The sequence below is a fragment of the Mytilus trossulus genome, chromosome 2, assembly GCF_036588685.1.
Source record: "Mytilus trossulus isolate FHL-02 chromosome 2, PNRI_Mtr1.1.1.hap1, whole genome shotgun sequence".
NCBI lineage: Eukaryota > Metazoa > Mollusca > Bivalvia > Mytilida > Mytilidae > Mytilus > Mytilus trossulus.
Window position 1 is genome coordinate 24,286,664 of NC_086374.1, and position 72,089 is coordinate 24,358,752.

Here is a 72,089-nt window from a genome sequence, read left to right on the forward strand (position 1 = left end):
TGAGTCAAGTGAATTACATCTTATAGTGTTCTTTTCAATTGTATAGTTTATCCTTTATTTGGTAACATCCTATACTTCCTGGGTCGGTATGTATACATTCCGCTAATGTATTATTGTGCTACGGTATTTTTTTGTATTCTTGTTTTCTATGTTTTTGCTTATGAGATTTGTCTATAGTTAATGTCTAAAGTCTGATAATTTTTTGAAAAAATAAAACGTTTTGAAGTTGGAATAATTGCAATATTTCAAATTTATGTTGAAGTGGCCACATGACGTCTCAAAATATGCTTACAAAGTATTCAAAATGAAGTCTCCCTTTCATGCGAGCCACATTTATACCAAACACACGAACATCAGTTAAACTCGATTAAAATTCTGAGAAAAAGAATAATCAAATCTAAACATGACAGTTAAAAACAATATTTTAATAACACTGTAGAAAGTTTAAGGCCTTTAAAATGTTACATTTAGCTAAACAACACATACATCGTTCGGGCAAGTGTTTGTGTAGATATGCCTTCGTCTGCTCCGCCATATGGAATTCAATTGCTAATTGTAGCTTTTCAAGGAATCTCACTATTTTTTTCCTCTTCTGCCATCCAAAGTTTTGGAAACTCTGGATGATTTTGTTCCTCACATTTTGTTCCCGGGTTGTCAATACCTGGGCTCCATGTTCCATTTACACATGTTGCGCCACTCGGACCTTTTCTGATAAAACCTGGGTCACAGATAAAAAGAAGTCTTGTTCCGTGCCTAATTGTTGTTATGTACTTTTGAAATTGAAACTTGCCGTTGTTGACTCTTTTGTAAATTTTACCATTTTCTAGTGGTGCCGCAACTGCTGGATTTGGACAATAAACTAAAATATATGTAGGAAAGTATATTACCACGCCATTTTAGTGTAGTCTTTTACGAAATAACTGACATTGTTTTGTTCTTGAGAGAGTTGGCGATGATGACAGATTTTTTTTTCAACTTTTTAAACCTCCCTGTTTTAAATTGTTCTGTTCCAAGTCAGGAATATTGAAGTTGTTTTCTACATTTTTCTGTATGTTGGCGTTTGCTTTTGTTGAGGTTAAGTGTTTCTGTTGTTTCAATGTTTCCCACCTATAATTTATGTGTTTCCCTCGGTTTAAGTCAGTTTGTCTGATTTGTTTTTCAGTGATTAGTTTGTTAATCGAATAGCCATTGATCAGCGGTATACTACTGTTGTACGTAATTACATGTAAGTGAACGAATGTAAGATCTTGATTATAAGCATAAATTGCCAAAACGTTTGTATTTTAAATTGCGTTTTTCTATCTTGACACGTATTTTGGTCATCGAACTCTTTTCGAAAACAGTACTTTGTTATATTATCTACATTGTGAAATTTGACGAACAATAAAGATATGGTTTATGGTACTTTTCATGACGATTTTCATTACGGTGTGTTAATTCTATTGAACATATTCTTTTCTAGTTTACAACTTTAATATATTAGATCTCGCTATTATAATTGTTGAATGATCTTCTTTACATTAAATAAGTCTCTTCTTGCATTTCCATACAATATATTTAAGCGATTTGTTTTCAACGATGATGTTTAAGCGCGCTTTTGGTTTGAATTTTCATGGAATTTTCCCACAAAATTTTTAAGATATGATCATAAATGGCAAATACATTTTAATTATATTTGCATGCATAAATGATTTATATTATCGACACATAGTTTTAACACTCACATTCTTTGCATTTAGGAGTTCCACCACTCCAACTTCCGTAAAGACAAATAAGATAGGGCGAGTGGTCCGTAATTCCAAGTAATTGAAAACCATTCCTACATATGTATTTAGCCCTGTGATTATGCTTCAATCCTTCAAATATCCTCAATCCATTATCAATGTGTGGCGGTGGACCTTTACACGCAGCTGAAATGAACACAGATAATAAACAGTCATGATGAGTAAAAGAACTGTGTTGGAGTGACGTATGAAACAACTGTTAACTTCTATTAATTTCTAGTAATGTTTTACCGTTATAATCTATAAATGCCAAAAGTTTGAAAGTATACGAACAAAACTCTATAGATATATAAAAGTCTTTACGATATAATTTAAATAACATCTTAGTTTCTCGTGTACAACACTGCTTGGTGCTAGAAGCGTAGAGAACGGTTACCAAGATGTTATTTTACTTATCCAGAAATTTTGATTATTTTAACTAAAAGTTATTTACTTAATTGTCTCGGTTCTACTATTAAATTGAAATCGATGAAAAAAATATTACAATCATTTACTGTTCATCCTTTGTTTTATGTGTGCCGTCCTTTGGACATTATTATGCAGAAAACTGAATCTGTAAGAAAGGTTATGCATTAAGAAAGAAGTAGAGAAACTGAAATTGATGATTATACCCTATCTCCCTAGGAGGGAATATACTGTTTTACTTAGTTAGCAAAGGTACCAGGATTATCATTTAGTACGTATGACAAGCGTTTTGTCTACAAAATGCTCATCAGTGCCGCTAATATCAAAATAGTTATAAAGCCAAACTAGTACAATGTTGAAGAGCATTAAGGACCAAAAATTCCAAAAAATTATCCCTGTCTTTCGTGATCTACGAATTAAATCTTCCTTTAATGCGTCATGAATACAATGTGATACGTGTTCAGATTTAACTGTCATCAACGTCTTGTTTATCGAATACTCAACCATAAATATATTGAGTTATACCAACTTTTTTCCAAAGAGAACTAAAAGAAGAGCTTCCTGAAATATGCTATGATGCTTCTAGTTTATATGCTATAACGTTGAATTATTCGTCTAAATGCTTCACATTCATTTTTTTTACCGCATTTCGAAAATGTCTTTCACATGGATGAAATTCTTGTCACAATTTTGAGGATCTACAAATCAAAAGTTTGATATCAAAATTTATGTGAACATGGAATACCGTTGGATGCTTGTTTACATGCATTGCTATTCACCGTTTACTTATCGAATATGTTAAACAAGAGAATCATCAGTAAGCAGTAGCTCGCAGTTGTTCCATTTTTTTTTATCAGTTGGTATATTACCAGGTGTGCATTTAGCTCGAGACGTCCAAGTGCCGTTGTTACATCGCACTGGTCTAGTGTCATCAGGAACTAATCCTGATTTACACTGATAGTTTAGAATAATCCCATGACGGGCCCAAACACCCTCTCGTTGGTCCGGTTGTCCATTCAAAGTTGCATCTGGTATACTAGGAATAAGACACTGTCCTGAAAAATATTTCATGATTTACTAGTTATCTGAGATGTTAAATTTAAAGATGAAACTTTGTTCCTCTGTATTGGATGATCTCATCTGTACATTTTTTGTCGGTTCTCGTCTCAAAAATTTTAGAATGTTTGTTTTGAATAAGACCTTATTAGAAAATGCATGATTGGTTGATATCCAGTATATATTTCCTAAATGTTAAGGTTTATTAACGTTATTATGCACTAATATGTAATTTTTGGAAATTTCAAACTGTTATGCCCTTCATTCCATCTTCTACTGTTTGACCATACTTTTTGGACCTTTTGGATTATAGCTCTTCATCCTTTATATAAGCTTTGGATTTCAAATATTTTGGCCACGAGCATCACTGAAGAGACATGTTTTGTCGAAATGCGCATCTGGTGCGACAAAATTGGTACCGTTGATTTTATTATTGTCTAAAATACGTTTATCTATTTTAGCCAATTTAAGACTAACTAAGAATGTTCCCTTGTTGGTGTTCATTTTAAAGCAACATTCTACGTTGCGGAAGTGATATTAATAAATAATAGACGTTATCAAGGACCGAATTGGATGAATATTTCACAGATGAAAAGGTAAATGAATAAACTAGCAAGAGAACTAGCTGTAAATTTTATACATGAATACCATTTAATTGAAATCAAGATAATTGTTTTAGTAAACTTGCAATTAAGAGTCATTATATATATGTCATTGAAATAGATTTTTTTTTAAAATTAAACATGCACGTAATGCATGCATATGTATTATGTTTTTCAGGGATATTTCTTTGCATAAATTAACAGTGTAACATTCTATGACTATCAATTCCTTTTGAATTAGTCTGGAGTCGAATGGCGTGCGTTGACTTTCCCTCTGGAATCTTTCGTCCCTCTTTTGCATACATAGAAGGAGACATTTATTCCATCAACCTCTCTCTCTCTCCTCGATTTAGTTACAATTTACTCATTGATTTCAACTGATTTGTGTAACAAGAGGCTATAACAACGACAGCAAACCGCATTTATTAACATTTATTTGTGTCCTGGCAATATCACAAGAACCATTACTGATGATTAGTGAAAGTGAAAATCGTCAATATCAAATTTGACCTCCATTTTGTCATCAGTATCAACATATTAAAATTTGAAGAGCTTAGATTGAACAGTTCGTGAGCAAATGCAACAACGTGAATGGAAACACCATTTTACGATCTTTCAAGAACCATAACTCCTGAACGGTAAAAGTCAAAATCGTCATTATTAAACTTGACCTCTATTTTGTCATCAGTAACAACATATTAAAATTTGGGAAGCTTTGGTAGAAAAGTTCATGCGTAAATGAACGGACACGACTGGAAACACCATTTTACGATCTTTCAAGAACCATAACTACTGAACGGTAAAAGTCAAAATCATCATTATTGAACTTGACCTCTATTTTGTCATCAGTAACAACATATTAGAATTTGAAAAGCTTTGGTTGAATGGTTCATGAGAAAATGCACGGACACGACTGGAAACACCATTTTTCAATCTTTCAAGAACCATAAATTCTGAACGGTAAAAGTCAAAATCATCATTATTGAACTTAACCTCGATTTAGTCATCAGTAACAACAAATTAAAATTTGGGAGGCTCTGGTAGAAAAGTTCATGCGTAAATGAACGGACACGACTGGAAACACAATTTTACGATCTTTCAAGAACCATAACTACTGAACGGTAAAAGTCAAAATCATCATTATTGAACTTGACCTCTATTTTGTCATCAGTAACAACATATTAGAATTTGAAAAGCTTTGGTTGAATGGTTCATGAGAAAATGCACGGACACGACTGGAAACACCATTTTTCAATCTTTCAAGAACCATAAATTCTGAACGGTAAAAGTCAAAATCATCATTATTGAACTTAACCTCGATTTAGTCATCAGTAACAACAAATTAAAATTTGGGAGGCTCTGGTAGAAAAGTTCATGCGTAAATGAACGGACACGACTGGAAACACAATTTTACGATCTTTCAAGAACCATAACTACTGAACGGTAAAAGTCAAAATCATCATTATTGAACTTGACCTCTATTTTGTCATCAGTAACAACATATTAGAATTTGAAAAGCTTTGGTTGAATGGTTCATGAGAAAATGCACGGACACGACTGGAAACACCATTTTTCAATCTTTCAAGAACCATAACTCCTTAACGGTAAAAGTCAAAATCGTCATTATTGAACTTGACCTCCATTTTGTCACCAGTAACAACATATTAAAATTTGGGAAGCTTTGGTAGAACAGTTCATGCGTAAATGCACGGACACGACTGGAAACTCCATTTTTCAATCTTTCAAGAACCAAAACTCCTGAACGGTAAAAGTCAAAATCGCCATTATTGAACTTGAACTTCATTTAGTTGTCAGTAACAACATATCAAAATTTTAAAAGCTTTGGTTGAACGGTACATGAGCTAATGCACGGACAGCATTTGATTGACGCCCGGCCGCCCGGCCGCCCGCCGAGCATCCCCAAATCAATAACCGACATTTTTGTCACAAAAATCCGGTTAATAAAATGGATCAACGAAATGTTAACATCAGTTAACTACTGTTGCCTCTTTTGTAGTTTGTATCAGTTGAAGTAGCTTGTCTAGACTCTAGAGAGACGTAGAGTTTGTTATACGTTGTTAGCGTTTGTCCGTGATGCATAACCAAATGATGATTCTTTCATGCAGGTTTTTGCAGTTTATGCATAACCGAATGATGATTATTTCATGCAGGTTTTTGCAGGTTATTGTCACATGATAACATACTCAGAACTGTACGGGAAAATGCGCTAACGAGAAAGTCGTCTATTGTAGGTCTGTTTTATTGATGTTTACATCAAACCTATTTTATTTACATTATGATATTATTTAATTGAAGAAAAACATTATAGTATCATTCTTACATGAATAAGTTTATAGTTGCTAATATGAATACGTTGAAATATTCATAAGTATACCTCATATATATATAGATTATATAAAACATACCTAAACATAAAGGTGGAGGATGTGACCAGGTTCCGTTTTCTAGACAGGTTGACTTAAATGATGTACCATCAAAATTCGTCCTAACGTCACAGCTGTAAAGGAATAATAATTAGATTGAAACATATTATCTATTGTATACTACTGAAAAAGACACCCGAAAAATTGCTGGCTTATTTACAAATAAGCAATGTATTTTCCAAACTTGCTTTCTTAACTGATAGATATTCATATATTTTTTTTAAAGGTTAAACGGTTACAGACATGTTAAACACCACTGCGGTTTATATTATTATACAGTACTTCAAAGGAGTCTGTAATTTTGTCGTTGCTGTATGTCAAAGGAGTAGGTCCAGTAAGACCCCTTTTTGGCCCCAAATATAGCAGTTTTACAAAATTGTTAAAATGTAATAATGTGGCTAAAAATGAAAAGGACAAACAGACAAAAAATAGTGCACATGACACAACATAGACAACTAAAGAATAAACAACACGAACCCACCAAAAAATAGGGGTGATCTCAGGTGCTCCGGCAGAGTAAGTAGATCCTGCTCCAGATGTGGCACCCGTCGTGTTGCTTTTAAGATAAGAAATCCGGTCAAAAGTCTAATTCGGTAGGTCACAATTATGAAAAGAAATGGGGTTGTAGTTACGACGCAAGGAACATATCCAATATCATTTGTGAAACGATTATTACCTAACGGTCAACCAAATCGTGATGGCGTCCGTAACATTTACGTAGAGATGATTTCAAATTCACCATTTGGAATTAGTTAACAAAGGTACCAGGATTATAATTTAGTACGTCAGACGCGCGTTTCGTCTACATAAGACTCATCATTGACGTTCATATTAAAATTATAATAAAGCCAAACAATTTCAAAGTTGAAGAGCATTGAGGGTCCAAAATTTCCAAAAAATTGTGCCCAATACGGCTAAGGTAATCTATGCCTGGGATAAGAAAATCCTTAGATTTCGAAAAATTCAAATTTTTTTAAACAGGAAATTTGTAAAAATTACCACAATATTGATATGCATGTCAACACCGAAATGTTGACTACTGGGCTGGTGATACCCTCGGGGACGAAACGTCCACCAGCAGTGGCATCGACCCAGTGGTGTAAATAGTTATCAAAGGTACCAGGATTATAATTTAGTACGCCAGACGCGTGGTTCGTCTATAGAAGACTCATCAGTGACGGTCATATCAAAATATTTATAAAGCCAAACAATTTCAAAGTTGAAGAGCATTGAGGGTCCGAAATTTCCAAAAAAGTTTTGCCAATACGGCTGAGGTAATCTATGTCTGGGATGAGAAAATCCTTAGATTTCGAAAAATTCTAAATTTTTTAAACAGAAAATTTGTAAAAATGACCACATTATTGATATTCGTGTCAACACTTGATTTAATAGCTTCCTTGTGAGCAACAACCCTCTATCAGGAAAATCATGATAGGAACGGAAACACAACGTCAAAATGTAACGTACACAGAAACGAACTATAATATCACACTGATCAGAACTTGACTTGGTACAGGACATTTTTAAAGGAACAAATGGTGGGTTGAGCCTGGTTTTTGGCATGCCAAACCTCCCAAGGATATTGCAAACTTTTCTTTCTTAGAAGTTCCAGTATGAAATCAGCCTCATAATAATAAAGAAACAAGTCGGCAAGGAGAGGGGCACAATTCGTTGCCATCGGAATGTCGATAGTCTGTTAGAAAACACATCCTCCGAACGTAACAAATATGTTGTCAATCAAGAATTCAAGCATTTTGCTAATGTCAATTTCAGAGAATTTTTTGATTGAATCAGAGTGTTCCTTTACAAAGTAGATTTATCCCTTCCCAAGACAAGATACTTGCATCTTTTTTATGAAACAAAGCAATACCAACTCTTTCAATTTGTCTTTTAGTTTGGAATGTGGAATACTTGTATAAAGTGTAGAAAAGTCAAATGATTTAATACTATTACAAGACGAAAGAAAATGAGATTGTATGTACTCTAAAAGATCTTTTGAATTTTTAAGTATCCACATTTGATTCACGCCACCTCTAGAATAGGCAGTTTCACAATAACTTTAAAGCCCCTCTTTGATTGCTGATAAAATAGATATTAATAATTTAGATGCTGTTTGGGGCTTTATTTGCGGATACAACAACATACTTGTCATGAAGGTAGGATTGCGATGTTTTGTTTAAACTTCTTGCTGTTATTTTAATGGGAAACATTTTTTTAAATTATTGATTGGGTTTAGGAAAAATATACATAGTTTCGAATGACGGAGGCTTTTGAAAATTCATTTTCTTGGAAATTATTCAGAAGATATTTCAAACGGGATAATGAAAACCTCCATTGTAGTGTACATGCTACAGAGACATGGTAATATTGATTTATTAATCAGGAAGTCACCGCATTTACTATTATACTTGGTAAATAAAAGAATGTTATTTCTGACTAATGCAAATAAAATGCATACACATAAATTCTATTTTCTTTTGCCGATATACTTTTTTTCTTCCTAATTCATGTGATTTGCACTTACCATTATTCTTAATACTTAATAACCAATAGCAACCATTATTACACTGTGTTTAAAGACATACTACCTTCATGTGGAGCAGCATTTACCTACCCTTTTGGAGCACCTGAGATAATCGTGTTAACTTATTTTGTTGTGGCTGGTGTTGCTAAGTCTTGTTTTTTGTTTATATTAAATTGTCTTTTTGGTGATATATTAATTTCAGTAGGTAATATTGGATGAGGACGGGATAGTTATTACGACAATTGGAACATATCCGTGAAACAGATATTCTATAACGCTTGATATCAGAAGCTCCGAAAATGTTATTAGATTCTGCTTCGAATTAAATACACACATGGTGATATGTCTAATTCGATGGGTTACTATATAAAAAAGGACGGGATTGTGGAATCGACAATGAGAATATTTTTTTCGTTATCTGTGAAATATATAACACATAACGGTCCACCAAATCGAGATGGGTGTAAGGTTTTCAAAGAGATGATTTTAACTTCATCATTTGGAACTCTTGGTTCAATGGGTTCCATGAAAGCATCTATCCTCTTTTAAGAAATCCTTATATAAACATGAAAAGTTGAGAAGCTGAAAATCATCTCTTTTGTCGTAAACTTTACTACTCAACCGAACCTTATTGTCAATTTCTAGATGTTAGTCAAGATATGAGTCATACATAACTGTATCGGTTGTATCCTTTAAATCAGGTTAGATGGGATAGATGCGTTTCACATAATCAACAAACTTTGAAATATTTAGTGAGAGGTTATCATCATCCATTATACTAGTATATTGCAGAAATTCAAACAAAAACTGAGTGTACTACATATTTAGTTATGCTTTAATTTATCTATAAAGAAATCACCGTAAGTACCGATATACACAATAATCAAACCCAAGGAGAAAACAAAGACTAAAAAATGTGTAAGGGTTCCGCGGAACCCAGTGTCTCGCCTACTTTTGCTGAAATTCACAGGCTCAACAAAATGAGGAAAAAAATCAATAAAAATATTCCTCTTGATACTATCTTTTGATTTTAAGTAGCTTCTGTCCAAGTTTAGTAAAAATCCAGGATAGTTTATGAATCTAATAAATGTTTAAAAACTTTAACTGCAGACTGTATGTAATGTTAACTGGAAGAAAACTTAGTCCATTTATTTATAAGTAAAATACAGATACACAGGTACAAAATATTATCAAAATTTCCTTCTAAACACTAGCTTATGATCTTAAACAAGCTTCTGTCTAAGTTTGGTACAAATTAAAAGTAGCAAAAGAAAGTATTTTTTTTTTTTAATTTAACCACAGAGTGAACATGTTATTTCCTGGCAGAAAATCTAAGTCCATTTAAAAGTAAAATACAGAAAAAATGGATTTATTTTTTTACAAAATTTCCTTATGCATATTATTTTTTGATCATAAACTAGCTTCTGTCTAAGTTTGGTAAAAACCCAGGATAGTTTAAGAAAGTTATTAAAATTTTAAAAACTTGAACCACAGAGTGAATGTAATGTTTCCCCGCAGAAAAACTAAGTCCATTTATAAGTAAAATACGGAAAAAATGGAATTCTATTTTTACAAAATTAACATTTGGATACTATCTTATGATCATAAACAAGCTTCTGTCCACGTTTGGAAGTAATCCAGTATAGTTTAAGAAAGTTATTAAAATTTCAAAAACTTTAACCACAGAGTGAATATAATGTTTCCCTGAAGAAAAACTAAGTCCATCTATATGTAAAATACGGAAAAAAAGGAATTTTATTTTTACAAAATTTACTCCTGGATACTATCTTATGATCATAAAAAAGCTTCTGTCCACGTTTGGAAGTAATCCAGTATAGTTTAAGAAAGTTATTAAAATTTCAAAAACTTTAACCACAGAGTGAATATTTGTGGACGCCGCCGACGACGACGCCGACGCCGACGGAATGTAGGATCGCTTAGTCTCGCTTTTTCGACAAAAGTCGAAGGCTCGACAAAAACAAAAACAAAGGACATTTACATCAACAGTTAAAAATAAGAAATAAGAAACAACACGAACTCCAATACAAACCGGGATTGAAATCAGGTGCTCGGAAGGGTAAGCATTTCCTGCACCGTATACGGCACCCGTCGTGTTATTTCTTTGTTCAATTCGGTAATGATGGAAGGTTATTGTGACTGAGGAAGAATACCAGATATGATTTCTGACACACTTTTGTCGTAATTTCCTATCAGCTCATGATGGCGACCGCAAAATGTCTTGAGTGATTGATATATAGCCCTGTCTTAGCAACTTTTGAGAAAGCAGTATTCCACGTTCAACAAAATTAACATACTTTGAGCTAGCTCTAGAGTAACGTATCAATTGAGACACATATACTCGATATATTGGTGCCACTGGGATGTTGCTACACATAAATGAAAAGCTTACTATAGGTAAATTAAAATCACCCGTTTTTCATAATTTTGGTATTCAACCTACCATCAGTAGTCATTTCGAGAAAAGGGTCTAAATATGTTGTTACAAATTTTTCAAAATAATTTATTATTAATAAATGAATCTCCACCTTGCAAAATTTCTTATGTTTTGACTATACTCTTTTGTACTTTTTTGGTTTACAACTCTTTATCCTTTAAATAAGCTTTGGATTTTCAAATATGTTCTCGAGCATCACTTCAGAGATATTGATGGTCGAAACGGCATTTGGTACAAAAAGTATCGCTTATGTTATTATAAAGTTTTATCTTCTTTTTATTTTATGATTTAGAGGATCGATAAAATAAACAGATTAAATCTAAATTTACATGCTCTATGAACAATATCACCCTTTATTATAAGAAATGATATTAAGTTTATAGATAATTTACAGATACAGCCAAACTACCAAACACAATCTTTATACCTGTTAAATAATTTTGTAATGGCTTACTAAAGACAAATAGATTACGTTCACTTTAGTTTTACAAGCAAACACGATCAAAGCGAATGATTTATAATATATATAAGAGTAAGTTCCCTTCGGTAACAAAAAGATATCATCATTGTTACGGTAAGCGTTGTTGAATTCATCAATAAAATGGAATTTAGACAGGTCTTAGCTGAGTTTAGCCATAAACTGTAATTCATTAAGATACAAAACATTTCTTGTAAGAATGAGCGCACTGGTACCTATATGGATACTTAAAGCCTGTCGATAAAATTAACTGCCGAAACGTGCATACATGTGGTGAAGGTGAAAATATGGAGCTTTAACCATATTATCATAGCTCCAATTTCCCGACGAAATTGCAACCTACATTTAGACCCATAATCAATCTAAACATTTCACAGCATGCATAAAATATTCAAATTTTCCAATACCGGTGTTTTTGTTTTGCACCTTAGTTTTGGTTCAAATTGCTAATACAATTCTCATATAAATTTGTTCCGTTGGTTTTAATTCCTACGTGATCAAATAAAAAATTACCTGTAGAAAATAACTGATCCAACGGAGGTTTTCTGACCTAAAAGATATCCGTTGTCAAAGTGTTTTGGCCATCCACAGTTCACTTCTGTTACAAAGCAAAATTAGTTCTAAATAAGTTATTATATATCAAACCAATCTAAAATGCTGATCCATGTTTTTATACCAGTTAGCCTATATTCACAGTATTCATGAGTTTATTTCCACACAATGATCGATGCCACATGTTGTAGAGATTTCGTCCCCAAGGTTATCACAAGGACAAAAAGGAATCACTTCTGTGTTGGCAAGAATTATCAATATTATGTTGGTTTTTTTTTGTTGCACTTCAGTTTTTATGTTGTTTCGATGATTTCCTCTTATAATTGATGAGTTTCCCTCTAATTTAGTTTGTAACCCGGATTTGTTTTTCTCTGGGTCGATTAGTGGATTTGAACAGAGGTATATCATACGTTTGCCTTTATTTATGATCATAGTTAATAAATAAACTGTTTTCAAAACTTTGAATTTGTCGAATGCTAATGAGTTTCTAACTCATGGATTATTACCATAACTACATTTGTCAAAACATTTCGGCATTTTTTTTATCATCAGTGCTCTCTAACATCATACTTTATTTAGCTTTAATAAAAGAAAAATTGATCCGTGCGTCACTAATGAGTCTTAATGAAATATTTTTTAATCAACTACCCGGATAATATTTTTAACTAGATACCATAAGAATGATGCAGGTAGAGTGTACGACAACGAACTTCGACCGCGGACGCAAAGTGACGATAAAAACTTACATAGCTAGTAGGCCAGATGTGATAAAAAGTACTGTGTCCCGATTTTTCTAAGTATATTCCTATAACTTTTAAGAGCTTTCTTCCCATAGTTTTGTTACTTAGTTTCTTTTTATTTATAATTATGCTTTTTCTTTGTATAATCCTTAGAACATTTGCCAATTATTCACAATATGTAATTTGATAAAAGAATTGATGACCTATTCTTCAACTAATTAAAGTTTGTTTTTTGGGGGAAATGCACAAAATAAACTACATTTTGTTAAATACTGTTACATTTTTGTTGTCATTCCTTTACTTCCTTAATAAACGGTTTCAGTAGGATGCTGATTTCAGTTTAATATATAGTGTAAACAAATAGATAGTTTATCAACCATTGTCTATTATTAATTTGTATAAGTGAGATTTAATAAATATTCACAAATGATTTATGAAATACTGATAAATGAATAACATAACCTGTGCATGTAACATCATCTCCACTCCACTGTCCGTTTTCCTGACATCGCCTTTCTACTGGTCCCACGTGTTTGAAACCTTTCATGCATTCAAAGCTTAAAACTGTACCATATGCATTTCCTGATCCAATAATCGTACCATAGCGAGGTAAGTTAAGATGTGGACATTCAACGGCTGGAAAATATAATGGTTTTTGTAGGCGCAAACAAACTCAACATTTTTTTTCATGTCTTGTACGTATACATACGGTTAACTTGAAGAAACATTTTTGCTACAAAACGTATATCAAATGTAAAAATATAAATTCCAATTATGTTCAGCAATGATTATAATAAAACCACTCTACATTCTTTTAAAGACTGCCAAGCAAATACTATTTTATCAACATTTTTCATTTCAACTTAGATTCTTGCCTACTTCGTTCATCGTTTCATTCAAATGATGGACTTTGTCCAATAATGAACAACATTCAATATAAATAAGTATATTTTCAATATAATGACACTCATTAATCCTTGGGTATAGAATAAAAAGTTTCATATTCAAAGAAATTTATTCAGTGTGATATAATATTTATAAACGCATACACTCGTTAAATAGGGTGAACGAAATATTTTTTTTAACTGAAATAAGTTCAAACACATCCGCGCAGTGTATATGTGGCGGTGTGGTTATATCATAGTCTCATAAACTTATTGCCACAATTTTACAAAAACATTTAAAATTTGCAATTTGTAACAATAAAATCATCATAGATACAAGGAAAGGTCGTAACTGGGCAACACGTATACAGCCGAATTTCGTTTTAATTTAATGGAAGCTTTTTGTTGTTTTCTTAAACCACTAGACCCTGTCAGAGAGGCTAAAATTGGAGAAATTGCTTCTACCTCTTTATCTATCATCTTGTTTTGATAGATTTTGTTCGTTATGTGACAATTTACTGTAAAAAAATCATTCTGCTCTTCCATATGTATTAAACATACCTTTTGAAATTCGCGTAAACTGTGTTGAGAGCACTATGATAAATTGTGCCATAACGTAAGCTCACCGATAAATGTAACGTGAATGTTTGTTGTTCACAAGTTTTAATTATAAGTAAATAGTTATCAAAAGTACCAGGGTTATAATTTTATACGCCAGACGCGCGTTTCGTCTACATAAGACTCATCAGTGACGCTCAGATCAAAATAGTTGAAAAGCAAAATAAATACAAAGTTGAAGAGCATTGAGGACCCAAAATTCAAAAAAGTTGTGCCAAATATGGCTAAGGTAATCTACTCCTGGGGTAAGAAAATCCTTAGTTTTTCGAAAATTTCAAAGTTTTGTAAACAAAAAATTTATAAAAATTACCATATAATTGATATTCATGTCAACACCGAAGTGCTAACTACTGGGCTGGTGATACCCTCGGGGACGAAACGTCCACCAGCAGTGGCATCGACCCAGTGGTGTAAATAGTTATCAAAAGTACCAGGATTATAATTTTATACGCCAGAAAAAATGTTATGGCAAAGTGATTTAAAACCAATAATGAAGAGAAAATTTAGATTCTTCTCTGAATTGCAATGTATAAACATCTGCAATACCAAAATTGTTTGAATCATACTCACGAATACACTCAGGCACTTCTCCTGTCCATGTCTCATCAGCTTCGCATGTTAAGATCATATCACCATGAAGTTTGTACCCTTGTTTACAGTTATATTTAACTTGATTTTTATACTCAAACATATGCCCTTCTCTCCATCCATCCTTTATATCAACAGGGAAACCACAATTCACAGCTACAATTATAAAATATAACCACACTGTAACAAAGAAAAATTAAACCTAACAATTTTCTTTTAATCGCCAATGTGTACCATACCCTACCAAATCTTTCAATTATTCAGTATTGTGACAAGTTTTTTCATCACTGGGAGTTTACTTTTTTTTCAGCTTATGAATCAATAAAAGATTTTAACTTCACATTTAATGAATTCCGTAGATGACAATAGCTATTGGTACATTCAACGGAACAGTACAATTTGCAACATACAAAAGGAGAGGTAAACACAAACTGATTCTGCGCAAAGGTTTGTATTGTTTCCTTCGCAATTATGTCTAAGTTTGAACTGGTTTATGTTTAATAACGATGCTAAGATGAAGTTTTAAACATCACAACAATGTTTGCTAATGAAACGCCAGGACCAAAAAAAAAGCGTAAACATGTTCTTAGTAATGTCATGCAAAAAATAGAATAATTGGCTTATTGAACAGTGATGTCGTGTTTATGAATAATATTTGATAGGTATATTACCGCTTCATCATTTGGGATACAATTTTGTTTTTTCCGAAAAAGACGGATATTCAAATAATTAATCCATCAACCAGAATACATAAATGTCGTTTCATACTGCTAAAAAATGTACACCATTCAATTCATAACTGAAGTATCTTCAAACTACATAGTAATTCTAGACCAAACACAATTATAAAATTACTCAATTCGACCGAAAGTTTGAGTAACTGCAGCCCGATAAAGAAACTGCGACTGAATACATTTTTTTGCACCTGGATAAGAAGTGTTTCATCTTTAAATTATCAAAAATAAAGCTTATTTTAAGGTCTATCCTATGGAAAAAATCTGCAAAAGCCGCCTTTTCTCATAACAAAGACTAATGCAAGCATTATTAACGGTTGAAATGCCTTTGCTTAGGTAACCGCTTGTCGTAAACTGCTTTTTAAATTTGTATATTGCCAAACTCACATGTATTTCATTCATTTAAATTGTGTTTGTAAATTTGTTACTTTAAATGAGACATTTGCATTAAACAAAAATGTACATAGGTGTTACTTACGACCGCAGGCAAACTGACTCAGTCCCACCCATTCACCATCTCCGTTACACATCGCACGTGGATGTCCATCATTTTGTCTGTACCCTTTAATACACTCGTATGTCACTTGTCGCCCGGCTGGATACAAACTAGACTCGTCATAGCCATCATGTACTGCATTCAATATTTTTGGTGGTTCCTGACAAGTTACTAAAACAAAAATGTTGCATCAAATTTGAATATCCATGGAATTACAGTAATGAAAGCACATGTCTTCTTCCTTTTTTGAAACTACATTATATAATAGAAGTTCAAAAGATATGATTAGTTCGAATAGTTGGTTGTGTAAGCTAAATATATTACCGTCTAATTTCAGTACCAAATGTGTTGTACATTTCTTAAATACATAACCATAGCAGGGCAGGGTAAAGGGACACATATACGCGCACAGATGAAAAGAATTTTCTGGTTTTTAACATTTTTATAGGATTGGACAGAAATTTCTTTTTTTAGTAATTTGATAAACTGGTATGTTCCATGAATCTGATCAATAGTGACCTTACAGTCACCTTTGGTTTTCTTGGTTAGATATTAGGCTTTGATCTGTTGTGTCATGTGTGATTCGTGTTTCAACGTCAGTGTTATTCTGATTGTCACTCGGACTTATATATACTTTAAATTTTTGAAAGTTTGAATAAATGCACTCATCACATATATGGAATTTAGTTTTCATTTTCGCTCTATCAGATGAGATCTGATCAGGTCTTTTCATAATTATCAAAGGTATCAGGTATAATGTAATAATTGAAAAGTCAAGTGTGGAATACTGCGCTGGTGATACTATCGGGGATGAAACTGCTGGTGGAATCGTGCCATTGATGAAAATAGTCATCACCGGTACCAGGCTTATCATTTGATACGCCAGGCGGGTAATTCGTCTTCATCAGACTCATAAGTTACACTCAGATCAAAATAATATGTAAATTCAAAACAAGTCGAAAGTTGAAGAGCATGAATGATCCCAAATTAACATTTATCCATACATACCAGTTTCACAACTCGGTTCCTGTCCATCCCATGTACCATTGGCTAAACATGTCCTCATTCTCCTTCCTGTTAAGAAATACCCTTCATTGCACTCGTATTCCATCTCATTTCCAAAGCTATTTTTAAATGGTTCTTTTACTCTTCCATTATCAATTGATCTAGGTCTAGGGCATCCTGGACCTGATAGAAATATGGAAGTGTAATATTTTTGACATTTTTGTCTTTTGTGTTTGTTTGTTTTGTTCACGCATCGTTGACATTAATGGAATTTGAGGCGACTTTCATACAAGTGAGAGGTTTAGCTAGCTTTCAACCCAAGTTCAATCCACCATTTTCTACATAAGAAAATGCCTGTACAAAGTCAGGAATATGACAGTTGTTATCCATTCGATTGATGTGTTTGAGCGTTTGATTTTTCCATTTGATAAGGAACTTTCCTTGTTGAATTTTTATTGGAGTTCAGTATTTTTATGATTTTAATTTTCAATAATGCACCAGTATCCAGGTATTTCTCGTTTCTCGTTTTTCTACAGATTAAACCGTTATTTGTCCCATTTGAAAGTTTATACACTGGTAATTTTTTGGGACCCTTTAAAGCTGGCTGTTTGATGTGAACTAAGGCTCTGTGTTGAAGACCTTACCTTGACCTATAATGGTTTACTTTTATAAATTGTGGCTTGGATCGAGAGTTGTCTCATCGGCACTAATACCACATCTTCCAATATCTATACATTGATGTTATTTCACGAAAAAAGACACGCGCGATTATACTAAAGTGCTGCGTTATAAAAAGGATCCTTTTTTCTTATATTTAAATTTTACACATTGAGAAAAATCCTCCCTTAGCCCACAACATCCTTATTTGAGTCAAAAAATCATGAGAGGCACGCAGTTAATGTACTTCAAGTAAAAATGTTAGGAAGTGGATTGCTAAAGAAATTCATCACAATTAGTTAACTGTTTCAGCAATGTTTCCAGTATTTTAAATTAACAGATTGCATGCATCTTCCATCTGGTGCAGAACAATTGGTACCGTTAATGTTATTCCAAATTAACAGAGTTTATAACGTAATTGTAAATGCAAATAACAACTTATCTGAGAAATATTGCTTTGTTTTTTAATTCCCAAAACAAATACACTAATGTGAACATTTTCGAAATTCTGATTTTAATCAACAAATATTTGCCTTACTAAGATTGATTAGTGGTACAAGAAATTTCAGCAAAATCCATTGTTTTCATTACCGATATAAAGATGATGTACTTTTGCTAATTAGTCATTACTTCAGTATAACATCTCATAAATCTCAGTCGACACAGAATCATGGTAACTAGAATGTGTATTTCTAATTAAAACTTACATCAAACAGACGACTGAAGTCATCATAAAATGACAATAATACTTTCGTAATTACTTAACTAGTTGATTCTAACATAGCTTCACACGTCCCATTAATAACATTATTGCCAGATGTATAATTTTGCTTTTCATAACACTTTTTCCGAATATGACTTGGGAGCAGGAGACTATTCTATCGGCGATTTCTACTTCCATATTTGTCTATCTGCATAAGGACTTGTCATCTGTATTCAAACATTAAACTTTATTCTTAACCTCATTCCAACGTTCATCAATTACAGTTGGTTGCAATTCTTTTAACGACCTTTTTTATACTGAACTTCATTGCAGCGTTTGTTCAACAATTCATTACAGTTATCTGGTTGAATTTTTTTCTTTAACGGCCCTTTTTCATTATCATGAATAGACAGGTAAAAGGTCAATTCGTTGTATACAGTATATCTTTATATGAAAAAAAATATATTTCATAAAGATTTTTTTCGTAGTAAAAGTAGTGATAAAGAATATTAGCATTTTCTGGGGGTATTCTAATTGTAAATTGAAGGGAGGAAAATCAAGATGTGGTTGTAATACAACATATCGTTTAGTGCAATGTTTGACTAGCCACAAAACCAGGTTTAACCCACAATTTTTTTCTTAAAATGTCCTGTACCAAGTCAGGACAATGACAATTAGCATCTGATAGTTCTTTCTAGTGTGTGCTGCATTTTCGTTTGACTTTTGTTCAATTCAGTGTTTCTGTTGTTTTGTTGTTTTCCGCTTATAGTGTATGTGTTACCTCGGTTTTAGGTTGTAACCCGGATTTGTTTTGTCTCAATCGATTTATGACTTTCGAACAGCGGTACTTTACTGTTGCCTATATTTACAAACATTATACGACCACAGTTTGTAATGTACCGTGCAAAAGGTTTTAACAAACGGAACAATTAACACCATTGAACAATCAGAAGTACTTTCATTAATTATTGTTTGTTATTTAATAACTCACATTAACAGTAGTAAAATATAACTTCAGATTTTCTCTGATAATTATATTTTATCAATTCTGCCACATTCAAAAGTGATGTATCAGTCTGATATTACCGATTTAATCAACGATTAATATTTTATTCATCACATGTAAACGAAAATCTATCAAATTTATAGTATTAAAATATTAAACAACTGTTTCATTATATCAACGCGTGTCATTATCTGTACGATCATATGCATTATCGAAGAATCTAGCATTAAAATATAATGAGTGAGAGATATGATGAAGCATTAATTACAAAAAAAATGTGATGAAATCAGTGAATCATCCATAAAAGCTACTTCATAAATGATTTAGGCTGCTAATGGTTTTCTTCAAAGACAGAAATTAATCTTGTTGTCATGACTTAGTTTCCATCGTTATATGTTCATCCTTTCTTCAGTCGATGAAAACTTAAATTTTCCATTATATAAAATTTATATTGGAGTGTAATTCTTTCCTTTTTTTCGAATTGTATCATTGAAAGAAAAGGTGGCGCTCATACTGAATTGATACTTATGGATTCGGCACTGAGTTTGGCGACTTTTTTATGATCTTATGCTATCCCTTCTTATGTCAAAATTTGTATTTTGTTACTTTTGCCAGACAAAAATACAGGAAGTAATGATTAAAGAAAAACCATTTCGGTAAGCTTTTAAAAAAGTATAATGGTCATTTTATAAACCTTTCACACATAAAAACAATAAATAAATAATAGAACTTTAAATATATCACGTAGTTAATTTTACCAAAAGTTATGTCTAGACAAACTTACTACTACACGTCATCTTAGGACCAACCCATATGCCTGCACCAACACACCACGCTCTACTTATATCATTCGTATTGCCAGTGTTTCCTGTGTCACATGTATATTGTAACATGCTTCCAATATCAAAAGTTGTTTGATAGATTTCTCCATCATGATGAGCATGGCTGACAACAGGGGGCTTTCCACATTCTGCTTTTGCTATAAAAAAAAAAAAAAAAGGAAAAATAGAAATATATATATTTCCAGGTGAAGGGAATAGACAGGTGTTCCGAAAATAAATGTTAATATCGATATGCTTAGCCAAATCTTTGAATCAAAATCTGTTTTTTTTTAAAATACAATCGATCCTCCATCTCTATTTCAAAAGATCTTATCTCTAAACATGTTGCTCTAAACGTTCGTTGTACTTTTGTCCTCAGTATGTTTTGTATTTTTATTTTACAAATTTTGTGCTCTGCTTTCTTTTACAAGCATTTATTTTAAACAAATTCCTACAAGTATGCTATAGAGGAATATTTAAGAAAATTTTATGTTAGTATTTCCTAGATTATTTCTACATACCTTGGATGGATTGGTTAATGTTTATTCTACATTCAGGGGGTGATAAGCTCCATTGTCCATCTCCTTGACATACCCTGACTCTCTGATGTTTTCCATGTATTTCATATCCTTCGTGGCATTGATATCTTGCTATAGCAGCGAACTTGTTATATGGCAGGACAGTAACCTCTCCGTACTGAATAGAACCTATTGGTTCGCACTTCATATCTATAAAGTGCAATGAAAAATATGTGATTGGGTTTTATGGTCCGTCCCTCTCAATAGTTACCTTTTTTTATAGTTCCTTTAAAATAAGAACTCACTATTTCGCGTTGAATAACATTGTCCGCTCCAAAACCATTGTGAGTCCTGAAAGTCAAAACAAGCAATCTGCCATTTCTTGTCTGTAAAGTGTTTAATGTTTCAATTTGATTGAAAAACACAAACTGGTATGGGAAAAGGCAAAACATTGAATGATAAACAGTATAATTCAAAAGAAGAAAAAAATCGCCCTTTTATTTTCTACAGCGGATGACCATGAGGATATTTTGTTGTGAAAAATATAAATATCAATAAAAAATTAAAAACATCGAAAATTTGGTTAACGAAGGCGGAAGAACTTTGACCTATAATGGCTTACATTTTACTTTTATAAATTGTTACTTGGATGGAGAGTTGTCTCATTGGCATTCATACGTCATCTTCTTATATCTATAGACAACATTGTATATATATATATATATTGAAATGTGACCTACTTTTATTTATACAGCTTAACCCACAATCTCCATCACATAAGCAGTCTTTTCTTTTACTTTTGCAGGCCTCTAAAGCACAGGGCTTTTGGCACTTTCTATTTACGTTATCTTTCCTTGGGTCACATTTTGGCTGATTACAAGTTACCACTGAAAATGGATACAATAAATTGTATTAGGGTAATTTTTGTTTTTATCAAAATCAACCATCATTGCAACTGTATGTATCATCAATATGACGAATTATTAACTCGAACCAAAGATTACTTTATCCAAGTCTGCTATAATAGTAAGTTAACATGGAATAGCATGAGGCGAAACTGTGCTGAATGTAAATTCGCAAAGAATGATGTTATGTAGATCTGTTCTGATGGAAAGTTCACATGGGATAGCATTTTGTAGATGTGTGCTGCAGGTAACTTCGTAAAGTATGGTATAATATAGAGGTTAGATATCAATAAAGTGCATAGTCGAATTTTGTCTGATTGTGGATCTAAAGAATTTCGAATCAGATGTGGAAGTTACATTTCAGAGTATAACGATTGGTGGAACTGTTCGGTGGATAGTGGGTAAAAGATGACGTTAGTTGAACAGTTCTAGTGGTTACATTTCTGTATGATGGAAGTACGTTGTTATTGTATCTGTATTGAGTGGTAATATAGGTATAGTTATGTGCAGAATCCAGCATGAGTATCTCCTCCGTTGGTTGTCGGAAACTGAATGGTTTGACTGTTCTCTGTTTATGGTATTCATGACATACTGGGATGCCATGTTTTTGTACGAATTGTCAACTATGTACAGTGTTTTGGATATGGAGCTACAGAATCTAACAGTGTTGAACTAAGGATTTGTATAGTCTAACTATATAAATCCTTGGTTGAACTAATAGGAGAAATAAGTGGTATATCGAAATTATAAAAAAAAAATTAAAAAAATACAGAAATCGCTTAATTTTCATGGTGTGTTCTCATTTCGCCTTAGCTGTGAATTCCAGGTTAAAAAGGTAAAAAAATATACTAAGGCCAGATGGGATTTGAACTAAGGCGAAATGTGAGTTTAGATAAAAATATTAGATAAACAAATTAAACTTTTGTGTGTTTATAACAATTTGAACAATATGTAATAATTATTAGGGAATCGTTTCTCTAAAATTATTTTTTTTAACAAAAGGGTCCATTTTTATGATTTCAAGAGTTGTGCAATCATGAAAAATCTACAGTAAAAAAATGTAGTTGGAAAGTTGCTCCTCATGAAATATTGTTTGTTTTATATTTAATAAAGTTGCAACTTTTTTTAATTCATGCAGTTAGAAAAAAAAAGTTCAATAGATGAAAATCCACATATTTTCCCACAGACATGTTAAATAAACAAAAACTATCTTCAAAACTGTACTAATTATATATATTTAGCAAAAGCCAGGGTATTCAATGACTTGACTTCTTCAAGATTTGAACAAATGACCACTGATTAATTTATCATGAGGTCTGATGCACAGACCATTGAGACTGCACAAAATTGCCTTCATTTGAAAGTAGGAGGTCAGCACTCTACCAGACGAAACTGCAATCACGTTTACCAAATACTTAACCAAGAATTACACACCTTGAAAAACGCATCACAGACTAATGCCTGCACCAAGTTAACGTATAATTGTGATATGAATAGAGGGCAGATACCCACAACCATCCTGGAACCATCACCAGACAGAAGGACCTAGGACAAATAAGTATTTAGAAGGCTGGCATTATAAGCTCAATTAAGAGAAAAAAAGCACATCCAAACATATTTTGAATTATCAATGTGTTTAAGAAAGAGCAAGCAGCTTACGAGGCAAAGAGAGTACAGTGTGCAGCAGGTGGCAAGACAAGAGGAAAAGCAAAGAAGTATAGATAATTAGAAGAAATATTCACCACTTTAAAGGAAACCCTACACAAAACATAACTTAATTACATTGTTTACATATATCTTTATTTCTCAACAAACCAAATTACAATGGTATAGAGATACACACAATAATTACATAGTGTATATGTACAGACATACAAAAATTATACGAAAGCAAGAGGAGGTACATATCATATATTACGATATACATATTAAACTAAATGATATCAAGTACATGAATTACCCAGGAGAGCCTAAATGAATATTTACAATTCTTATATATTTGCACAAGTTATTAAGATCAGAAAGATTTTTACTATTCATCAGTTCATTAAATTTCAATGCATTTGGTTGATTTCTATATTTTTTTCTCAAAAACTGTTTACGATCATCATTGAATACAGAACACATAAAAATATAATGAAATTCATCTCCGATGTCACCAGAATTACAAAGTAAGCATTTTCTATTTTCTCTTGCAACGTTTTGCCATCTACCAGTCTCAATAGGAAATCTATGACTTCCTGTTCTCAATCTACATAATGTAATAATATTTCTATCATCTAAATGTTTAAAATAATATTCAAATTGACAGTTTTCTTTATACATACGGTAGTTTATAGCTTTTGGCGATTCTTGCACGTTAGTGTGCCATTTCTGTTTAAATTGATCAACAAGATTTTGTTTAACAATATTATATAGCCATGTATCGTTTACAAAATATTGGGTATCCCACACAAATGATAAACCAGATTCATCAAGAATGGATTTAACATGTTTCAACCATGTAATATCATTTTTGTATTTATACAATGAGTACTTGTATAGTATTGCAGGAAGTTTTTCTAGTTTTCCAGACAACAATTTAGTCCAGTAGTTAATTAAACGGAGTTTTATATCAATCTCCAAAGGATATCTGCCCAATTCTCCGTATATCATGAAATTAGGTGTAGAATTTTTAACCTTAAGCAAAAGTTTGCAGAATTTCATATGAACCCTTTCTATAACCGAATTATTACCAAAACCCCAGACTTCACTCCCATAAATTAAAATAGGTTTAACAATCTTATCAAATAATTCAATTTGACATTCAATAGAAAGATTGTGCAATCTGCCTTTTTTGATAACGTCGTACATAGCACACATTGCTTTATTTGCTTGTGCTTTTTTAGCCTTTAAAAAACTTCCTGTTCTACTGAATAAGACACCTAGATAAGTAAACTCATTAACAATTTCTAGTACAATATCTTCATAATTAAACTTAACATTATTAGGTAGTCTACCTTTAGAAAAAAATACAATTTTACTTTTTTGTACATTCACTTTCAGTTTCCACAATTTACAGTATTCAGATAAAGTATCCAGTTGCTTTTGTAAGTCAACCTGAGACTCTGATAACAAGACTGTATCGTCTGCATATAATATAATAAAAAGTTTAAGATAACAATCTAGTTCAGTTTCTAATTCATCTGATAGAGATTTCAAACCATCTATGTTCTTTTCTATTAGAAAATCTTCTAGATCATTTACATATAAAGAAAAAAGTATAGGAGATAAAGTTTCCCCTTGCCTAACACCAACATTACATGGGAAAAATTCAGAATATTCATTACTATAAAAAATTCTAGATTTTATGTTACTGTACATAGTTGTAATAGTATTAAACATTTTACCATTCACAGAGTATTTAAGTAATTTTGACCAAAGTCCTGCATGCCAAACAGTATCAAAGGCCTTTGCAAAATCAATAAAGGCACAATAAAGTTTTTTCTTTTTCTGTTTTAACAGTTCAAATAATAGATGAAGTACAAAAATGCTATCGATAGTAGAATATTTTTTCCTAAATCCAAACTGGTTTTCCTTAAGCAATAAGAAATTTTCTAAAAAAGAGCTTACTCTAAGATTGAGTACTGAAGTAAAAAGTTTACCCAAGCAGCTTAAAATAGTGATGGGTCTATAATTGTGTGGATCACATTGATCTCCTTTATTCTTGTAAAAAGGTATAATATTTCCAATAAGCCAGGATTCTGGTACATTTCCCGAACTAAATATAACATTAAAAAGCTTAACATAAACAGGCATAAAAATATTACATGTAGACTTTATATATTCATTTATAATTAAATCATCACCACATGCTTTTCCATTTTTTAGTTTTTTTATACATGTAAAAATTTCTACCTCAGTAATACTACTGTTAATAATTTCATTCAATTCTTGCAATTCTTCTGAAATAGGTATGTTTTCATCTTCAGAAGTTGAAGAATTAAGACTTTTAGAAAATTCGTAAAGAACATCAACAGAAATATTAGCTGTTTTTACCCCCCTGTTTGTATTCAAAATCTTCCAAAATTCCTTTGCGTTGCTGTTTTTTAATGTGTTCATCTTCTGTCTGATTTCTTTTTTATGCTTTTTTATGTATCTATCTAGTTGTCTCTTATAATCTCTCTCTGAGTTTTTCATTTGTTTTCGATTATTTTCCGTCTTAATGGATTTATACCTTCTTTTTGCGATACGGAAACATTTTCTTGTTTTCCAGCATTCCTTGTTAAACCATGGCTTGTGTACCTTTTTATTGAAGTGTTTGTTTCCCCCCTTGTAATGAGATCCCAATACCTTTTCTGCTGATTCTAGAATAATAGCGTTCACCTGTTCAACCACTTTATTTATGTTTTCTTTGGCTAGTATGCTAGTTTCTAGCATGTTCAACTCTGATTCTAATTCGCTTATCTTATTTCTGTCAATGCTCTCAACAAATTCGTTTTCTTTTTCAGTATCCCATTTATTTATCTTTTTTACATTTTGATCAGCGCATGTTTCTACGTTTATATTTTTATCTATAGCGCAAGTTTGTTTAAATAACATAGTCAACGATAAAGGCGAGTGAACATCAGAATATAATGACGAAAAATCATGAACAAGCATTTCATTAATACAGTATAACAATGGATATGTTCGGTGCCGGTACTGTATTGGAATCATCTACTGTTTGTGAAGTGTACATTTGTCCATTTACGTACAGAATGTCCCGCACTAGTCTTACGTGGCAGCCATCAGCTCGCTTCTGTTTCATGATTGGGTACAGACTTTTCCTTGCCTGTTCTATGGCATCAGGGAATTGTTGGTTTACTCCATATGGTTTTCCTTTCAGTCGGTATGTGTTTGATAATACTCTGGCCAGATCTTTGTAAAAGATAAATCGTGCGACGATCGGTCTAGGTCTTCCTCTCCTACCAGGCATAGCTCCGTGCCCGAATCTATGGACATTACCGAGTTCAACCCTGTGTGTGATACGAAGTTCGTTTAACATGAATTTTCGTATTACATCTTCTGTGTTTCTCTTCTTGAATTTCATGTAGACCCGTGAAAACTAGATTGTTCTTCATCGATCTACATTGTAAATCTAATACTGTGTCTTTTAGCTCTTCGTTTTCCTCTCTGATGTCACTAAGCGTTGATTTTATTTCATGTCTAAGTTCGGTTGCTTGATCGTTTAAATCGTTTTTCACTTGAGTAACTGTTGTTTTTACGTATTTCACATCTTTTGTATTTTGTTCATGTTTCAGTTTAAAATCATCCATAAAATCACTGATTCGTTGTAGATTCTTATCCGTTTCTGCATTAGTTTTATTGAGCTGCGTAAGATCTTTATTCAAGTTAAAATTGTCTGTTATAACTTTATTTATTTCGCTGTCTTGTTTGTCACACCTGATATTAAGGCTTATAGCATCATTGTCTATTTTAGAAACTGTACTCTTTACTTCATGTAACTCAGACACTAGGTTTGTTAATGTTCGATTTATTTGGTTGACTTGTTTCATTCCTTTTTCAATTAATGTCAGTCTATTGTTCATATCAAGCATTAATTGGTATACATTTTCTAATGAAACAGTTTTATTTTCTTCACCGTATAGAACATCTCTACTCTGATTGAGTATATCAGATGTATTTTGAGATTCCATTTCAACCACTCGTGTAGAGCCTCAAAAATTAAACCTTGAAGTTTGAGTATAATTCATCTGTCATAACAAAAGCCCCGGGCGCTGGTAAATAGTTGGAAAAGTAAAAAGTCTCTCGGGGTTTTACCTAATGATCTAATAAGTTTCAAAGTTTCCAAAAACACTAATAAATCCTTAAACTAGGCAAAGTTTACTTTGGGCGGACAGTCCCACATCACAATCTCAAATGTTATATTCTGAAGTTATTAAATTATCTCAAGAAATTCATTCCAAAAATACAACTTATCTCAGGATCGATTTTTTATCCGTCTCCATCTTGCTTTCGTAATCTCTCTTTTGAAGCTCCCATTTTGCCTTACTTAATTCTTGTGTACCTGAAAATTTTTACTAAGGCAAACTAGGATTTATTTTATATATAAATTTTGACAGCTAAGGCGTAGAAAGAAAAAAAAATAGGTCACCGATGAGTAAAAAAAGAGATTTCAATTAAATGCAAAAAAGTGGTATGTTTGCACCAAAGAAAGATAATTTGAAGCCTTTTTAGTAATATAAACATTTTAAAAGTCATCTGGGGCCAAAATGAATTGATTTATTTGGATAACGTTTGTACCTCATTATGAAGTAACAACTAAAAGTGTAATAAATAAATTGTATAATGAAAAATAATATTTTTGCTGAAATTTTTTGTGGTATGGGAGTATAAAATATTCATACTTTGCAAAAACTTAGTATATATAATTGATATATGTTCAAAAATATTATAAAAAAAATAGGTCACCGTGCGTTTTCTCCAGCTATAGGTTATGACAAAATGACAGATTTTGTATTGATTATACAGGAAAAAAACATCATCATGTAAATATCATGAATCTAAACTAAATAATAAAATTGTAAAATAAAATATGAGGAGAAAGCTTTTACAAAAAACTTTGGGAATTTCAAAAGAAAAGAAAAGATTGGGTCACAATGCTCTTTTCCCGGTTAAAATACAAATTGCGAAAATAGCGAAATTCCATGAGGTCCTTCAGAAAATGCAATTTATTCAGAGTAACTTCCCCTTAAAAGTCCAATTTATAAACATTAAAAAACAAGCAAAAATAATCTACACGTGTAAAATTAATATTCTTATAAATCTGTTCTTTTGAATGAAAATTCACATTAGTAATCTGCATTCTTGCATCAAATCTAAATCTTGCATCAAATTTTGATTGAAAAATCTGGACCTTAGCTTTTCTGTTTTATTCAATCCAAGATGGCAAAAGACACCCTTAGTTACCACCTGAAGTGCCTTTCGTTTACTGATTTTAAGTGTACATTCTCTTCTGTACTTGATACTGTCCTAATAATTTAGATCTTAGAGCTGAATCTAGTAAATAAAAATAGTTCGTGTGCCTGTCCAGTCAGGCCATACAACGATTTAATGTTGACAGCAGGTTTTTTTTTTGTCTCTGTAAAATTCTTTTTTTTTACCTAGAGTCAGAACAATTAGCAGAAAGATATGCTGTTAAATTATTTGTCTATTGTCGAACACCGTATGTCATTTCATTTGATTTTTTTTTGTAAGTTTGGGTTATTACTCTCTATCCCAATATGTGCTTTTAGGAATATATAATGTACCCATTGGAAGTTCGAATGTTCTTGATAAAATAAGACATCACAAATTCAAGAGAGTCTTATAAAACCTCATTTCAACTTGTTAAGTGGAAACCTCCATAAATATAACATCATTTACACAATTATGCTATTAAATCTTAGATGATGTGCTAATATATCTTAATTGGCTTGTCGTTTTACAAAATGGCCTTTAAACAACAATTTAGTAAGAATATAATTAGCCTGAAATTAGGTGACAATGATATTAAATCATAAGTAAATTTTCTGCATTGTAATGTTAGAGAAACAACATAGATCAGTATAACTTGCGTGCAGTTTTGTTTAATTGTATAGTTTAAATAGTTTGCACAGTTTTATTAGGAAGTCCATGCCAAAATAGGTCCATTGAAAAAAACTTGTCATGCTCCTGTTAGAAATCTCAAAATTGTTTTATAAATTGCATACGAAACGCTTTTCTGAATTAACCATCATCAAGATCGTTAAAAACCGAATGTTTGAAAGTCAAGGACGTACAAACCGAAACAGTCAAATAATAAAAAATAAAAAAGGACATACAAATTATAGCCATATCTGTCCAAGGTAGACTTTGAATGAAGGATAGTTTAACCATCATTGGTTTTCTTTCTTGACATACTTGTTTGTTTTATAGTTATTAAGATTATAACATATTGCTAACTGCTGTGCCCTTATTTTTGACACATTGCTGTCAATATAATGTTGGTAGGAATATGAAAGTTGTGATCAATTCATTTGACGTGTTTGAGCATTTGATTTTTCCATTTGATTAAGGACTTTCCGTTTTGGGTTTTTCTCTCGGAGTTTGGTATTTTTGTTATTTTACTAATTTTGATACTCTGCTGGAGGACTGGTATTCTCAAAGGGTATCACCATCCATAGAACCAGTACTTCGGTACTGGCATGCAAATACGGATAGTGTTGTTATCAAAACTTGTAACACTGAAATTTACACATTTTTGTTAATTTATTTTAAATTTAGAAACATATCTCCCTCATGCACAGACAGCTCTTATTTATTTTGCTTTACTATGTATCCTTTTTTGGTTTTATCACCTATTCAATCTATTTATAAGTTAAAGATTTTGATTTTTTGGCCCAGAGAATCACTGAAGTATGGATTGAATGGATCATACAGGGAAAAACCATCATCGTGTAAATATAATCTAAACTAAATGATAGAATTGTAAAATAAAATATGAGAAGAAAGCTTTTAGAAAAAGCTTTGGGAATTTCAAAAGAAAAGATCGAGTCACAGTGCGTTCTTTCACATTCAAAATACAAATTGCGAAAACAGCGAAATTCCATGTAGATTCCTTTTTACTGTTTTTGATACTCTGCTGAAACTGGTAGTCTCCGAGGGTATCACCATCCATAGAACCAGTACTTCGGTACTGGCATGCAAATAAGGATATTGTTGTTATCAAAATTTGTAACACTGTTACACATTTTTGTTAATTTATTTTGAATTTAGAATTTTATATCCCTCATGCACAGCTCTTATTCATTTGGCTATACTATGTATCCTTTTTGGTTTTATTAGCTATTCAATCTATTTATAAGTTAAAGATTTTAAATTTTTGGCCCCGAGCATCACCGATGAGAAATTTATTCGGTTTAACATCAATTAAATGTATGTTTGAGAAAGTTGTTTTCTCTTCTTTTTTTTATCGTCTAAACATCCCGGTATTCAGAAAAGTATTTACAAGCTGTACAAATGTGAAACATCCATTACCGACGTAACTATATATATTGACAATTTTACTGCACCAGATGCGGTGTTTTATAAATTGCTACCATACAAACATGATATGACTACTCCGTAAGGCATATGTTTAAAGCAGGTTTACGCATTTTTTTAAAAACTGGAATATCACTGTCTTATATTCGCCTTGCTATTTTGACAGTGCCAATAAGAGGTCCGCGTAACACTTTGTTCATGTACCCTAGAGGCACACGGAACACTTTTAATGTACCCTAGAGGTACACATAACACTTTGTTAACGTACCCTAGAGGTACATGTAACACTTTGTTAACGTTCCCTAGAGGTATACGTAACACTTTGTTAACGTTCCTTAGAGGTACACGTAACACTTTGTTCACGTTTCCTACAGGTACACGTACCACTTTGTTAACGTTCCCTAGAGGTACACGTAACACTTTATTAACGTTCCCTAGAGGTACACATATCACTAAGTTCAACTTTCCTACAGGTACACGTAACACTTTGTAACTGTACCCTAGAGGTTCACGTTACACATTGTTCACTTTCCCTAGAGGTACATGTAACACTTTGTTACTGTACCCTAGAGGTACACGTCAACCTTTGTTAACGTACCCTAGAGGTGCACGTTACACGTTGTTCACGTTCCCTAGAGTTACACGTAACACTTTGTTCATATACCCTAGGTACATGTAGCATTTCTGCAAATGTAAACTTCAAAAATCAAACTCAAACTATCATTAAAATTTATGAAAAAAAAAATATCTTGAAAACTTTGTATCAGGCATTATCTCTTCGACATTAAAAAAGCTTTTGTCAAAATTTGTAATAATTCTAAATGTTGCCTATGCCAACGCCTCTGTCAAAGAAATAAAAGATCGGTATGTCTCACATTCACGATATAAATGTCACAGGCTCGACAAAAAGAGCACAGGTTATGTATTGTATTAAAAAATACCACTAAATTAATACAGTCTTGAAATACCGGGTTATACATACAATTGCCAATCTAAACAATATTCATTTTTTACTTTACTATTTTCATCAAATTATTCCATATTCCAAGTTTTATTGTCAGACTGCATCTGTCCTAAATAAATTAATAAAATTATACTTACCGGCCGTAAATATAAACAAAACACTAAGAAGAATTACACTCGGTTCCATCATTACAAATATTTGTTATTCTGAACGGCACATCTGCTGATAATTAAATCAAGCTTCTTTCTGCTATTGTTATTTCAATGAAGGAGATTGACTGACAGATAAGTCTGCTATGAAATATGATTTACCAATAAACTTCACCAATATATAGTTATTCTTTTATAGCTGACCATGAGAAAATATTGAGATTTGATCAAAACCATAGCAAGTTTTCAGCAACACAATGACGTCTTTGATAATTCCAATATTGACAAATTTTGATTCTTTTTGTGTATTTCATAATGACAATATACGATAACCGAATGTATTATTCATCTGCGTTTTATTCAGCAATCTACGCGAAATGGAATTTTGACAACTGATATTATATGAGTGAATTTCATGAGAGGGTATTTGTCAAACGTATTGATTTATTATGCAATGCAATAATGTTTCAAACAAAAGTATTAATCAATTACCATGGTCTTTGTTCCATCTTTTGTATCAGATGAGACTTCATCCTAGTTACTAAGTAGTTGTGTTGTGTAAGGAGAAATGTGTATGTTTTTTTTTTGAGTCGATTACATAACTTGATTGGTATGCTTGAAATAAGCTAATGGGTAAATAATTGTATAGATTATTGTTCATGCTATTGTTGTATGTAAAGTATATTTTAAACTAAGACATTTTGCTCCTGCAAAAACAAGAGAGAAAAAACACACACACAGAAAGAAGGAACCAAAAGACAAATCACTGTCCAAAGATAGGAAAATTGACAATAAAAAACGACAAAATGTCTTTTTTGGCAAACACATACTGTATTTTCTCTTGGTAAACAGAAAAATCGAAAATCAAGATATGGACGATTGTTGCTGTTCGTATTAGATTCATTTAAAGTTGGTTCACTGTTGTTTTTTGTAGTATAAAACGATTTTGTGTTTTATTATTTCAAGCAAAATAATCATCAATGGAACTTTAAATGCTATAATTCTTCTCTCTGTAATAAATAAAATTTAAAATGATCTTATTTTATTAGTTTAACATAAAAAAAGAAGATGTGGTATGCTTGGCAATAAGACAACTGTCCACAAGTGACCAAAATGACACAGATATTAACAATTTTAGGTCACCGTACGGCCTTCGACAATGATCAAAGCCCATACCTCATAGTCAGCTATAAAAGACCCCGATATGACTATGTTAAACAATTCAAACGAAAAAACTAACGGCAGTTATATAAAAAATGAACGAAAAAAAAATGTAACACGTAAACAAACGACAACCGCTGAATTACAAGCTACTGACTTAAGACAGACACATGCATTAATAATGTGGCGGGGTTAAACATGTTAGCGGGATCCCAACCCTCCCCCGAACATGGGACAATGGTATAGCAATACAACATAAGAACGAAGTATAAAAATCAGTTGAAAAAGGTTGAACTCATCAAGTACAAGTGGACGTGGCCGGGTACTTGTATATCCCGACAAAAAAAAGACACTAGGAACAGACCTGAGAGTACTCGCAGTTACATTGTATCTGACAGCTAGTTCAAAGCCATTAACAACTAATAAAAAATCATGCATCTGAGAATATACTATCAACCCATACACATCCAATGGATTTAGTGTAAAGACGTCATAAACAGTCAGAGAAAAACATGACCTTGTGCAATGCCAAATTACAGGTATCGACAGATTGTAGATCCATGAAATGTATATGTATATAACATACTAGTAATTTTTGGTTTGCTTTTAATTTATTGATAACAAAACCAATATTTATACCAATAAAAACAATATTCAATGATCATATTATGCCTTATCGGATTCAAATGCAGGTTCAAGGAAGAGCAGTTTACTGCTTCCCCTGGAACAAATGTGGTAACCGCCCTTGAACGATACGGCATAGCGTTGTCATCTTTAAACACAGAACTTGACTAATCTGATCACCAATTTTATGTCTCTTAACTCTCAATCTTCCATCTATTAAATGCCCAAGGTTGTGGTTGATAGCTGTCTATAAGGTAACAATTTTCTTTTAAAGACAGGTCTTGTTGGGAATAGTATTCATTTAATCAGGCGTTACAGTGCCCTATCTTCACGCTGCGATATTACCAGTGGTCTACCGGATCTTTGCAAGTCTTTCACGATATTGGGTTGTATGTGCTTCCGTTCAAGCCTGTTGACTACAGTATAATGGTAGCCAATATCACGTCCAATAACTTTAAAAGATAATCTAGATGACCGCATGCCCTTAACCTGCTACACTTGAGCCTCCGATATTTGTCTTCGTACCATTTTCACGAAGAGTGAATAAAATTTTCAAATCGACGGACTTAATTACTCAATTTTGAAGCACTCGAGGAAACATCAATTTGTTATTTGCATGGGAGGCATGGTTCACGTGCATGATACGTCAATATCTTTATGACCAGTCACAACTGTATGGTCACATCTTCTTAAAGGAACATTGGTCTTGTTAAAATAATTATTTATAATCAAATTAACTATTTTGGTAAAAAAAAAACTATATTGCATAAATCAGGGGTTGCTTACCTATTTTTCTATGCTTACGCTGTTATTACTGTGTGTATATAACTGAAAATGGAAAACAATATTGTAATTATCTTTTTTACTTTCTGAAATATTACTGATTAAATACTTTCAAAATAGGTTGATATTTGTATAGAAAGCACATAACATTAACGAAACTAGAGGCTCTCAAGAGCCTGTATCGCTCACCTGAAACAACCTGGGTTTTAGAATTCATAAAAAAAAAGATAAAATTTGGCTACAAATTTTAAAACAACACTTGGCCAGAACCTCATAAGGAAAGGAACAGTTATGCTATGTTTGGTTTCATTCAATTCAGTGGTTCTTTAAAAGAAGAAATTTGTATGTTTTTCCCATAGGGTCCTATGTTAAACTAAGTCCCCCCTATGGCGACCATCTAGGAAGTTGGATATGCGACAAAGTAACAACACTTGGTTGGCATCTCATTAGGTACAAACATGCTGTGTTTGGTTTCAATCCATTCAGTGGTTCTCTAAAACAAAACATTTGCATGTATTCCCTTATGGCCCTATGTAAAACTAAGTCCCCTGTTGGCGGCCATCTTGGATGATGGATCAGCTACAAAGTAACAACACTTGGTCAGCACCCCATAAGAGACATTCATGCCATGTTTGGTTTCATTCCATTCAGTGGTTCTCTAGAAGAAGTCCTTTGTATGCATTTCCCATAGGGTCCTATGTTAAACTAAATCCCTCGCTGGCTGCCATCTTGGATGATGGATCGGCTACAAAGTAACAACACTTGGTCAGCTCCTCATAATGAACATTCATGCCATGTTTGGTTTCATTCCATTCAGTGGTTCTCTAGAAGAAGTAATTTGTTTGCATTTCCCATAGGGTCCTATGTTAAACTAAGTCCCCCGCTGGCGGCCATCTTGGATGATGGATTGGTTACAAAGTAACAACACTTGGTCAGCACCTCATAAGGGACATTCATGCCATGTTTGGTTTCATTCCATTCAGTGGTTCTCTAAAAGAAGTCATTTGTATGCATTTACCATAGGTCCTATGTTAAACTAAGTCCCTGCTGGCGGCCATCTTGGATGATGGATAGGCTACAAAGTAACAACACTTGGTCAGCTCCTCATAATGAACATTCATGCCATGTTTGGTTTCATTCCATTCAGTGGTTCTCTTGAAGAAGAAATTTGTATGCATTTCCCATAGGGTCCTATGTTAAACTAAGTCCCCTGCTGTCGGCCATCTTGGATGATGGATCGGCTACAAAGTAACAACACTTGGTCAGCACCTCATAATGAACATTCATGCCATGTTTAGTTTCATTCCATTCAGTGGTTCTCTTGAAGAAGAAATTTGTATGCATTTCCCATAGGGTCCTATGTTAAACTAAGTCCCTGCTGGCGGCCATCTTGGATGATGGATAGGCTACAAAGTAACAACACTTGGTCAGCTCCTCATAATGAACATTCATGCCATGTTTGGTCTCATTCCATTCAGTGGTTCTCTAAAAGAAGTCATTTGTATGCATTTCCCATAGGGTCCTATGTTAAACTAAGTCCCCCGCTGGCGGCCTTCTTGGATGATGGATCGGCTACAAAGTAACAACTCTTGGTCAGCACCTCATAAGGAACGTTTATGCCATGTTTGGTTTCAATCTGTTCAGTGGTTCTCTAAAAGAAGTCATTTGTATGCATTTCCCATAGAGTCCTATGTTAAACTAAGTCCCCCGCTGGAGGCCATCTTGGATGATGGATCTGCACCAAAGTAACAACACTTGGTCAGCTCCTCATAATGAACATTCATGCCATGTTTGGTTTCATTCCATTCAGTGGTTCTCTTAAAGAAGTCATTTGTATGCATTTCCCATAGGGTCCTATGTTAAACTAAGTTCCCCGCTGGCGGCCATCTTGGATGATGGATCGGCTACAAAGTAACAACACTTGGTCAGCACCTCATAAGGAACATTCATGCCATGTTTGGTTCCATTCCATTCAGTGGTTCTCTAGAAGAAGTTCAAAATGTAAATTGTTAACGACGACGACGACGACGACGGACGACGGACGCCAAGTGGTGAGAAAAGCTCACTTGGCCTTTCGGGCCAGGTGAGCTAAAAAATCTAGCCAAAATCTGTGACATAGCCCGTTTACTATTCCTTGACCTTAGTGCCTTAATGTTTAAAGCAGTGCGATAAGCTCTTCGCTTTGAATGATTTGGAAAAATTTACTTTGTAAGTGCTAATACTCGTTATATTACTTTTGTATATGCAGTTTTATTAATATTATGTTTTATGACTGTGGTAATAATAATAAAAAGATGTTCATCTCCCTTTACAAGGGGTACAATCAAAATCACGTGATGGACATACACACACCGGAAGTTACAGTCGAACTCTCCGCTTGAAAGGTTAGTAGTTGCATTTTCTTGTTTATATCAATTAAATTTTGATTAATAAGTTGGCACACCGAATGTCGGATAGTATGTAGTTTTAAAATACACAATTGTTTTTGCTAGAAAGCGTGCAGTTATTGCAAACACTTCGACACAGAAATTTTGGAACTGTGTCGAAGTGTTAGCATTAACTGCACGCTTCCCATCAAGGATAATTGTGTATTTCAAAACTAGATAGTATCCGACATTCGGTGCACTACCTTATTTATTAAATTTTATTGATATAAACAAGTAAATACGACTACTTACCTTTCAAGCGGTCTGCTCGACTGTTACTTCCGGTGTGTGTATATCCATAACGTGATTTTGATTGTACCCCTTGCTTTACCACATGTAAAATATAATAGACCATGATTAAAATTTGTTTATGGGATTTTTTTTTTACAAAATGAATAATGACTTGTCTCCCCTAGACTACGATTGTAGACTTTTTACATTATAATATTTTGATTTTAGTTGTTTATATTGTTTCTTTAAAGACCATTCGAAGCCTCAAGTTCGTCTTTCCAAAATACATTTTAACATGATCCACTGGGGTAAAGCTGATGACCGTAACTGCATTCACGGTCATCCCAAGATGTCGGTCGAAAAATTAGGTCAGTATTTTTATTGTCTGTTAAGGTGTTTCTACATCATTTTCTTTACAAAGCATACATTGGTACGATGTAAATTTATAAAAGATTCACACGGAAGTCACAAATCTCTACCGAGGAACGTGTATAGAACGGGAAATTGGATTTGAAAAATTCGCTAAGATGACCGTAAATCATCTTTAAAATATTTTCAAGATGACCGTAACATATAATAAGGATGACCGTGATTGGTAAAATGATGACCGTAATTTCGAAAGGATGACCGTAATTTATAAAGGATGACCGTACCTTTCATAGTATAACCGTTATTTCTAAGAAATATCCGTATTTGTATTACCTTTTTTGTATCAAATAATTAATCGTGTTGATGAAAGACGTATTCATAAGACAACATTAGTTTAAACAATATTTAATTCATCATGATTCGATATTATACAAAGGAAATAATATTCAGGATTCAGAAACAAGCAATTTTCTTTTCCAAATCTGTCTCCTTTACAAAAATAATACACTTATTGAACAATACATAAATATAAATACTGGCATGCTCTGTAATAAATATATGAATATGAAAAAGGTGAAAGAAGAAAAAGAAGAAAAGATTTAATGAGAAAAATAAATTAAAAAAAATAACCATGAATTATTGTAATGTATACAGTGTGAAATGCTTTGGTTCCTATTGCGTGATGAGGCATTAACATCAAGGGTTAAAATTTTACTTTTAATAATAGATTTCTGCACCAAACTAAATAAGATACTATTTTGCTCATCTGAGAGTACCTTTGATCCAAAAAGCAAAGTTTTTGTGTTAACTTGGACAGGCAGAACTGAAACAGAATCCAATAGTTCTTTTCTTAAATTAGTATATATATAGGACAAGATAACAGGAAGTGAGAAATTTTTTCTACATCACCACAACGACAATTTGGAGAGTCTACTAGGTTACAAAGGAAAAGTTGAGAATTCATTGAGCTTGAATCCATTCTTAAGCGAGCATGAAGAACTTGACCAAAACGATGTCCTATATTATAATACGCTGGGATCTTACTATTTTGGGTACTAACTTGTTTATTGAATAATGATAAAGATTCACATTTTCTTATGTTTAAGTTAAGAGTGTCCCATAGTTTTGTTGTTGCAGGGATGAAATATTCAGAATATAAACGGGTCCGTGTGTTGACTTGTGAAATATTATTTCTCTGTCTTGTATTATGATCATGCCTACTGCCTACTGAATCAGGCAATAAGTCTCTTAAATACTTTGGAGTTTTATTATTTAAAATTTCATGATAACGAGTTAGTCTGTGATTGCGTCGTCTTTCAGATAATTTTTCCAATCGAGTTTCAACATATAAATTGTTTATACTGGTAAGTTTAGTACCCCCCGTGACGATACGCGCTGCGTCAAGCTGAATACTTTCAAGTTTAGCAATCAAATTCTGATTTTGAGAGTCCCAAACGACATCGGCATATTCAAGAATTGGGCGAAATTTTTTCAAAGTCAAAATCTATAAAGAACATTTTTCATTTTTCTCATTATATTTATTCTTTTGTAAGATTTAAAAACTATATATTCAATATGGTCGTTCCAGGATCCGTTGTTAGCAAAAGAGACACCTAGATGTTTGTGTTTACTTACTGTTTGTAGCTCTTGGGTGTTAATATTTAATGGAGGATGAAAGGGTCTATTTATTGTTTTTGAAATTATCATACTTTCCGTGTTTTTGGCATTAAAATTAACAAGCCATTTGTTTTTACCAATTATAAATCTTATCTAGATCGTCATTTAAAATTTTAGCTGTTTCTGTTGGATTGTCAACCATACTATATAATGAAGTGTCATCTGCGAATAGCTTAATTTGAGCTTGAATGTCTTCTACAATATCGTTTATAAATATCAAAAAAAGGAGAGGGCCTAGAATGGACCCTTGTTGGACGCCTTGAACCGTTAATAACCACCCGCTGGACTCTATTTGTCTTTAGTAAAGAACCCGGTATGCCCGCTTGTTGAAGTTTAAATAGCAGTCCCTTATGCCAGACTCGATCAAACGCTTAATACTCATATTACCGAATACTATCCTTATTTCTTTACCGCTATCTAAAGCCTTCCCAAAATCATTCGAAATGTTAATTAATTGATTAACTGCTGAATCCCCCCGTGTAAAGCCCGACTGATTTTTCGTGAAAATATTATTGCGCATAAAGTGATTGTAAACATGCTTATATACACATCGTTCCATACACTTTGATATTACACTCAACAAGGAAATAAGTCTATAGTTTTTAACGTCAATCGGTTTACTATTTTTATAAACTGGGGTAACATTTGCTCTTTTTCATTGATCTGGAAAAGTAGACGTACTTAACAATAAGTTAAATAGTTTACATAGTGGATACTTTAAAACAGAAGATGCTTCTTTTAACAATTTGGGACTTATGAGGTCTGAGCCAGAAGCTTTTGTGGGATTAAGAATTTTCAATATATCTTCAACTTCAGTAACAGTAAGTTCTATATAACTAATGTCATTACTAATATTATGAAGTTCTTCAGGTAACACAGCACCTGAATAATCAATATATGACTGGGAAGAAAAAAAATCGATTAAATTCATTTGCCTTTTCGATTTCATCAAATATTAAGTTGTTATTAACCATTAATGGGGGTACACTTGCGTCGTTTGTTTTTAATCCGGATATTTGTTTAACTGTTTTCCACCAGTTAGTAGTGAACGGGTTACTGTTCGTGATTTTTTTAAATAAATTGTTGTTATTATCATCCTTCGATTTTCTTATTAAACTAGTAACTTCATTTCGTATTTTCTTAAATTTTGACCACTCCGATGGGTCATTATATTTTTTAGCCTTTCTGTGGATTCTATTTTTTTTCCTTATCTTTTTTTAACATCATTTGTTAGCCATGGAGGTTCATTTTTGCGAACAATTATTATTTCATTTTGAATACAATTTTCAGCAGCTTCTATGATAGTTTTGTTATTCCGGTTGTAAATTGTTCAACGTTATCAAGTTAAGTTAATTACGGAATCCCAATTTTTTTCAGATAAAATGTTACGATATCTGTCATAGTCTCCTCGATCATATAGCCAAATTTTCCCCTTAAAAGTTTTTTGACGACATTTTGGAAAGTTCAAAAGACTAATTAGAGGACAGTGAAAACGTATTTGGTCTAATAAAGGTGGCCCGACTCCACAGTAATTTATAATGTGAGCATCATTTGTTATAAAAAGGTCTAACAATGATGACGATTCAGTAAAATGAGTAAGTTCATCTATCATTTGAGTAAGACTAAATTGGCTTAGCAAAGGCGTAATTTTTTAAGACAACATTATCCTAAAGGTAGACAAAAATAAGACGTGCTTCAAATACATGGTTCGTCATATGTAGCATCCAACTACAAGCCAAATAGTTAAAAAGAACTAACCGAGCCCCTATTGCGACAAACTCAACAAAAAACAATGCATACAAATATGGATATTTCTTTCAATTGACGCTCATCCTTTTAAATTTAGTAATTCTTTATAAATTACGGTCATCCTTAACAATTTACGGTCATCTTTTAACCAATTACGGTCAGCCTTTTTATGAATCGCTAATCCTGTTACGGTCATCTCGATTACGATTTACGGTCATCCTCGCGAATTTTTCAAATCCAAATTCCCGTTTTATACACGTTCCTCGGTAGAGATTTGTGACTACCGTGTGAATCTTTTATATATTTACATCGTATCAAAAAATGCTTCGTAAAGAAAATGATGTAGAAACACCTTAACAGACAATAAAAATACTGACCTAATTTTTCATCCGACATCTTGGGATGACCGTGAATGCAGTTACGGTCATCAGCTTTACCCCAGTGATGATCTAGACATTACACTAAAAACGATAAGTTGAAAAATGTTTATTTTTGCTCTGGAAGAGGAGATTTTTTTACAAGTTTTGAATTATATCTGTAAATATTTTAGTCCAAATAAATTTAAAACCTTCAATATGTTGGTCCTTATTTATCATTTTTCAACTTCTAGTATATTGTTTTTCTGCAATAATTTCTGTTACTTTGTGTGGTTTATTAGCCGAAAGTTGGAATGATCAACTGAAAATCGACAATCGATACATCTTATGCTCCTGACTTGGGACAGCCGCTAAAGGTTGCAGTCTTGTAATTAACTGCTTCATAGGCTTACATGTAAAGCAGCTGATCTTTGAAAATAAAAAATGCTATATGGAAAAACAAATTCAGTTCATATCATGTATGTACTAATGTGAAATTGTGATTTAATCGAAAAAAGGGGGTCTTGCCACGAAAATGGACGTCATACTTAATTAACTTCATAACATACAATACATACACAAATAAACTAAAATTAAAAAAAAAACAAACACAAAACTAACATAGACCAAAGGCTCCTGAATTGGGAAAGGAACAAAAACATGTCTTTTGGAGATTTCAACCCTCTCCTATATACCTTTAGCCGATTCAAAATGAAGTAAAAACAGCAATACACACAGTAAAACTCAGTTTAAAATAAGTCCGAGTCCAATTTCAGAAAAGGTAACACAAGAAACTAAGAAAAATGACATTTGAATAGGAACAACAATACTGAATTTGAAGAGTTGACACCGTCAATTTTAGATTTGAAGGCGACAACTCTTCAATACATTACTATAATTCCTGATTTTTAAGTTCAAGTTTAACGTATAACAGTGGTATGTAAATTATTATAAAAGTCTGTAACATGATCCATTTACTGTGAGAAAAAATGAATCAATACTTTATACATTGCACTTTTCTCAATGTGGATTTACCAGGAATACTCAAAGCCGAATATTTGAATTGATGCTCAACATTATATTTATATATAAGTGTATTTTTAGAAGTAAGATTTGTGTATTTGAAATGGAAGATTTGATGATTTTGAAATAAAGTTTAGAACTTTTTCGCCAAATTTATGTGATTTCTATGAAATGTTTTGAAAGTATTCAGTCAGTAATATTTCATATAATAAAAATATAGATACATTTTTTTTTCCATTTTTAATCAATCTGAATCTCTTGTATCATTGGCATTAATACATTTACCCATTCTGATAGTTCAAAGACCCATTTACTGAAAACTGACCCTTATACAACAAGATAATCCATATGTGACAAGTGAAATATAATTTTGTTCATGTAAGTAATAATTCAGAATTATACATGTGAAACATAATGTCTAAAATCATGTCTCCTACTCAAGTTATAGATAATCATAGTTTACACCTAATGAAAAACGACATTTGTAATCATTCATATTAACAGATATATTAAACACAATTGTGGATTTATCTTAATTCTCGACATAAGCATTTATCATGCAGTGGAACTTTGTCTATGCCTTTGTAATATGTTCCATATGTTTCATAACAAATATATGTGCTATTTGTATTCTATGTACTACGAAGAAATTGAGGAAATCAAGATTTCATTTTTTAGTTTTGTTTCTAAGTATAAGTGATTCATGTATTGCACTTCAATTTATAATACACTCTGTTATCAACTATCTAAATACAGGAACGGATGGATATCTTTATGGTTGCATGATACTTAAGCATTCAATAGGAGGAACTATTGGATTTTCTGAAATTCAGACTCTCCTGATATGTTTTGAAAGATTGCATGCCACTTTCAATCGTGAGGTGAACATTTTGAAAAAAATAACATCAAATGCATCTGTTGTGACATCGTTTCTTTTGTGTCAGTTGTACACGTTTATTCCCTTAATCATTGAAATATCCTATGGACCACAACCGTGCACTGTTGCTTACACAGCTAGAAGATTATATGTATTAACACTGGATGTGCCTCTTCTTTTTTCTGCTGTTACCATTGTTTTCGTGTATAGCATTGTCATTTGTAGGATTAAGAGACAGAATATCTTAGTGTTGAACAGCATGACATCAGCAGAAATCATCAAGAAGAAGAATGCCATGATGCGAATGAAAATCAACATAATAACCCTTGGAATAATAATCGCAGTCACATTTATCTCAGTTTTTCCTAGAGAAATTATAGCTATTTATTGTACATTTTCTGAACAAACAGAATTTGTACTAAATTTGGTTTTAATCAGTAATTATCTAACTCTTTTGAACCCACTTATAGATCCTATAATATACATTGCAAGATTTAAAGAAGTGCGTGATATGGTGAGATGCAAACGTGTCGGTAATCATGTGACAACCATTCAAGTTATACCAACTTCACCTGTCAGAACATCCGGACAGTGCTTTTTTTATCGATGGAGCTCTTCCAATGTTTAGGATTTTCAAAATTCTGCCTGGAACATCGATCACCGAACATATATTAATTGTTGAAAATGCGCATTTTTTTGTGTTAACTGTTAACTAATGCTGCCTATATTACATATAAGTAATTCAAACTTTAGATATACTAAATGTGCGGTAAAAGATTTCGACAACTTACTATTCACATCAAACACAGAGCAAACATCATTTTTTTCCCAACATTCTTCAGACTGAGCATAATAGACCTGTATAAAACACAAGGGAAAGGCAGTGGAAAATAAAGTTGACGTATTTGTATGGAAGATATTACAGGACAATCTATTAAGGCAACGATGCAGGGAATACATATTCAGCGCGACAAACATGTAATACACAATGAAACGAAAACGAAACTTATTACTACTTTTGTATTTATGAAAATGACAAATCCAGATCCATATTTTCGAAATAATGTTTTACGGTTGAATTTGAACATTTATAATAACTGGCCAAAAATTGTTTTAGGAACATTTTAGAATATACTTTATTCGCATTTCTTGTTTGTTCGATTTGCCTGTTTGTTCCTTGTGTAATGATTTTTTTTATAAACTTTTCATGTAATTCATTAAGCATTAATCCAAACATCACAGGTACATGTATAACATGACCCTTTCTCCTCAAATTATAAAATTTACACAAGCTGAAAAACAACACTTGTAATCATCCTCTCTTACATATAATTATAACACTAATTTCTACTGTTGTTGATCCGCCAAAACACATCTGTCATGAAGTGCAATTTTGTCTATGCCTTAACAATATATTCTAAATGTGTTATATAAAAAAGGTGTAATTTCTATCTTTTGTACTTCGAAATTAACAAGAAAATCAAGATTCTATGCTGCTGTGTATTCCGAGGAAAATTAAAAAAATAAAAGTCCCCAATCACATAGTAAAATAAAAATCTCAAAACATCAAACGAACGGAAAACAGCTGTTATATCCCTACTTTGGTAAAGGCATTTTCTTATGTAGAAAATAGTGAACTAACTTATGTATCGTTCAGTCGTTTAAGAGCTGTTTAGATCAAAATGACCGTTTCAGTTGTCTGTTCCCCTCTTATTGCAGATGTATAAAGATGAAGCTAACCTACCTACATAGTGTGTCGGTATCAAGACAGACTATCGGCAGAAGAGGTTTTTGTTGTTGTTTGTTTTTGCATGTCTATTTTAGTTTTCTATGAGACGGTTGTTTGATTAAGATGAGATCTTTTGTATCACGTGATATATTAAGCGATTCCACATATCCATATATATACATTTTTTTTTGCAAAATTTTCAAAAAGGCAATCCATTTGTTTATCTTCTAAAAATACAATTGGGGAAGATAATGGTTGGCGCCTTCACACATACTGTTGACCCTACCACGTTCTTAATGTGCTTTCGGGAGCCTGTGGTTCAGTGGTTGTTGTTGGTTTATGTATGTTGTACTCTTTTTTGGTAATTTGTTAACTTAAAAAGATGGCCGTTATTTTTCTTCAGTTAAATTGTTTCATATATTTCGGGGCCTTGTAGCAGATTATATAGTATGATTTTTTGCTCATTCTCAGAGGCCATGCAGTTGCTTGTAATCATTTTAAATCCACTTCTTTTAAAATTTAATAGACAAATTTTTCATTTACCTATGTACCACGTATGCTTATTTTTATAATGAAAATAAGTGGACACGTTAACTCACTGTTAGAAATCAACCATAAAGGGTTTTTTTAAGACACTGATAGTAAAATTTCCAATCATGATGATCATTCAATATTTACAACAGTTGAATTACACTTTTAATTATCATAAAATAGTACTTTCCATGAGGTAGCAATACACAGTTAGTAGTTTGGTTTCGCATTTAACCGCAAAGTTATTGCGCAATACAATTCATTATTAGATAGAATAATGTAGCCCTCAAAGTGGTTTAATATAACCATTTGTAATCGTTGCAGATTTGGCTTGATACATGTTTTGGTAATTTCTGACATTTTCACCCCCCCCTTTTGTATTGCAGATTGATGCCATAGTTACAATAATAAGGGTTATGTTTCATCAGTGTAGTCATTGGAAATCAAATCTATTAAAGATGCTGTTAAAACGAGTATTGAGACTTATTGTGAAGATCTGTGAAAGTATGAATTTTTCAAAATGCTAGACTTTTTAATCGGCAATATATTAGCTGAGTTTGGATGTCTTATCTTTTGTAGTCCAAATAGTTATAAAACAGCATTTCAATACCACCAGTGTCACGAAAATAATTTGGGCTGGTATTGTTAAAATAATTGTATAAATCTCGAGATTGCTTGTTCGATACGCAAGTGCGTCACTGTTTTTGATGTCCTGTGGTGTCTGTCGTTAATGGAAGATGTACGTTGTTGTTCAGCGGTCTGCATGTTGTGTCGAATATTGTTTTGATTGATTTATTTGTGCGTTTCTCTATGGTGAATGTTCGTCCGTGTTGTTGTGCTGTATTTATATCATGAATTGTTGTCATTTTAGCTATATTTTTGTATTGTATTATTGTCATATAAATGGGAGGTTTTGTCAGTCATAAAACAATGTTCAACCCACCATTGTTTTCTTAAAATGTCCTGTACCAAGTCAAAAATAGGCAGTTGTATTTTATGAAATAGTTAGTTTATGTATGTTGGATTTTGTTTTTGTTGCATTTCAGTGTTCCTGTTGTTACTTTTTTTCCTCCTATAGATGATATGTTTCCCTCAGATTAAGTGTGTAATCCGGATTTATTTCTGTCAATCAATTTACGACTTTTGAAAACCGGTATACTACTGTTGCCTTCACCCATCGTGAAATATAATTTTTCTCAATCAGCATTTTACATAAAGAGACTGAAACGCAAGGAATTTCACAACAGGCAGAATTGTTTTGTCATTTATTCGATATTAGATTTGAAGAAAAAAATGAATAAGTTATCAACTTATTGGAACACGAGTTGCATGATCGCAATGATAATTCAAACACGAGAAAATTATTGCAGTTTCTTATTTTGCAAAATGTTTCGACTAATTGGCACATGTGTTTAGTTAGCGCCATGATACGTTAAACACGAGAAAATTATTGCAGATTCTCATTTTGCTTTTGTTGAGCGTCAGGTAATAAGTGTGAAATTGAAAACGATTCTAGGAGTCATTTTCTTTTAAGAGGAAGATCATTTGTACAACTTTATATTATATTTATTTTTGAGTTTTTTTTTCTTGACCGCACTTGTATTTTAAGTTGGTTTTAAAAATACAAAAAAAAAAAACTCTTATGAATTTCCTTTACTAGAACAACTCAACAAGTGATACTACAACATTTTAGAACAAAAAAGATACATATGTATTCTAAAAATTTTAAAAACCTACTATCCGATATGAATTAATTTTAATGATATTTGTATTATCCGTTTGATATCAGTATCGGTTTAAAGGTCACAGTCTTCATAAAGATCACAAGACATATTTGTCATTTGTATACTTTTGTCATGTAAATAACCAAATCTTATTCACTTTCTTTCCAATCATCAAAGAATTTCAACAATTGAAATGAAATTCGCCCATATGACTAGGCACACAAATATATCGGTATCAATATTCTGAGGTTTATTTGATTGAAAATAAATTGTCTTTTCAGGGTTTGAAAAGAGGAAATGTAAATGAAATCGTCCATTAAAGGAACAATACAATTCATGACTTCTTAAGCCCCGTAATCTGTATTAATATCTTTCAAATTTCATTTTACAAATGTAGATGATACTAAATTAAATACTAATTTACATAATCCATTATAGGTCACCGATGATAAAAGAATGGGTCACCGCTGCAGCCCACACCTTCATCATTTCTCACAACATTATTTATTTAACAGAAACCGTGGAAAAAGGTGTTCACATTTACAAATGAATACCTGTATATGTTAGGATGGTAAGTTAACTTTCTTAACCTTAAGGTTCCATGTATTTTACTATAACAATAAGTATTGGTAGAGTAGATTTTTTTTCTTCATTCCATATAATCTGCTTGATAATGTTTCTTTCGCAATGGTTTTGCTATCAACAACACAAAATACAAAACACAATATTCATGTAACAGCAAAATCTCTCTCTAGAGAGGATGCTCTTCAACTTCGTACTTTATTTGGCCTTTTAAACTTTTTTTAATTCGAGCGTCATTGATGAGTCTTTAGTAGACGAAACGCGCGTCTGGCGTATAAACTAAATTTAGTCCTGGTATCTATGATGAGTTTATTTGTAAATGGAAACGAGCGATCTCTTGGAATTGTTTCGTTCAACTAAAGCTTTTGAAATGCATATAATTGTCTAAATATCAGCACGACAATGTTAAATCTGCAAATTTTAACAGAAACCGTTGATTCGAATTCATACTACTGGGGTATAGAGACAACACCGCCTGCACGGTCTCCGTCCTTCTAGACTAATCGACATCGTAGACTGAACTAATAATTCAGCTTTCGGTGGACTTGTGTAACCTTCCTCGTCAGTTGAATCTTAAGTTGTAACACAGTACATGATATGCTAGCAATAAAAAACAATTGATTGCTCACAATTTAAAAACAAAATCCGCAAGTCGCTTTAAGTTTTATTCAATAAAACTGAAAAGCAAGTGGGAGCAGTACAAACATGTATAATAACATTTATCAGGGTTTTTTATGATTGCTTATTTCAACCAATTCATTGTTGGCCAGATAGACGTTCAAATTTTACCATTTGCGTGATGTGTTGTTATTTGTAATAGTTTGGAAAGTATTAAATACTTAATATTAACTAAACATTTAATGCAGGTTAATCACACCATCCTGCATATAAGTTGTTTGATATGAACCCTACTGAAATTAATATATATGAGCTATGTGATTTGGAATAGTATGTAATTTATGTGCAATATGTCCTCCAAGTTTTAATATGACTCCGGTGTATACTTAGATCGAAAATAATTATATATCTGCAAAATATTTTCAATGCACAAACGGATTAAGGATTGGCCAATAAAGCTTGAGTCAAACAGCACATTGTGGTATAATTCGGACGAATATTATGTATATACATTTGTAGTTTGAATATACATAAAGATTTAAATTCTCATTAAAAATGAAGATTTTAAGATCATTCAATTATTACCCATGTGGTATATATATGTATAATTCGTTAAAATTTCCTGCTTTTTAGACACCAACACGGATGCAACAAAACAATTAGATTTAATAAAATATAATGGTATACAAACTAGACAATTGGAATTATTCATCAAATAAATTTTAAATCTTAAAAGATTATCTAAGTAAACACAACATTCTTCAAAATATGATAAAGCTCCATAACTGAATATCGCGGCGTTACCCCGAGAAACTTTAATCTGAACACGAACCGGTTATTGAATATTTCATTTTGTGTCTTTTAAGTACATGAAGACAGAAATATTACCTATATTGGTCTATTTATAATGAAATGATAATCTAGATATAAAGGGAAATGATATTTTTGTTTTACAGTTTGTGAAAGGATAATGGTGAAAAACGTTATAATTCTGGTTAAACAGATTCTTAAAAGTGGATTTACAATACTAGTTACATTATTTGTGTTACATTTAATATGGAATTCTACAGCTGATACTGAAAAAGTTATAAAACGGGACATGCGCAAACCAATAAGCATAGCTGAAACGGAAACAACAACTTTTGAATCTGTAACCACAACTGAAGATACTTTCACTACAGAAAAAACAACAGAGAAAGTTACATATACCAAGTACCAGTCGTTTAAATATATTCATTTACCATTAAAGATATGCCAGCTCGATGGAGGACAATTTGATCCTTTTTTATTGATTGTTGTCAAATCTAGTGCTTTACAAATTGGAAACAGGGAAGCTATTCGATCAACTTGGGCCAAGTTTAATAATCCAAACATAAAATTAGTTTTTCTATTAGGATACTCGCCTTTAATCAAACAATATATCAATATGGAGTATAACCTATACAAAGATATTGTACAACAGAATTTTCTTGATGATTATTTCAACAACACTCTAAAAACGATTATGGGATTAGATTGGACAGTCACACATTGTCCAAAGTCAAAGTTTATATTCTTCGTTGATGATGATTACTTTGTTAATCTTCCAAAAGTACTGAACTATATAGATTATCACGTTAGAAAGCAGACAAAACATTTGATTGCTGGACACAAATACACAGGTGCGGTACCAAAACGTAAAACGGGTAGTAAGTGGTATGTGTCCTGGCAAGACTACCCTGAAAAAAGATGGCCGCCATATCTAAGTGGTGGATCGATGATCATGGCTATGTCTGTTGCTAAGCTTTTGAAAGAACAGATTCCATATACTAAACCACTCTTTATTGACGACGTTTTTCTTGGAATCGTTGCAAAATCGTTAAATATAGAACTTTGGAATGAAAGAAAGTTTTCTGTTTCTTTTGTACCTGAAAGACTTGGTTCTTTATTTTCGGCTCATAGGTACGGATCGCCAAAAAATTTAATATCAGAGTGGAAAAGAGTAAGATGTAATCATAAAAATTTATTTCAGAAACTATATGGTTCTCCAGACTGCTAGTAAATATGTTTATTCAACTTTCAGTTAATTGTTTAATTACATTTACTGATGACTTCAAAGCTACACAGATGTTTTTTGAAGAAAAAGTTTATTCAACTAGTATTTTGAAGAGTAGATATCCAGCAGATAATGATTCTAAGAATTTAACAGTGTATTCCATTTGCTCTTTCATTCAATGTTTATGTTTTGGGCACTTTTCCAATAGAAAGTTCTTCTTTAAAATTATACATTTCTTTATATTCTTATGATTTACATTTAAGAGGGAAGGGTAATCGACAACAAAGATTTACTCTCCCAATGGTAATGCTTTTCGTATCAGCTTTGAGCTTCTGTCAGGAACTGCTAGCATACTTTGATATTGCAGTGCTAATTTTAAATGTGCTTCTATAGAACTTTTTATGGCTTGATTTTGTATAATGTATTCTCATAAGTATCTTTGCTATTTAACTGATCGACATATGAAATTGGGAACGATTGAGATTTCTCAAAATCAATTAAAATATTTACCTCGACCACATATTGTAGAGCTTCATAACTAATTGTCTCTCGTCTTATTTCAATATTTTCGTCATTTTCTGAATAAGGCATAGGTGTCAGAAATTTGATATAACCTATTAACACTATTGATTTGTCGTAAACCTCTGGATAAGGGAGAATATACTTAACACCTGTCCACGTGATAAAAAACGTGATCTATCTTTTAGATATCGTTTGGTTGCAGTTTCAGTTATTTTTATGCCAAATATCTTTATGAAAAATATTTTGTCAAATAATCTTTTTGCACACATCAAAGCTGCAATTCAAATTCGAAATGTTTCACCTATTTCTTATTATTAGTAAGGTAAACGCAGAGAATTTCTGTCATGTACAATTAAGATGTGTTATTAGACTACTATTAAAAAAAATAGCGAAAGATATCAGAGGAACATTCAAACTCATATGTTGAAAATAAACAGACAATGCCATGGCTAAAAAAGAAAAAGACCAATAGACGAACAACATAACAGAAAACACGATATGGAAAACTTAAGACTGAGCAACACGAAACCCACCAAAACTGTAGGCGATCTTATGTGCTCCGCATTGATAAGCAGATTCTGCTCAATGCGTGGAATTCGTCGCGTTGCCCATGTTATTACAAACCTGGTAATAAGTATACTTCGGTTGTTCAAATTTGCAAAAAGGGTATGGGATTGTAGTTATCAACTAGCAACTCACGAAGGTGGTAGTAACAACCATAAATTAATGTGCAAACATATCTTGTATAAAAATCATTACAAAGTCCCGGCGTGGCAAAAGGTTTAACAATACAAAAGAGTAAACCAACGACTTCATTTCCATTTTGTTTATTATTTTTCGAAAGAAACTCTGAACAATGATAAAACAGTGATTCCAAGTCCTTATGCTGTCAATTGAGACCACCATGATCAGACTATATCACTTAGTATACAATGTTACAGGAATAGACAATCGTAATTCAAATGAGATCTCAATGTGCACAGATTTTAATAAGAACCTTGTTGACGGATATGTTCCAATTGTTCTTCCTTTGTAACTACAATCTCCTTCCCTTTTTACGAATGTGACCTTCCGAATTAGACTATTTACTGGACTTGTAATTACATTAGCAACACGACGTGTATCACATGTGGAACAGGATCTGCTTTACCCTTCCGGACGTCTAAGATCACCCAAGGTTTTTGGTTGCTTAGTCTTAAGTTTTCTATGTTGTGTCTTCTGTATTATTATTTGTCTGGGTTTTTTAAAATTTTTAGCCATGGCGTTGTCAGTTTATTTTCAATCTATGAGTTTGACTCTCCCTCTAGTATCTTTCGTCCATCTTTTTCAAACCAGTCCTCGTTTTCACCAATATGTCCTAGACTTAGTACAGGGATTGTACATTCATGAGTAAAACGACGGTGCCACATATGGAGCTGGAGCTAGCTTTACACCTAATTAAACCAGTTATTGTCTATATGCTTTGTCTATATGTCTTTTTTGTGGGTTATCTTTAATAAGTGACGTGGCTTTGTATTTTTACATTTCTTTTTTTGTGCCATTATAAAGTTAGTTTATACATTTGTCTGTTTTCATATTGATTAAGATAAGAACACAATGTTGACTGATGAGACCGTATTTTTGACATATTTACCTATTATGTCTGTTTGTTTTATTCGCACATCTTTGTCAATATAATTGGACTGTCTTACAAGTGAGATGTTTAGCTAGCTATAATAACAGGTTTAGTTCACCATATTCTACAAGAAAATGCCTGTACCAAGTCAGGAATATGACAGTTTGATGTGTTTGAGCCTTTAATTAGTGACCTAGATTTGAATTTTCACCAGAGTTCGTTCGTCCGTTCGTCCCACTTCAGATAAAAGTGCTTGGTTGAGGTAGATTTTGAGGAAGTTGAAGTCCTATCCACTTGAAACTTAGTATACATGTTCCCTTTGATGTTATCTTTCTAATTTCAATGCCAAATTAGAGATTTCTCCCTCATTTGCACGGTCCACTGAACATTGAAAATGATAATGCGGATGGGGCATCCGTGTACTGGGGACACATTTTTGTTATGATTTTACTTTTTCCTCGATATTGACACGGATGGATGAGTCTTGACTGTCCCTTTGGTGTCTTTCGTCCCTCTTTTACTAGAATGTATGGTAAATGTGATGATTTTAACATTGCAATCTCAGCAGTCACATAAACTATGCTCCGTTGTATGGCGTGAACATATCAGTAAATACACAAAACTCGTGCACATTTATATACGTGGTTACAGACATCATTATCTGGGTTATGCTACAGACAAAAACATGCATGAACAGAATTTAAAGGAAGAACAATTCAAATTGTCATTACATAAGTTTTGCGGTAACCTCATGCATTGCTTTTTTTTTTTTTTTTTTATCTTATACTGTTGGTGGGACCAATTGCAGTTTTATTATTCATTCAATTTTAGTTTGACACATTTATTTGTCTTCCTAATCGATTGATGATACTTGTACATGCCAAACTACCGTTGCCTCAATGTATTAATTGGTTAAAGTGTTCTCTTAACAAGGTAAACATGTTTTTATTCAAAACTCTAGTTAATTATTTTTAATCTGTGAAAAGTCTGAACCTGTACACGTGAGGTTTGTGTTATTTTTCAGATGTTTTGATGGAAGTCAATACCGTACTGCTTAGTAGCATTTTAGAAAATTGGTAAATAACAACTAATGAGTATCATTATTGAAAGAAAGCGAATTGTCAGAACAGTACTGAATTTACCGCAGTAAAAAAAATAGTTGTGTCGGATGAAGGCAACAGTGGTATACCGCTGTTTGAAAGTCATAAATCGATTGAGAGAAAACAAAAGCGGGTAATATACTAAAACTGAGGTAATCATATCAACTATAAGAGGACAACAACGAAACAACAGACACATTGAAGTGCAACAACAAACCAAAACAACAATGCACACACAGAAATGAACAATAAGATAACGACACAAATTGCCTCGTCTCAAAAAGGTAAAAAAAAGCAAATCAAATTTCAGCAACACACAGGACACATGGATCGATTGTATCCAACTTTTAAGACAAATACTAGTTTGTTTAAAGATTTCCTTGATCAATGAGTAGTGAAATTTCAGCGAAAAGGGAGTGGATGTAGTGCAGATCTTACAAGATGTGTTGAAACATAGATACAGCATAGAGGAACGAAACATTTTGATGTGTAACTCATCATGGTATAATCACATATATAAAAATCAGGTACTAAGATACGGTGTGCTATAACCTTTACCTTGTAGTTATCCATATTATGTTACTTAGTACACGGAAAAGGCATGCATGCTCAATGAATCTACAATGGAAATACAAGCAATTGGATTGGACAGGAGGTTTTTCATATATGTTTATTCAATCTAATAAATCTATTGATTAAAAGTTTTAGGCGTTATCAGATTGCATCTACAAAATGAAAGTTATATTCATGTGTTATATTTATTACGTAATCGAGGAAGGATTTATTATGTAATTGGCTGAGAAACTTATTTAGGTTTTAGAAACAAAATTAAATATTCGTGTTGAATAACCATTATGCTCGAAGAAAGGATATTTGGGACTGCTGCTGAAAATGAAGGCATGTTAAGAGAAAATAGAAATATAACCTTGCACCTTTGGACCATTCGGAGAGTTGTTGCGTAGGTTCTGCAACGTGCATATAGCGTGGCTCTTGTTGTACACTACTATAGGATTTAGGGTATTAATTCTGACGAGACGTGGCTACGTATTTCTACATATTGCTAGAATAAAACAGATCTTTTGCAATTTATCAATCACGCATGGAAATAAACAACAGAAAGTCCATAATCAAGTGGCAAAATCAAATGCTCATACACATCATTGTTTATCACAATCACGATATTAAAGCCATATTAGAAAGGGTAGTTACATCCATAAAAAAAAGATTCCAGACTTGATATTCGGTACGCAAGATGCGCGCAAATAAGACAAATCAAAGACGAAGATGAAGAGCATTATGAACCGGAAATTCCGCAAAATATGTACAACACTCTGTACCTTGTAGCAGAGGCAGCAGTCCTTTTGTGCCAATTACTGTTTTTCAGGGGATCATTTTTATCAAATTTTGTTTTCAAAATGTTTCAATTGCGCCAATATTCGGAACTCATTTGCGCCAATTTACCTGTACATATATCTATCATAAATATTAACGATTAATATATATATAACTTCTTATTTTTGGTTTAAAAAGTATCGCATGTACAGAGATATTTCACCATGAGATGAGCATCTGGAGAGAAATAACCTAAAATTCATTAGACAGTCAATGTACAGAGAGAAAATAAAACTTAATGCTTTGCTGAATAATAAAGATATACCAATAGAGAGGAAAAAAGACTTTTACTGATTTTTTTTTAAGCCATATATATGTTAGCGGCAATAAGTGAAATTAGGCATTAAGCTTAAATCCTAGGCAATAAGCTAACGCCTAGGCATTAAGTTATTGCCTGGAATTTTCAGGCATTAAGCTTATTTCCTGAAATCTGATTATGATTATTCATCCTATTGCCGAACACAGTTTTAGGCAATAAGTAAATTCTGGAAAATCTGTATATTCGATGTTTTATTCTTGATATAAAGTACTTTCTTTATAATACTCCTAATATATTATGTATCAAAAAGTAAAATCACAAAAATACTGAACTCAGAGGAAAATCAATTTGGAAAGTCCATAATCACATGGCAAAATCAAAAAACAAAACGCATCAAAAACGAATGGACAAGAACTGTCATATTCCTGACTTGGTACAGGCATTTTCAAATGTAGAAAATGGTGGATTAAACCTGGTTCTATAGCGCTAACCCTCTCACTTAAATAACAGTCTCATCAAATTCCGTTACATTTACATGATGCGTTAAATAAACAGTCACAATCAATAAAATAGTCAAAATATGGGAACATCAGTCATCATCGTATAACAATTTAACAGGACACAACAACATCTACTATCTACGAACACATGGATTGATTTGAGTGTCTGACGTCAGAAAAATTATATACGTCACATAAATTTGTCGTTCAATGTGCAATATACATTCATTTGACTGATCTTCAAATTATAGTAAGTTATTTAGGAGTTTTAGCAGTTTAAAAAAAAAAAAGAATTAAGGGTGTATTCTTGTTATATTTCAGTTTTGTTGAAATCTCGTTCTGGAATTATTTCCAAAACATGTGATGCAAGTTGAAAATTTCAATTGATTTTAAAAAATGTTATGATCTCAATTTACTCGGTCAAAAAATTGTGAACTTACAATTAGTATCATCAAACAAGTCTGGCAATCTGTTTAGACAACATTTTGATAAATAGGTGAGTGGTACAACAATGATTTTACAAGAATCATGAACAAATGTACATCCTATATCACAATTGTCTTTTTAAATTTCTTAGATATGTATTATTTTCTAATCATTCAAAACAAAGAAGTTGAAATAAAAAGCATTTTGTCTTAAAACAGAGAAAAGTCATTAGTTTACAAAATTGCCAGCATGGTAAATTTGACACGAAAAGTCTATGATAAAACTTTCTAATATTAACACTTACCTTTAATTTAAAAAAAAATATTCAGATTGGTCCACTTTATCTCTATTAAAAAATGAAATGTTGGACTGGTTTTTTTTCACGATTGTAGCCCACAAATAGGTTAAAATTGATGAAAAATGGGAAAATCATCAAAATTAGTACTTTTTAAAAGGCTGTATTATAAACGGAAGTGTACCAACATAAGATTTGTTCTTCACCAGTTTTGTTTTACAGTCATTTAAACCCAAAAATCAGGGTAAGAAAAAAGTTGAATTCTAGAATTTGTTGACTCCTCAGAGGTGTACATCCTTAACTCATACCTTTTTGTGTTTTTCAAAAAATAAAAAAAAAGAATTTAAAAAAGTAATTGTATAAAAAAAAAGAAGGGGGATTCTGTATAATAATTATTCGGAAAGTTTTACACTTTATTAGTCAAGCTGGTTTGAGTTGGTCAAAAGTTAAGATATGATTTTTTGCTCACACCATTTATCATTTTTTTTTATAGGATAAGTAAATTTTCCTTGTTGATAGTTGCACAACTTGTGATAACAAATGATTTTCATAATTTTAAAAGTATTATTTGATTAGTTTTGATATAAATAACATATTTAATTAGTGATTTCATTTCCGGTAGATGACAATTAAAACTTCAGTTATCATAGTGTTATTATGTAACAAATTATTATTCAAATGAATAAATATATATTGATGACACAGTGCTTTGTTCGCACCATGTGTATGGGCTTTATTATTATTAGGAATTATTATGAACTGTTTTATGCATTTCAACCTTCAATGTTTGTGTTTTTGGACAAGAAAGTGAAGTTACAAGCTACTACATACATTAAATTGGGAAATATCCATACACCGGCAGTAAGAAGAAGATATGTTTCAGAAAAGAAAACACTTGCCGTGTAAACTGCCGGTTCCAAGTCCCAATAAATGAGTAGGAAAGTCATTTTTCTTTTAATCGGCGCAATAGTATGCTTTATTTTTGTCGCAAATGATCCCATGTAATTTTAAAACATGTGGCGCAAACGTAGCATTGGAGAAAAAAGTTGTTGCACAAAAGGACGCAGTTTTAGCGCAAACGGATTTCTCCCGTTGTAGAAAGGTTTGTGTGCTTTGAATATATTTCAACATTTTATAAACAGTAAATTATTAATCTAGACCATTATAAGCTACATTTATCATAAAAGTTATAAACATTATCATTGTGTGTTATAAATCGTGAAACTTTGCATGCGTGATTTTTACATTTTGACTGTCAAAAATGAACTTACCATAACGCTTAAGCTGTAATGGTACCCGAACATCAATGTATCATTCCGAAGAATAATCGTTGACCGGAGGTCCAAAATATGTATTGAATCTAACTGGCAGTTGATTAAACTTCCTTTCATCTTACTGCACAAGGGGCGCATTTAAAAAGGCCAACTCTTTTTTTTTACATTCATATCAGGAGCCTGTAATTCAGGGGTTGTCTTTTGTTTATGTGTTACATATTTGTTTTTCGTTAATTTTTTTACATAAATAAGGCCGTTAGTTTTCTCGTTTGAATTGTTTTACATTGTCTTATCGGGGCCTTTTATAGCCGACTATACGGTATGGGCTTTGATAATGGTTGAAGGCCGTACGGTGACCTGTAGTTGTTAATGTTTGTGTCATTTTGGTCTTTTGGATAGTTGTCTCATTGGCAATAATACCACATCTTCTTTTTTTATATATACACAACAATTAAAGAAATATAAATATCAAAACAATCAAACAAAATATTGAAAGTCGATGCAAAGGAAACTTTTATAACTCATTACCCAACTGCATAGAAAATGTATTGTAAACAAATAGCTCATCATATAAAAAAGTAAGAAAAAAGAAGTAGCCTAGAGCAATACTGAAATCCATCCGTTTAAATACAAATCAGAAACGTTTAATTTTATAAGATGTTCTAGTTGCATCTAATATATCGCAAATGTGTGTGATTTGTCTTTTAAGTTGATGCGTTCAACTATCACAAAGAGGTATATTTGTTTACCAACATTATTCCACACAAGTAACATCTGTACATTTGATTTTGTCATTTGATTGGGGACTTTCCGTTTTGAATTTTCCTCTGTGTTCAGTATTTTTGAGATTTTACATTTTTTAGTAAAGGTGATTAACATATTTAGCACAATGCTAACTGATGTACCCTTATTTTGACATTGTTACCTTTTATGTCTGTTTGTTGTGGGAACACACCGTTGTCAATATAATGGAATTCAATGCGACTGTCCTACAAGTAAGAGGTTTAGCTAGGTAAACAACCTGAGTTAATCCACAATTTTCTCAAGAAAATTTTAGTACCAATTCAGGAATATGACATACAATTTCTTTGATGTGTTTGAGCTTTTGAAATTGCTATTTGATTAGGGACTTTCCGTTTTACATTTTCCTTGGCGTTCAGTTTTTTGCGATTTTACTTTTTCAATCTGTCCTTAAACGTATTGTAACATTGCTCAATGCACGATTTTCAATGCTCTAATAAAATATTGTAATTTATGGGAAAAAATAAAAATGATATAGACTCCTTAATTCTAGTATAACATACAAACATGGGGTTTTGTCCCTGTAAACTGAAAACTGTAAACTGAAAGAAGGACACCGGAAATTGACCCTTCCTCTGTAAACGTGTTTGGAACTTGAAAGCTTTTATCGAAATCAGTCTGTATGTTCACACCATAAATTTAATTGTTATTGATTTGTACTTTTAAGTTAATCTTTTCTTGATGACACGTCAAATTTACCAGTATTTGAATATATAAACGCATTTTAATTTGACCAAACATTTAAACATCATATCAACAGCTGAAAATGTGAAGAGTACTTGATTCAATTTGTATACCATTGTCACTATGATAAAATTATTATGCAATTTTATGGTTAAATTGTACAGTAAAGTTGAATGACTTATTCAATCTAAAGTTATTACCAAAAGTACAGATTAAGAAAATGAAAGAAAATATCGCACTAAGGGCTTGTTTAAAACGCATTTAATTACCAAGATTTGGGAATTAATGGATGCAAATTCGCATATGGGCAGAACTAAACGACAATTGTGATTGAAAAATGTAATTTAGAAAAAAAAACTAATATAACTTTGTTCCAACCCATATATTTACTATTACAGTTTTACATCGATGATATCCATATCTCGTTTCCAATAAGTGGATTGTATCGAAGCAAATACAATGGTTGTAAAGATCAGTAGCCCATGATATTGAAACACAGTTAGACAAAATGTCTATAAGGTAAGCAATTCTGATGTGTATCCGGTCTACATCAGATAAACATAGTATCTACTCATTATCGTGTCTACATGATAAAAAGTAAAATAAAAAAAATACTGAACTCCGAGGAAAATTTAAAACGGAAAGTCCCTTATCAAATCGCAAAATCTAAAGCTCAAACACATCAAACGAATGGATAACTACTGTCATATTCGTGACTCTTTAATGTACCCTGTCTTTACGGCACATTTATCTACTGTATTGAAACCCAAAGACTGAGCAACATGAAACCTACAAATAATCTCAGCCCTGAAACGAAGTTTTCGATATGGGCTGAGGAATTAAATAAAGGTAATCCAATAGCGCAAACTTGAAATGAATTGCGCATTTCTACCCAACTGAGATATGTAAACACCTTACAATGAAACAAAGGGTATGATGTTGTTTTGAGAAATTTAAAGTTATTCAATTCGAAAAGTGATCCAATCGCTTGAAAAGACATACCTACCAGAATGTCTACCTTTAACGTATATTCTACGACTGTCTCTGTATTATGTGTTTTCAAACTATGGCACCTTCTCATAGGTGATCCACCTAAATAGCATCATTTAATTAAATGATCCCTTGAATTATACTGTATGTTTTGGAAATAAAACAAAATTCATCAGAGATACCTTATATGAGTGTAAGCCAAACGCGCGTTACTTCTACAAATACATTTAAAAACTGTTGAACATACTTTTGGAAAATTTTGAAGCCATTTATTTCTCTATTTTATCAGATGTTGCATTTTAAATTGTTATCCGTGTTGAAGGCCGTACTTTAACCTATAATGGTTTAATTTTTAAATTGTTATTTGGATGGAGAGTTGTCTCATTGGCACTCACACCACATCTTCCTATATCTATAAAGCTCAAGAAGTTTTAGAATATATCATAAACTGTGTGGTGCAGTTTATGTGTTAGATATAAACTAAAATCTTTATTATTTAAAAATACCCATAAGAACATTAACATCAATTCTCTGTATGCATCAACCAACAGCTGGCCACATAAAAAAATTAATGTTATCGAAAAACTAACTCTAACACCAAAGTTAGTTGCATTATTCATAAAAATCAGTTTAAAATCATAATCATTCCAGTCCTTCTTGTCGGTTGCTAAAGAACATAAATTTCCTTAGCAACCAAGGGAAAATTTACCTCAAAATGACAAAATTTCAATTATGAACAGCTCATTTATTATGGCAGATAGCTTTACATAGTTTATCATTAAATGAACAACAGAATATGCTTTATAAAAATATATTTATCAAAGTAAATCATAAACGGTGAAATACAGTATAGAATATCAGAGCTAATAGCTATTTTAGGTACTGTGGATCTTAAGCAAAAAAGTGTAAAATTTGCCAAGTTTGGTCCCTAAAACATTTTTTTTGCAGAAATAGAGCCAAAACACGACTCACTACACTTAAAGATGAGGTATTTATCTAATCATTAATGAAAAAATATCTCTAGGTAAACATATTTTAAATAAATGGCGGATAATTCAAATTGGGTCATATTTGGGGTATAAACTGTTCATGTAGGCCAATTTTTCATATGTTTGCTATCATACTAGACAATTTCAACCAAATAAACCAACTAACATGTTATATTGAGGTTGGTGTTTGTTAAATATGTTTGTTCAAATGACTGACCTATGGTTGACAATAAAAAACCTTAATGCAAACCTTGAAATAGAGGGGGCCGGGGGGGAGGTAAAGTTACATTTTTTTTTTTTTTAATTTGTACAAAAAAAATAGAAATAGAAAGGCACTAAAATCAAAGAATTTTGGTATGGATACTTGAAATGATTTTCTTTAAATACAGAGATAAACAAAATGGGTTCATTACTAGGTTCATTTTATTTATGGAAAATTTTTGGTTTAATGTTAAAAATTGGGGAGTTTGAGAATCAATTTATTTTACAAGGTATACTTGGAGTAATTAAAAACTCTTTTGAATCAAGATTGAAGATATAACTTGTTAAATTTTTTTTGTTCAATTCAGTTTAACGTAAAGGTTAGAGGAGAAAATACTACACCTTTGTTGAAAACCCGTAATTTTGGGATGACGTGTTCATAAGGCAGATGCTAATTTTATCCCCTTCTCTTTCATGAATGTGACCTATCGATTTAAACTATTTACCGGATTTTTATCACCTAAGCAACACGACGGGTATCACATGTGGAGAAAGATCTGCTTACCCTTCCGGAGCACCTAAGATCACCTCTAGTTTTTGGTGGGGTTTGTGTTGTTTATTCTTTAGTTTTCTATTTTGTGTCATTGTTTGTCTGTTTGACTTTTTCATTTTTAGCCATAGCGTTGTCAGTTTGTTTTAGATTTATGAGTTTGACTGTCCCTTTGGTATCTTTCGTCCTTCTTCTTTAATAAGTATCAGTGCTACTGGTGTTCATACTTCAATTGTTTTTTAAAAGAAAAAAGGTTTTGGTATTTTTTTTAAGTGTTTTTATAGATATAGACAATTGCTAATTGCCTTTATAGATACTTATCGTCTTTGGCCCAACATGATAAGGTATGCATGTATTCAAATTATTTTTAAACAATGTGTTAAATTTAAATTGCTAGAACTATAAATCATTTTGTATTGGAGGTTTGAGTCAATACCCATTTAGTTTCACATCAATATATATGTATCATACACATGATACAGTTGTTAAAATATTTTTAAACAAAATATTTTATAAACAAGAATAAGAACTAGAGGTTCTTACTCTTAAGAGCCTGTGTCGCTCACCTTGTGTAAAACAAAGGACACAGATGGATTCATGAAAAATTGTGTTTTGGTGATGGTGATGTGTTTGTAGATCTTACTTTACTGAACATTCTTGCTACCTACAATTTTCTCTATCTATAATGAACTTGACCCTTTAGTAACAAAGGAAAATATTTTGTAAAAATTTACAAAAATTTACCAATTTAATTAAAATTGTTAAAAATTAACTATGAAGGGCAATAACTCCTAAAGGGGTCAACAGACCATTTTGGTCATGTTGACTTGTTTGTAGATCTTACTCTGCTGAACAGTATTGCTCTTTACAGTTTTAGCTCTATCTATAATAGTATCCAATATAACCACAAACGGCAAAATTTCTTTAAAAATTACAAATTGGAGGAGGGAGGGCACCAACCCAACAACCAGTTAACCAATTCATCTGAAAATTTCAGGGCAGAAAGAAATTGACTTGATAAACAATTTAATTCTGTCAGATTTGCTCTCAATGCTTTGATTTCAGAATAATAAGCCAAAATCTACATTTTACCTCTAAGTTCTATTTTTAGCCATGGCAGCCGTCTTTGTTGATTAGCTGGATCACCATAGACACGTTTAAACTATATACCCTAATAATGATTGTGGCTAAGATTGGTTTAATTTAGCCCAGTAGTTTCAGAGGAGAAGATTTTTGTATAAGATTACAAAAATTGAAAAAAATTGAAAAAAAATACTATAAAGGGCAATAACTCCTTAAGGGTTTCTTACTTTGCTGATTTTTATTGCTGTTTACAGATTATCTCTATCTATAATAATATTCAAGATAATAACCAAAAACGGAAAAATTTCCTTAAAATACCAATTCAGAGGCAGCAACCCAACAACCGGTTGTCCAATTCATCTGAAAATTTCTGGGGCAAATAGCTCTTGATATTTCAGTGTAATAAATGTCACAAATTATGTCCGGCAATTGTTTAAAAAATGGACAGACAACATATATATTCTTAGTATGTCACTATCTGTGGCATACAGTTTTTTTCTATCTCTTGAACGAAGATTTTCGAACAGGGGAAATAACTCATTTTCCAAAATTACATCCAGATTAGTTTGAGCATGAAATTTTTAATTGCTGGCATATGTTATATGATATAATTACTTTCAATACATCTAAAAATAGTTGTTTTCATAAGAAAGGACCATTTTATCATGAAAATATTCATATGAAATATTTATTTACAAATAGAACCTAAAAAAGTGGGAGTTTTAGGGTAAATTACAATGACTAATATTCCTCTATTTGCAACTTTCTGCAACATTTACCCAAGTTTTTTTTTGCAGCATTTTGTTGACAAAACTTCCATAATTTTATATTTGATAGTCTTTTATGTGAGGATTTCTGCGTTTTCGGTAAAATCAGATGTAAAAAATGACAAAAATCGGCAAAAATCATGCAGATTTTTGTGTTAAGTGGACCACCTTATGTACCAAATAACTGTTTTCATTCGAAAAATTTGTCAGTTAGCAGTTTAAATGATTGTAATTTTCTCTTATACCCATGAAAATAACAAAAAAAATGATATGCTTTATCCCATTTTCACCATAATATACAATGTTAGCCATTTCTCCTTGCAATATTAATATGTACATATGATGTCACGTGGTTTCCATGGCAACCAGACTATTCAATTTTTTTTAATTTTTTTTTATTAGTCTGTTAGTTTTGGACCATTTCAACTTAAAAAAATGTAATCGAAAAAAAATATTCTTGCCCAAATTTTTCATATTTGTTCTATTATTACAGAGAATTGATGTTAATAGCTTCTAATAATTTTAACGCCAAATATCACTTTTAACGCTTCTAATTCTTTGAAAGCAAAATATATTATGAAATTCCTATGTCACTCTTATAATCCATTGATAACTATTATATCGCACACAGACTTAACTATACATGTGAAACTCAGATGTACTTCAAACCACCAAATCATAAGAAGTTGTCTTCTGAAGGTTTGTATATTTTTTAATCATTAAATTAAAGATTGAATTTATTTGCACACTATCTCGAGTATAAATCAAAACTTTACTAAATAATTACGAACTAGGTAGACTAAGGTGTCGATTTGAATTTTAAAATTATTTTCACTTTATTTGGTCGTTTCAGAGTTATTGGACTTTCGTCGTTTAAAAAATAAACATATGATGATATGCCATTTAATTTGTACGACTTGAATAACACATATCTAAATAAAGAGATGTACACACTATACTTATATATAACAATAAATATATCAAACACAATTTATAATTGCCGATCGCCCACAAGACTAGAAGGACACCGGATTTTATTATAATCTCTCATAACAAACATAATATTTATGCAAATAATATCTATATACATATATATAAACAATGCTTTCAATACGAAATGAAAACATTGACTCCGTCATAAACGAACCCGCCGGCCAGGAAAAACCAACAACCAAGTTACCTTAGTCGATATGGAAACCTGTGTCCAAACCCTAATGCTCGGAAGATCGTCTAATTACCCAATAATATTTAGTACAAAAAACAAGAAAAAATCAATCATTAATGAACCAACATTAAATCTGAACTTGACCAGTTCGAAGTTGGCGAGAGAATGGTCTGATAGGGAAATAAACCCGCCAAAATGACCATTCACGTGATACTACAATTAATATCACGTGTCCATACATATATTGAAAGAACCGTTAGTACAATAATTTTCCTCTATACTTCGAAACGCGGAAAATTATAATTCATTGCAAGTGAAACTATTATTTGAAGTGCAAATGAGGAAGATCTGAGTAATTAGTTAGTTAAACAAACCTGATTAATGCTACAATTACCAAAACAAGTTTGGTAAAAAGCAACTAATGACAATCTCAGATCACTGGCTCGTGTTTTGGCAAATACAAAATATAAAAGTTGGGTTGATACATGTTAACAAATTTTAAGAATTGAATAGCATTACATGCTCAATTAATTGAAACAATGGTAAAACTATTGCTCGTCTTGGACAACGATCGAATCTTATATGTTTAATTCATCATCGTGGAATAATTTTATTTTTTAAATCATCATACTAATTTGTGAAGTAAAAAAAAAAGAAGACACAAATAAAACACATTCAAAAGCTCACGTTCCTATTTATTATGATAGCGGACTTAGTTTACTAAATTTCATCTATTATATATATTACAGGCATTTTCTAAATTTAAGCATGTTATTGCGATAATAGAAGTTATGGTGATCCATCCTGTCGCCATGGATCGAATCTAGTAGGTCCATACCAATCCATTAAGCAATAACCTAGTTATGTCAATAAATGAATAACTCAATTGAACAATCTTGTCTGGTTTCTAAAGTACTTTCAATTTTATTTAACATATTAACCTGCGATCTTGTACCCACTATTAGGGATGACAAGTGGTAATATTTTCAAAAAATTATATAGCTTTAAAAAAATATTTTTATAGGATGTGAAGATATATTTGTGAAGAAAAACGAAATAAACTGCAATCTTGTCTGGTTTCTAAAGTACTTTCAATTTTATTTAACATATTAACCTGCGATCTTGTACCCATTAGGGATGACAAGTGGTAGTGGTATTATTCCACTTTATTTTAAATTAAACAGTTTTACCAGTTTTTAATTGGTTGAGACCATTCCATGTGACATCGAACAAAACATCATATTCCCCTCTGAGTCTGAGCATAATATTCCCCTCTGAGCATCATTTTCCCCTCTGTAGATCGGGACATCATCGTATGACGTTACGCGCTTAATGTACATGTTTTTTTAAGGTGTTTTTTTTTTTATAATAACGTCAATAGTCATAATCGTGTTCAAATTTATTCCAACATTTCAAATAAAAAGACTATTACTTTACTTTTGATCCATATACCGTTATCAGTGTCTATGTCGATCGTGTTTAGTTATTTATTAAAACAATCGGATAAGAAAACAAAAGACTAGTATGTTAATTTTAATACATTTCCATATTCAGATAGTTAAAAAATCAAAGACAGTGGAATAAAACATTCATTTCCCTTGGCTTCGAGAGATATGAAGATTTGTTCATCCTCGAAAATCATATTTTCCTCGGGCAAAGCCCTCGTGAAATATGAATCTTCTTGGGTTAACAAATCTGCATATCTCACCTCATACACGGGAAATAAATGTATAATATTTTCAAAACAATATATAGCTTTGAAAAAATATTTGTATAGGGTGTGAAGATATATTTGTGAAGAAAAACGAAATAAACTGCATACAGATCAGCACATCAAACATCATGAAAAAATGACAAATGATATAAATCTAGACAAACGTGAAGAAAAAATTAAATCTTTTCAGTGTTCACCTTTTATATGCAACAAACATTTTATTTTCAATGTAAAATTGTATCTCGAATTTTATACACAATAAGATAGTGAATGAAAACGGGTAATGAGTCAAAGAGACAACAGCCCGACCAAAGAGCAGCAAACAACCCAAAATCCACCAATGCGTCTCCATCACTTCGAGAAAGTCCCACGCAAACTCATTATTATACAAATATAAAAGAGGGACGAAAGATACCAGAAGGACAGTCAAACTCGTAAATCGAAAATAAACTGACAACGCCATGGGTAAAAATGAAAAAGTCAAACAGACAAATAATAGTATACGTGACACAACATAGAAAACTAAAGAATAAGCCACACGAACTTCACCAAAAACTAGAGGTGATCTCAGGTGCTGCGGTAGGGTAAGCAGATCCTGCACTACATGTGGCACCCGTCGTGTTGCTTATGTGATAACAAATCCGGTAAATAGTCTAATTCGGTAGGTCACATTCATAAAAGGGAAGGGGATTGTAGTTAAGGAACACATCCGATATAATTTGTGAAACGGTTATTTCATTTGTCAACCAACTCGAGATGGTGTCCGTAAAATTTTCGAAGGGATGATTTCAGCATAACCATTTCGAACTCTTGGTTTAAAAGCTTCCTTGTGAGCAGCAACCCTTTATCAAGAAAATCATGATAGGAAATGCAAGCACGGGAATATCGTATCAATTGGGAGAAATATATCCCGTATATAGGTGCTGCTGGAATGTTGCTACTTAGAGAATAGAAAGTTCACAATTGGAAAGCTGAAATCGTTTTTATTTTTGAACTGAACTTTTTTTTAAACTCAAAAAGGTTATGTTTGAAATGAACGATTGGATGAAAAACGTTTGTAATATGGAATTACCTATTTCTGCAAAAGCTGTATTTTTCCGAGAGGTTGGATCTGATTATTTTTACAAAAATACTATTTATACATGAAAACTATAACAACCCATCATCCATGTTATTGGAAGAGTGATACAAAAGAGCGATTCAAAGTATCAAATAAAAAAATCGAGACCAAAAAGACAAACAACAGTATACAAAACACAACATGGAAAACTAAAGATAGACGTTTTGAACAAGCATTCCAAATAAATAAACTGAAACTGGTTAAATCTTTTTCATGCAGTAAGTTAGTAGACAGACACAAATTGGTCTGTATTAGAAATATGATAAAAGGGGAGTAACTCTGTTGTTTTACTATGATCATAGTTGGGAATTATAGAAATAAAGTGCATCAACAAGTATCATGAAATGTCATTCATGTAAAAGAGGTCATATTGTCAATACCAAATGCAATTATGTTTCCCCCTTTTTTTCATTAGCTTCACAAATTTGTGCCTATTCAAAAGCTCACATTATATGTATTTTATTTTTCTCTCGCATGTGCACCAATCATGAATTAAATCCAGTAATTAGATAATTCCTTAAAAGAAAGAAGATTTATCAGTACTCTGTTACAACCATAGATTAAGCCGACGGGAAAAGGTGTTGCAACATCTACCGTGATCTATATTTCCGTAGCCTATAGGTGGCCGGGTGTTCAAGGGACGCTAGACCCGGTACAGGCAGTGTCCCCATGGTGTCACAGAAGCAAGGGTTCGAATTCTACCGAGGAAAGATTTGCAAAAATTTGCTCTACCAAGATTTTTTTTTGCATGCACACGTATTAAAATTGTAATTTTTTATGCAACAAAATCATAGGTTTGAACGTTGTTTTCAATTTAGACTTTTTTTAAATATACTTTTGTTTGGGCTTATATAATCAGTTCATCCTATTTCGATTCTTTAAAATTCAACAGTCTATCCTAGATTATAATAAATTGTATTGCCTTCCAAATTAATTTTCGATTCTTAACATTACTGAAAAGACATCAATTGTCGAAATCAGGATATATTGTACAAATGTTTGCCCCTCATATTTGCGAAATATGTGGTTATGATCAAGGTATAAACCACTACTTCCCTGAGATTTAACATTTAATCCCACTTTGATTAGATTCAGCTCCCTTTGAATTGTAAATTTTTTTTTGTTTTTTTTTTTTGAAACAATTAAATCATCTTTATTGCACTAAATGCTGTTTAACAATTTACCTAGCTTACAGCATTAGGCTAAGTATCCCTGTATATCAGTTATTATACATCCAGGGAGAATATATAATAAAATATTTTATAATTGTTAGTATTATACAATAAGACATAATACATAAATTAAATTAACATCAATATACATTGATTTAGTCTGCTTACAAGTCGGGAAAAATAACGGATCTACACCGTATCGTTTTGTGTTTATTATATGTGTTTACTTTCTCACAGGTGGTTACCTGTGTATTGGAGTTACTTTAATATTCTTTGTTTTGAAGGATTTACTTTGTCTAAGCTTACTTGCTTGACTATGTTAGTAAAACATAACTAGGTAAGTTTATGAAATAATTTTAAATTCAATTCAAAAGGTTATTTGCTGTGCGGGTTTATCTTGGCACCTCGTGGTGAAATATTTATACAAGGCCAAGGGAAGTTAGCATCTGTTTATCTGTTAAAAACAAACTATACCTTTACTTACAGGTTACAGTATGCTGAAGTCTTTAATAACGTATTCCCGGTTTCTATATTTCTTATCGAATTTAATCTTATAATGTCATATATTTCTTTTTTGAAAATTTTAAAGATTTCTATCTTTGATTCTTTTTTGTTTGAAACAAAATGTGCTTTATATATGGAGAAGAATATAACTGTTATCAGGGTGTTTATATCAAAATATTTTACATCTGCTATTTTATAGCCAGTTATTAAATTTTCTAGCCTTAAAATATGTCTATCTATTTTAAGATAAAGTAATAACTTGTATATTTCTTGCCAGTAAGTATTATTATAAGGGCAAGTAATAAAAAAATGTTTATAGTTGTCAATTTCTTTGCAAAAATTGCAAGAATTGTTTTCTAGTACTTTCCACTGTACTAATAAGTCGTTGCATGGAAGGATGAAGTTGAGAAGTTTCCATTTGAACATCTTAAATTTGTTGTTTTCTAGGTAATTGAATATAAAATTAAGAGTGCTTTTAAATTTTATATTTAAATTTTCTTCAAGAATTCTTTCCCACTTCAGAATACCTACAGGTTTTTCTTGCTTATAGGGGGCAATTAGTATTGAATATATTTCTTTATTACTCATTTCTGGATGGATATTATGATTGATTAGTATTTGCAGATTTTTTGTTTTCTTTATATTTACTTTTGTTTTAAATGAGCTTTCTTGTTTTAAAATATTCTGCCAATGTTTTGGAATAGCTTTCTTTAATAATGATAATTCTCTAATCCAATCTCGTTTATCTTTTAATTTAAATAAAATTTTATTTTCTGATATACAACCTTTTTCATCAAGTATGTCATTTACATACAGAATATTATGTTCAATCCATTTAGTAAATAATAAGTGTTTTCCTTTTGTTTGTATGTTATGATTGCCCCATAAAATCTGCTTTCTTATGTCTAGAAACGATTGTGGGATCTTTGTCTGTCCTCCCTTAACATTTATCCAAGTTTTAATCAATTGCTGATAGAACTCAGGAAGGGATTTAAATATTTTTTTGTCTAACATATTAACATTTTTAATATTCATTTGAAATATCAAGAGGTTTTTACCAAATTTGTTTAAGTAAGCTTGGGGTATGATTGTCCAATTATCACCAGAATTTTGTTTAAGTTTTAAAATCCATCGCAATTGAAGAGCTTTGAGATATAGGTCTATGTCGATCATTTTTAACCCACCTTCTAGATAGTTTTTACAAAGAGTTGCACGTTTAACTTTATCTTTTTTCCCATTCCATATGAAATTATATACTAGAGTTTTAAACTTTTGTATTATTTCCTTTGGTATGTACATATTTGATGCAATATAAGTTAAATTTGGTAGAATTAATGATTTTACTACTATTATTTTACCTATTAATGTTAAATTTCTTTTCATCCAGTTTGATATTATTTTTTCACACTTTTTAAGCTGCTTATCAGTGTTTAACTTGAATTTGAATTGTAAATTTAGAAACAAAGCTGTTACTTACTTTATAGAATTGGCAAATACGTTGTACTGTGTGATGCGCAATACAAGCATGAGATAGATCACTAGTAATTTTTGGGCCCTTTATAGCTTGTTGTTCGGTGTGAGCCAAGGCTCCGTGTTGAAGGCCGTACTTTAAGCTATAATGGTTTACTTTTTAAATTGTTATTTGGATGGAGAGTTGTCTCATTGGCACTCACACCACATCTTCCTATATCTATGTAATTACATGCAATTTTATGTAATTACAATTTTTCACAGCAAGCTTTTCCCGGTAGATGTAGAAGCGCATTATATTTTTTTATGAATGATATTCCATCATTTGCACACGTTCGATGCGATTGTAGACGGTACAGTCTATCCATGTCAACGCTAACATAGACATTCCAACACAAGGGTACAGGGTTGGAAGTAATCGAAATATCTTGATATGTTACATATGGCACAAGAACTAACTACAAATCATATGAATGGCAGACACAAGAATTAAAGAAATTGGTCAAGTCAACCCACATATTAATTTCAGCTTTGAAAGCATCAGATGGCGATTCATGCAAGTACATTTCTCCAATATGCAACAGTTTAACAACAGTAAAAATGAAAAACGAATAGGATACAGCAGCCAACAGTATGTTTAAACCTTAATTACTAAAACACAAAATAACTGTTTCAACAAAGAAAAACAAAATGACATGTAGACACTATATAGACAAAGTATATAAGCAAACATAAAAGACAAGAATACAGAATTGACCATAGCACAATTAACACAACGTTGGTGAGTTTAAATACAAAAAAAGATTTAATGACTGAAAATTAGCCAATGATAAATCTTACATGGCGATGGACCAATTAGTGCACTATA

At 32.0% G+C, this 72,089-nt stretch overlaps 2 protein-coding genes across 3 annotated transcripts; one reads left to right on the forward strand and one right to left on the reverse strand.

The window, feature by feature from the left end:
* Positions 1-404: 404 nt before the first annotated feature.
* Positions 405-32,675, reverse strand: LOC134706803 (protein lev-9-like). Of its 2 annotated transcripts, none has more exons than XM_063566096.1 (13): positions 32,626-32,675; positions 21,811-21,957; positions 21,074-21,280; positions 20,516-20,710; positions 17,369-17,548; positions 16,343-16,531; positions 15,113-15,286; positions 13,503-13,676; positions 12,262-12,346; positions 6,274-6,365; positions 3,059-3,244; positions 1,725-1,910; positions 405-859 (listed from the first exon to the last, which is right to left on the reverse strand). In XM_063566096.1, exons 3-13 carry the CDS (start codon positions 21,276-21,278, stop codon positions 564-566), a joined length of 1,962 nt encoding a protein of 653 aa, XP_063422166.1. In that variant the 5' UTR covers positions 21,279-21,280; positions 21,811-21,957; positions 32,626-32,675; the 3' UTR covers positions 405-563. The 2 variants fall into 2 exon arrangements, with proteins under 2 accessions (XP_063422166.1, XP_063422165.1); XM_063566095.1 differs by lacking the exon at positions 32,626-32,675 and adding an exon at positions 32,122-32,492.
* Positions 32,676-47,868: 15,193 nt separating this feature from the next.
* LOC134704982 (beta-1,3-galactosyltransferase brn-like) lies at positions 47,869-51,135 on the forward strand. The gene is made up of 2 exons (XM_063563761.1): positions 47,869-47,964; positions 49,550-51,135. Exon 2 carries the CDS (start codon positions 49,564-49,566, stop codon positions 50,629-50,631), a length of 1,068 nt encoding a protein of 355 aa, XP_063419831.1. The 5' UTR covers positions 47,869-47,964; positions 49,550-49,563; the 3' UTR covers positions 50,632-51,135.
* Positions 51,136-72,089: the final 20,954 nt, after the last annotated feature.

What these genes read in the sequence shown, in the direction of transcription:
- LOC134706803 (XM_063566095.1), bottom strand. Translation starts at nt 32,173, where the DNA reads ATGATGGAACCGAGTGTAATTCTTCTTAGTGTTTTGTTTATATTTACG. An exon ending in TCCTCCACCTTTATGTTTAG is followed by an intron (nt 3,245 to 6,273) that starts GTATGTTTTATA and finishes AATATTTTTCAG; the next exon opens with GACAGTGTCTTATTCCTAGT. An exon ending in TCGAGCTAAATGCACACCTG is followed by an intron (nt 1,911 to 3,058) that starts GTAATATACCAA and finishes TGTTCATTTCAG; the next exon opens with CTGCGTGTAAAGGTCCACCG.
- LOC134704982 (XM_063563761.1), top strand. Translation starts at nt 49,564, where the DNA reads ATGGTGAAAAACGTTATAATTCTGGTTAAACAGATTCTTAAAAGTGGA.